Genomic DNA, 72,089 nt, shown 5'->3' with positions numbered 1-72,089 from the left:
GCTGCGAGCGAGCACACGGAGTGGCAGGTGACGCCAGAGGGCAATCTAGGTGACGCGCACCTTGTGCTCTGCGTGGTTTAAAGGCTCTCAGTTGGCGACCCAATCGAGCGCGCATTAAGAGAGAGTAATTGTAGATATGGGCGCTTCCATAAGTTTTTTTGTTGTTGTTTCTTTTGGTAATTAGTACGCGATGCATTTATTGTTATTAACAACATATTACTTTTCATTTTAATAGTTTCGCAGTAACATCAGCGATTCGTTGTATTGTTTTGAGTACGAGCCAGCTAGCGGATCAAAGGGCGAAGCTGGTTTAGCGAAAGAGGTGACTCGTGGTTGCACCGATTTTTCTAGATGAGCATTGTAATTGTAGATGAGCATTGTAATTACTTTGCAGAAAACTAAAGTAATGTTTAACAGTCTGGAAGAGAAGAGCAGTTTACGATAGGAAGCGACGCACTGGAAGTGGTAAGGGACTACATCTACTTAGGACAGGTAGTGACTGCGGATCCGGATCATGAGACTGAAATAATGAGAAGAATAAGAATGGGCTGGGGTGCGTTTGGCAGGCATTCTCAGATCATGAACAGCAGGTTGCCATTATCTCCCAAGAGAAAAGTGTATAACAGCTGTGTCTTACCAGTACTCACGTAAGGGCGGAAACCTGGGGCTACTTAAATTGAGGATGACGCAACGAGTTATGGAAAGAAGAATGATGAGTGTAACGTTAAGGGATAAGAAAAAGGCAGATTGGGTGAGGGAGCAAACGCGAGTTAATGACATCTTAGTTGAAATTAAGAAAAAGAAATGGGGGGCTTGGGCAGGACATGTTATGAGGAGGGAAGATAACCGATGGTCATTAAGGGTTACGCACTGGATCCCAAGGGAAGGGAAGCATAGCAGGGGGCGGCAGAAAGTTAGGTGGGCGTATGAGATTAAGAAGTTTGCAGGGACCGCATAGTCACAATTAGTACATTACTGGGGTAGTTGGAGAAGTATGGGAGAGGCCTTTGCCTTGCAGTGGGCGTAACCAGGCTGATGATGATGATGATTGTAATGGGATGTTTGTAAAGAAAAACCATTGTTAATTAATTCCTGCTTATGGAGTAGGTGCGCTATCGACTACCACTGCAGAAATTGCCAAAGCACGCTAGTGGAGGAGGAGGAGGAATAAACTTTTATTCTAGAACCAGCACTTTATGATGGCCGGGCCTAAGCCTCCCACGAAGGGACGTCGAGGGCTTGCCTCGCCGCCGCATCGCGGGCGTGCTGGGTCGCCCAGGTTTGGTCGTCGAGGGCGGAGCTCCGCAGAGCCTCATGCAACCTCGACGAGAGAGTCGTGGTGTTAGTCTGGGTGTACTGTGCTGGGCACTCCCATAGCATATGCGGAAGCGTAGCCGGGTGAATTCCACAGCACCGGCAGTTGGGGGTAGTGTAGACGTCCGGAAATATAAGGTGGAGGCGGGCGGTAGCACGCTAGTAAAGCAATTTTTTATAGCTTTTTACGCGCACATAGAATGTAGGTTTTTGTTTTAAATACCACTCTATGAATTCTTTAGTTCAGAGTAACGCGGTCAGCAGAGCCCAGTACGTTTCACTTTAGAGGTGCTGGTACTGGCAGGTGGCACTGACCGAACGAGCAACTCAGCACGCGTCACTGATCCCTTTGCCATTGCAGTCGCAGTAGCGAATCCTGTGATTCAGAACGGCGCCTTTTTCTTTCGCTCTGGTGACTTATGAATCACACAATTTTAGTTCGGAAGAGCGAAGTTGGGGACATGGGACACGTTACCGGGAGAGGAGCCCAATTCTTGGAATTTAGCGGTACCGTGACCCGATTGACAGCGGTCTTGGGGTCGTTTCGTGAGGGAGGGACAAAGGTAGCTAAAAGGAGCCTACTCATGGGCTTGCCCTCTCCTTGGCTGTCACGCGTTCCAAATTTCCCGTTGTGACAGCTGTGAAACATGTCTCCTAGATGGTCCCCTACTGCGACAGGGTGACTCCTTCGAGCGCATTTGCGTATTTTACTGTACCGCGGGGCAAGGAATTAACAAAACGCGGTTGTCTTCAGCTGAGGCGTTTCAGTTATTGGCAGGGCTGACTTGATTCAGACGCTTGATTTATCCTTTTTCTTTTTTATTTTTTTTATTGAAGTGAATATTAGGAGAGGTTGGCGCCTTTATGGTGGCACCGGCTACTCCTTGTCACTTGGCAAAGGAAATAAATTTGCGCAGAAAGGGAGAATAACGACACGAAATATGGCACTCAGTAGAACACTTGATGAATAAAAAATATACAGTCCAACAGTACATGAGTCGCAAAGTTCTGTGCATTAGTTCAGTCCACGTACGCATACATAAAGTCAGATATTTAGAACAGCCATAACACACAACACATGTAATGCACTGTAAGTACAGAACAGAATTATACATATTGCATAAAAGTTGCGATCGCCACATAAACCAATTATGAATCACGAACAACGTTTATGTTACTCACTTAGCGCATTCGGATCGTCTGATACCTAATATTTTCCCAAAATGTTGGTCTCCTCTAAAAACTTTTTCAGAGCAAGAAGCGCTCTTTTTTGAAGGCCCGCAGTTGGCCACGGGCCAAGTATTTTTTTTAGAGTGAATGGTCTTCTGTCTAATGTCAACAATTTGCTTGCAGTACCCTTCTTTGTGGATTGTATTTAGTGCACTCGAGGAGAATATGATGCACATCTTCGTCTGCATGGCCACAAGAACACTGTGGACTAGAGACACGTTTTATCCTGTACAAGAAGTGTTTAGTGAATGCAGTATCAAGACGCAGGCGGTGTACCAATGTTTCAAATTTTCTGTTGTCTCTTAGATTTTCCGGCATTGTTAAGTTTATATATGGGTCTATAAAGTATAACTCAGAGTATTTAGTTTGCTGATCAAACCATGTAGTTTTGCTGAGGCGACAAGAAATCTGTCTCAGGAGCAGACGGACTTCACTACGCAATAGAGGAAGATTGGTTGTCTCCGCGTTATTGTGCGCCCGATTCGCAGCTGCGTCCGCTGCAGTATTTCCAGGAATATTGCAGTGCCCAGGTATCCACTGGAATGCAATTACGTGGTTCATTGTGCTAGCTTTTGTAAGTTCTTTGAGTGTCTCATACAATAGCAAAGTGTTCAAAGAATTTTTCTTATTCCTCTGTAGTAATGTGAGAGCGGCTTGCGAATCGCTAAAGATAACCCATTTTTTGCGAATGTTCTTTTGATGCTATGAAACGCAAAGCACACAAGATTGCAAACAGTTCTGCCACGGTGGAAGATGTCTCTCGGGATAATTTAAATGTTTGCTCTAGCGTTAAATGTGGAATGACGAATGCTGAAGTCGAGGAATTTTTATGACACGAACCATCTGTATAAACGTGTATGTACTGGGGATATAAGGAGTAAATTTGGAAGAGTGCCAGTTGTTGTGCGGCTACTATGAACATGTCTCTCTTAGATATAATCCCTTCAACCGATAATTCTATTTTAGGACATGTTAACATCCAGGGAGGGTAACAAACATCCACTTTGCATAATTCAAATCTTGGTAATAATGCTTTATGTTCTCGAACAACATCGTGAATTTTGCTTTTGTTTCTTTCGGTAAGCACGAGGTTTAATGGATGATTCTCGTGTTGGGTTAAGATGCGATAAATATGTCGGCATGTTTCAACCGTTCGTATGACTGGAAATGGTGGGTGACGAGCTTCAGCAATTACTAAAGAACTCGAGGTAGCCTGCGGAACCCCAAGACACGCTCGCAGCCCTCTTGCCAGTAAACGTTGAAGACGTTCCTCAGAAGTTTGCGATAAACCATGGAGAATAGGTGCCGAGTAAGCAATTTTTTGTTTTATGAGTTCGTTATGAACTTGTAGTAGCGAAGAGACTGATCCCCCCCACGTTGTGCCTGCGAGTCGCCGAAGTACGTTTATTACTGCATTGGTCTGCTTTTCAATTGCGCGGATGTGTGAAGCCCATTTTAGCTGGCGGTCAAGAATAATTCCAAGAAATTTATGCTCTTTCACAAGCATCAAAGTTTGCCCATTAAGCCTAAGTTGGAAATTATTCAGCTGTCGTCTAGTAAAAGGAAGTACGGCTGTGTTTGCGTATGAAAGACTCATGCCTCTTTCTTTTAAAAAGGTGTCGATACTATCAAGACCCTCTTGCAGCGTTGTTTGAATGTCTTGTATATGAGATCCAGAGGCCCATATGCAGATGTCTGGTCTACAGCGAATACTGTAGACCAGACGGGAGTTTTAGTGGCAAGGCTGCCATGACGCAGTTGAATAAAAACGGACTGAGAACACTGCCCTGCGGAACGCCCTGTGTGATGCTGTGATAATTACTCGCGCCTTCGATTGTTTCCATAAATATTTTTCTGTCTTTCAAGAAATTTGATACCCATCGTAGTGCTCGACCGTGTAGGCCAAGCTCTAACATACCAGCAAGGATGTGTATGTGGCTTACAGTGTCGAATGCTCTTTGAATTTCTAAACATACTGCTACTGTCACATTTCCGCAACTTCGTTCATGTTCGACGCATGTGGCAATGTCTAGTACTGAATCCATTGTACACCGATTTTGTCGAAAACCGGTCATGTAATTGGAAAACATATTTGTGTGTTCACACCACCACTGCAGTCGACGGTCTATCATCTTCTCCATTAGTTTGGAAAAACAGCTTGTGAGGCTGACGGGTCGGTAGGAGTCAAGACAAAGGGGAGTCTTTCCTGGTTTTAGTACTGGAATTACCCGCGCTAATTTCCATGAATCTGGCAGAGTCTCTCTTATCCAGATGTCATTGAATATCTCCAAAAGAGCCATTCTTCCAACAGGACCTAGGTTCTTTAACATCATATACGTGACACCATCTGGGCCTGTGGTTGTCTTTGTACGGCATGACGAAAGAGCACATTTCAATTCATTTAGACTAAACTCACAGTCAAGTTGAGGATGTTGTGACATAAAGCACGCACGAACTTTCTGTTCTGCTAGTGTTATCGAACTTATAAATTGTAGGCAAGTGAACGGAATTCTTCGTTTGGGTATAAGTTGACAGAATTCGTCAGCAACAGATGTTTCCGGAGTGCTTCGAGCTACGGCAAGGGCTCGGAAGGGATGGCTCTGGGTAACTGGACCACTAAAAGATCGGACAACTGACCATATTCTCGGCTATGTCGTTGGATAACTGTTTATGCCTCGAGAAGGAACATAAATATTTTTTTTATTGTGCTGTTCTGAACGATCTCCCTTTGTTTGTGGATTGCCGCAGAGCTGCGTAATTTGTGCCTTCTTTGAGACACGATTGAAACTAAATTGATGAAAACGTTAGTTAATCACGCTACCATTTCAACCTTGTTTTGGGTCGTTTGCGCGGCCCTACTCTATGGCTGCCTTTCTGACGCTCGCTGGTTATGAGTTAACCTAGCATATCTCGGAGGGGGTTTGTATGCTTGCCTTGTCTCCGCACGGGCGCTGTGTGCATTTGATTGCTAAATGCCAGTTCCCAGCCTAAAACCTGCAGCCAACCCTCCCTCCAAGATGGTCATTGCCCCAGGACGTGATCCTCCCGGCGAACCCGGGACTTCGATTCGGAGCTGAGCCTGCTGAGTGGCCAAGGCCTCTTCAAGGGACGCCGATGAGCTGCCCCATTGCGAGCCCTCTTCCTGGTGGTGGAGGGGCTGTTGTGATCGGCCGTTCACCCCGCGACAATCTGCGGTCACGGCTAGTACGATTATCGGGAACGGGCCGACGGCCTCCTCAAAATGGTTCTCAATATGGATGATTTATTACCAGCATGGGAAGACCTCAGTCAGGAGCGGTTTGGGCAAATATTGCAAGTATACGGTCCATCACCTGTCAGCCACCCAAACTAGCACGGACAAGCGGAGTCAGTGTACGGTCACCCTTCCCCTTTGGTGCCCAGTGATGTGCGCGCTTTTCCGACAAAGCTCCCATCGGAGGAAAAGGGCAACAAAACTCTGGATTGGTGGGACCTGATGTCATCGGTCTCCTGACGCCGGATTGGGGACACTGAACAATGACCACGCAGGGCATAAAAAGAGCAACGGACAGCGGGAGTGATCGGCTGCTACAATTTCTTCTTGAACTTTTTCTGTACTAATTTGAATTTCCTTGTAAATAGGTAATATAAGCTTGTTTGTAAAGCATCCTGGATATCGGCCCAGCCCCATGTTCCCTTACTCCTCCACGAGCAAAGTACATTCCCCCTCTTGGGACCCCCAGTCACAGCAACGGGTGTTTTCGCATTTTTCACCCATCGAAATGCGGCCGTTGTGGCCGGGATTCGATCCCGCCACCTCGTGCTTAGCAGCTAAACACCATAGCCACTAAGCTACCGTGGCGGGTAATTATTTGTTGGTTATGTTACATTGGTTAAAAAGACAACACAAAACTTCGTTGTTTACCTTTGTCTCGTTTTTTTTAAAATTCCATTCATTTGGTCACCATATTGATCATTGCCTAATGGTCGCTATGGTAAACTGCAATTGGTTGCACATCGATTCCAAGCGCATTCTTGCTAAATGTGATATCAATGCATATTCTGCTGCATGTTGTTGTTGGCGCTCTAGATGGGCACGTTCTCAATTGGTAAGGGCACGATCACTCGAAGTCGATGGGCCCGCACCCTCGGCCGTAGCACGTTGGACCGCTGCGCGTTCGGCTTCTCCTCGCTTTCGCATCCAATCGTGCTGTTGAGCGCGACGGCTCTCCTTTAAGGTGCGCTATTCCTCTTCGGAGTGAGCGACACAGGAGAGTATTGGTTGATAGACTATTACGCTTAATCACTGACGTTTCGACACGCATCGTCATAAACAAGCGTTTGGGCAGCAGCGTTCATCACACCGGCGCATTGTTTTTATGAAAATCTCGGACACATTTTTTTCCCAGATCCTAACGATAGACAACTTCGCTGTAAGACATCTGATCTTACCCTTGAGCCTGGGACCTCTTTGGGCCTCACATGCATAAAGGGTAGTTAAAGTGCGCGTTGCAGATCCCCGAGCCCACAGGGGCTTGTGCTGTTGAGCTTGGACCCTTTCTGCACATAACCAGTATCGGCCCACGTGATGATTTTTGTCAACATCTCGGGGGGGGGGGGGGATTCATCTTTTTTCAGATCCTAGCCACGGAGAGCTTCACTGTAAAACTTAACGCACAAGTTTTACAGATGTGCAAGCACGAAAAAAAAACGAAACTCCTTTTGTGTAAACTGCACCGGTTAGAATATCTCATGTAAGCAAAATTTCATATAAATTTAAAGCTTGCGTGCAATTGTTGCAAGGCTTAGAGGGAGTTAAAAAAGTTGTACTCACAAATTAATGGTACATTTCAGAGGAATGTAATGTAAAGTACGTCGATTTTGTTGGCTTTAGACGTGTTATTATGTGTAGTTTACTAAACTGGGACATCATATTTCATTGCCGATTTGCGAAGTTATAAATTTGAATTCCTGACGAGAGAAAATAGCGCAAGCAAAGATCAGTTTTCTCCGAACGGGTTTCACGACGTCGAGCACCATGAATTTAGGTTATTACTAAGCTTCTAAGAAGGGGGCGATGTTTATACCATACCATATACCATACACTATACCAGCTCTCCTAGAGTAACTCGAAGCAGTCAAGCCTCCACTGCACCTAAGTGCAAAAGTGTCCTCGTCATTTTGGGGAAAAACTTTACGCACTCTCACGCATAAGTGTTTGATATTAACCAACACGGTAGTGCTTCTAAGTACGTATGTTGGCTTGGTGCTTTCGGCGTGCCAGATCGTATACTCCATGCGAAATATTTTCGACACCTTTATTAGTGGCACTGAGCATGTGCCGGGACTCACACAGGCCAGCGCTCTATGCAAATGGTTGGTTCGTTACCATGCATCGTGACATGGAAGATTGAGGCGTGTTACTTATTTGTAGTCAGCACTGTAAATGTTTGTCCCGCATTTTATGCTGTTCTTACATCAAACCGTACATCAGTACCACCTTCATTTCAGATATTGTGGATGTTCCACGCATCATAACGAAACAATATTTTGCCTGCTGCTCTCAACGAAAGCTCGAAGGGGCACGCGAATGACAAAAAGGACGTTAAAAGGAAAGGAAACAAGGTTAACTAGGTTTTAGGGGAATGCCCCGGAAGTTCGCGCTGCATTTGTAAACATGCGTGCAGAGCGGACTTAGAACGTACTACAGAAAAAGTCTGCAAATTATATTTATGAAAGACAATTGTAACAAGACATAATATAACTTGAACATGCTGCATAAAATTAAAGCTAAGCGGCTGCGCTTTGCCGAGCGAAATGCTGCAGCGTATGCAAAATATTGAGTATGCTGACTAAATAAACCTCAGAAACTGCGAAAGGTCAAAAAGACTGATAAAACTTATTGTCACGGGTGAACAGGGTCTATTTACAGGCGATATAATGAGGCTGTCGAGAGGCTGCAACTAGATTTCGTTTTCGCTGCCTTCTTTTCCGGACCATGCCTTCGCAATCGCCGGTACGCAGACGAAGCCCGGCCGCTGGGCGAGTCCAATCCCTGGCAAGCAGTGGGGTGAAACCGCTTAAGATGACCAAAATGTTCCGACTAGGTCCGACTACACCGGCGACGAGCTGATGGCAGACGTGCCACCACGTAGGTCCAAGTCGCTCAAACGATCTACGACGACGAATGGGGCAGTATACTGGCATAGGGACTTTTCGCATAAGTAGCGCTTTCGTTGAAGGGTCCACAGCCATATCAAGTCACCTTTAGTGTATGATACAGGCTGTTGTCATCTGTCATAGCGTTCTTTCTATGGTTGTTGCGACGCCCCAGTACGAACACCATGAATAAGACAGGCTACGTCAACAAGGCACAGCGTCTTGGCAACATAATACTCGCTGTGTAAGTTCAACGGTAGTATTGTGTCAACGCAGTTTAACGGTGAACGTGCTTAAGGCAGGTAAACAGGGCTGTAATCCATCTTCACATGCTTTGCAGAATCATAGGCATAGGTGATGAATGGAAGCTCGTCATCCCAGTCATTGTGGTCACAAGACACACGTGGCTAGCATGTTAGTCACAGTCCTTTAGAGCGCAGCTCTTAAGTGCTCGTTCCTGGGTTGAGCTTCGGCGTCCCTCGGCGTAACCACGCGAACACGCTCATGCCACGGCCCACGCGTTCCTCGTCGTCTTCTTCCACAGCTGGCTCCGATGCTGCTCATCATGCCAGCGTTCCCATACTGCTCTGACACTTCGCCGTGCTCTCTATTATGCAGCATAAATAAGTGTAACTTCCCACAATAGACGACTAACGACTACTATATACTGCCCCTCATGCTCGTGCCACTGCTCGCGCCTTGGTTATTGTTTTCTTCTACAGCCGGCCTCGATGCCGCTCATTATGCCAGTGTTCCCATACTGCCTCTCCCTCTGCGAATGCGTTGACAGCACTGGCCCGCTGCCAGGCCGTGTGGTGATTTCGGTCTCAAACCTTCGGCCTCAATATATCGCAAAATGAAAACACGTATACAGCTGCGCTCAAATTTCGTATTAGGGAGTATCGTAATCGTCCGATAATGTTTTGTACGTTCCAGAAGGCCATTGGTTTGAGGATGATAGGGTGTCGAATGGCTGAGCTGCGAACTGCAGAGACGAAGCAGTTCTTCCACGGGGTCCGCGACGCACTGGCGACACCAATCACTAATTAGTACGCGGGGAGGGCGATTACGATGAATAATAAAAGGAAGCAACAATGTTGCAACACATGCAGTTGTCGAAAATGGTGTGGCCGCTGTTTCTGCACAAGGGTCATGTGGCCGACGCATACGATTACACATCTGTTATCATTTGATGATTGTGGGAACGGCTTTAAAAGACGTATACACATTTGTGCAGAAACTCGGGAGACGCTCAAGCCTCGCCTTTCAGAGTAGAGTGCGATAGCATTCAAATGTCCCTGACTGCTTTTCACGCTACCGAGCAACTGCCGCTTATGTAACCGCAATGTTTACCGGGAAACGCTTGCGGCGAAATGCACGAAGGTTAGATTTCTGGTTCTTTGTTTTCGTTCCCCCGCACGGCCGGCACCGCCGCTGCCGCGGAGGCTTGGAGGCTAGCGCCATCTGGTGGTGCTGTAAGGAACCGAGCGGTGAGCGTCGCTCTGCTATTGCCGGAAACGTGGTCTCTTTTGTGGCCCGTTCCCAAAAATAGTGCACAGCCGTGCCAATGAATTACATAATTTTCAGGTTTCTGCTACTGTTCCGCACTTTTAATATTTAAGTCGGAGAACATTTAGGACAAAAGATCATGCGCTGTCGGTATGTTGTTGCTCGACATTTGTTTGTGGGTTGTGATTCACAAAATTCCGAGGAATAGTTTTGACATGAGTGTAACATAAGGTATGAGCAACTTCAGTGATAGAATGTGTGGCAACATATCCCGCATGTCCTATAGCAAAGTGTGGCATATAGAATAGCTTTATTTCTATCTACTTGATGAAGGAGGCTGCAAGTAAAAGCTGCTCCAGTAGATGCAGCTTGACGAGGCCCGCAGCCCCCCCTACAGAATTTTCGGCAACAGCATACATGCAAACACATATGCATCATATATATATATATATATATATATATATATATATATATATATATATATATAGATTGTAAGGAAGATGAGGAACGTGCGCGCAGTCAGCAGCATCGGCAGCATCAAGCGCGCAGCAGAGGCTCGAGCTCGGCGACTGTGCTCGGTGCATCGTAGAACCGGCGGTCGCTACGAACGCCAATAAATCTCCTTTATAAGTGGTGGAGCCGTGCGGGGTAACGTTCCACTCTACCATCCTGGAACTCCGTTCTCGGACGCTACCCTCTGCCATGCCGGACGCCGACCAGCAGACTCTTCCATCGCCACCCGTCCCTTGCACTGGCACCGTTCGCCAGCGGGAGCCTCCCATCTTCAGCGGAACCGACGACAACGACGTTGAAAAGTGGCTGTCATCCTACGAACATGTGAGCGTTCACAACAAATGGAATGACTCAGACAAGCTGGCTTACGTGTCATTCTACCTCGCGGGCGTGGCCAGTCTCTGGTTCAGAAATCATGAAAGGGATATACGAACGTGGTCGGCGCTCAAGACGTCGATTACAGAAGTATTTGACCGACCCGCCGTCAGGAAACTCCGAGCCGAGCAGCGCTTGCGTACACGCGCACAGGACACGGGTGAGACATTCACCAGCTATATAGAAGACGTTCTCGATTTGTGCAGGCGCGTGAACGCTGCCATGACGGAAGCGGAAAAGATCAAGCACGTCATGAAGGGAATCGACGATGACGCGTTCCAAATGCTTCTGGCCAAGGACCCGCGCACTGTTGGCGACGTCATCAGCTTGTGCCAGAGCTATGATGAATTGCGTAAGCAGCGAGCTCTGACAAGGCGACATCCCACACCAAATGCGGCATCACTCTGCAGCCTTACCACCGGCCCAGAACAGGCCTCCCTGATAACGCAAATCAAGGATTTCGTCCGCGAAGAAGTCGCACGACAGCTATCTCTGGTGTCCGTCACTCAGGAGTCTGCCAGAACTTTGCCGTCTCATATCCGTAACGTGATCCATGAAGAGGTCGCGGAAGCGCTGCCGGCTGTTCACCAGCAGGATGTCGTGGCTACACCAGTCACTTATGCTACGGTTGCTGCAATGGCCCCTCGCACTGTGCCCGTGCGTCGCTTCCAGCAGCCTGTGCACCGCCCTCCACCTCCCGTCCCCTGCACCACCACTGCCGTCGCTAACCCGTGGCGTACGCCGGACAATCGCCCTATATGCTTCGCATGTAGGTGTCCCGGTCATGTCGCAAGGTTCTGTCGCCGCCGCTCGCAGGCGTTCGATGACGATCGCCGAGCGCCCTATGTGCCGCCTGATTCAAATGCGCCTTACGGACCTTTCGACCCATCACCAGCTCGCTCCCAGACTGATCGCCGTCCTCGCTTCGAACGCCTCCGGTCACCCTCCCCACGTCGTCGATCGCTTTCCCCTATGCGTCGACGACCCGTCTCTAACGAACAGGGAAACTAGACGACGCAGTTCCTGAGGCAAGAACTGCGCAAGTGTCGACATGCCGAAGTCCTCCTCCTTTACCTGCCAATATCATTGATGTGCTTATCGAAGACGTCGCTACAGTCGCCTTAGTCGATACCGGTGCCGCTATTTCAGTTATGGATGCCAGGTTTTGCCGCTCGCTTCGTAAAGTGACGACGGCTGTGTCTGGATTGTCGCTCCGAACGGCGAGTGCTCAACCCGTTCACCCTACCGCTGCTTGTACTGCCCGTGTGATCATACAGGACGTTTTGTACACGACTGAATTCATAGTTCTTTTATCGTGCTCCCACGCCGTTATTGTAGCATGGGATTTTCTGTCACGCCACAATGCCATCATCAATTGCGCTCGGGCTGAGATTGAACTTTTCCACCTTGGTCACCTGGCCTCGGTCGATGCTCATCCTGCCGCTAAAATTGTCGTGAAAGAAGACACCTGTATCCCCCCGTGCTCGTCAGCATTCGTACCAGTCTTCTGTAGTACCATATCCGATGGGACGGTCTTCTTCATGCCCTCTCATCACTTTGTTACCCGAAAAGCGCTTCCTTTGCCCTTTGCAGCTCTTGACCTTGACGCCGGTGTGAGCACGATGCCCATTTACAATCATCTTTCATCGCCGCTATCACTGCTCCGCCGCGAATGCCTTGGTTACGTCGAGTCGGTCGATTCAACACGAATTGTCTCCGTCCTCGACGAAGTGTCTTCTACTGTCGCCCATGAACTGAGTGCCCTCTCCGTACCAGACTCAACATCGACTGGTGTGTTCAGCCCATTCATCGCCGAAGATCTGACGCCTTCGCAGCGATCTCAACTTGTCGCAATCCTTCAGCACTTCCGCCTTTCTTTCGACGTTGCGCAAACCTCTCTTGGCCGTGCGTCGACAGTCAAGCATTACATCGACACTGGCACTCACTCACCCCTGCGAGAAAGACCATATCGCGTGTCCGCTACGGAACGTCGCGTCATTGCAGACCAGGTCGATGATATGCTCCGTCGAGGCGTCATTCAACCTTCCCAAAGCCAATGGGCCTCTCCCGTGGTCCTCGTCACAAAGAAAGACGGTTCCATCCGCTTCTGTGTTGACTTTCGGCGGTTGAACAAGATCACGCTGAAGGACGTCTACCCATTACCACGCATCGACGATGCTCTGGACTGTTTGCAGGGAGCCGAGTTTTTTTCTTCGCTGGATTTGCGGTCAGGCTACTGGCAGGTTCCGATGGCAGAGGCCGATCACCCGAAAACTGCCTTTGTTACACCCGGCGGCTTGTATGAATTCACCATCATGCCTTTGGGACTTTGCAACGCACGTGCTGCGTTCGAAAGAATGATGGATAATGTTCTGCGTGGCCTCAAATGGAAAATATGTCTTTGCTATCTTGACGACATTGTGGTGTTCGCCCCTGATTTCCCAACACACCTGCTCCGCCTCCAGCACGTACTCACTTGCTTGACCAACGCCGGGTTGCAACTTAACTTGAAGAAGTGCAGATTTGCTGTTCGTCAGCTAACAATTTTAGGCCATGTCGTGTCAAAGGAGGGCATTCGCCCGGATCCCGAGAAGCTACGTGCTGTTACTGCGTTCCCAAAACCTACTACTATGAAAGAGCTACGCAGTTTTATCGGCCTCTGCTCTTACTTCCGGCGATTCGTTCGAAACTTTGCGTCAATTATACCGCCTCTCACGCAGCTCCTTGGTGGCGCTAGAGATCTCTCATCATGGTCTCCAGAGTGTGACGACGCCTTCACAACCTTGCGCCGTCTTCTCACGACGCCACCCATTCTTCGCCATTTTGACCCACAAGCGCCAACCGAAATCCATACCGATGCAAGCGGTGTAGGCCTTGGCGCTGTGTTGGCACAGCGTCAACCTGGCCACCCAGAATACGTCGTCGCATACGCGAGTCGCATGTTAACCAAGGCGGAGACCAATTACAGCGTTACAGAAAAGGAGTGTTTGGCCATTGTGTGGGCGCTTGGCAAGTTTCGCCCATATTTATACGGCCGATCTTTTGACGTAGTGACCGACCACCACGCACTATGTTGGCTGTCGACGCTCAAAGATCCATCGGGCCGCCTTGCCCGCTGGGCATTGCGAATCCAAGAATACGACATCCGCGTGGTGTACCGTTCCGGGCGAAAGCACTCCGACGCTGACGCGCTATCCCGATCACCGCTTCCCCCGAAGGCCAGTCACGACTCCCCCTGCGAGTGCACATTATCCTCTCTGGACGTTGATACTATCGCTGCTGCACAGCGTAATGATCCCTGGACTGCATCTCTGCTCGACCTTCTCTCGGATACGTCGAAAGTTCCAGCGTCACGTACGCTTCGGCGCCAAGTGCCTCATTTTGCGATTCGCGACCAGCTACTGTATCGACGCAACTATGCCCCAGAGGGACGCACCTGGTTACTCGTCATTCCGAGAATCTTGCGAGCAGAGCTCTGCTCCTCGTTCCACGTCGACCATTAGTTTGGCCATGCGGGAGTCTTCAAGACCTACGAAAGACTTCGACACCGCTATTACTAGCGGGGAATGTATAATTTCGTTCGAAAGTTCGTCCACTCTTGTCATGAGTGCCAACGCCGGAAAGCGCCACCGCACAATACCGCCGTTGAACTCCAGCCTTTACAATGCCCATCCCGACCCTTTGATCGCGTGGGCATAGATCTCTACGGGCTGCTTCCGTTGACTCCTGCCGGCAACAGGTGGATAATCGTTGCGGTAGACCACTTAACCCGTTATTCGGAGACTGCTGCTCTACCAAATGCTACAGCGCAGGAGGTCGCCAATTTCCTACTTCGTCGTTTTCTCCTTCGTCATGGAGGTCCACGTGAACTTTTAAGCGATCGAGGCCGCGCCATCTTATCTGAAGTCATCGAACAATTGCTTGCTGAATGCGCTATTATTCATCGTAAATGCGCTGCTTATCACCCACAGACTAACGGTACCACGGAACGGTTTAATCGAACTCTTGGTGACATGCTCGCCATGTATGTCTCACCTGACCACTCTAATTGGGACCTAGTTCTTCCGTTTGTCACCTACACCTACAACACCGCGACTCAGGCCACTACCGGATTCTCACCCTTTTACCTTCTTTACGGCCGTCATCCTTCGCACACCATCGACACCATTCTGCCCTACCGGCCGGACCCATCTGAATGCCTGCCGATCTCGGAAGCCGCCAGACAAGCAGAGGAATGTCGCCAGCTGGCCCGCCGATTCACCTCGGACGACCAGAACTGCCAAAAAGCCGTTCACGATGCCCAGAACTCGACTCCTACTTTTCTCCCGGGCGCTCTCGTCTGGTTGTTAGTGGCACACCGCACGCCTGGGCTCGCTTCAAAACTCCTCCCGAAGTACGACGGTCCATACCGCGTTCTCGAGAGAACATCACCCGTTAATTATCTGGTTGAGCCGCTAACGCCGCCGTCCGACATGCGACGTCGTAACCGCGAAGTCGTTCACGTTCAGCGTCTCAAGCCGTATCACAATTCTACCGTCCTTCCAGAAAACTAAGTCGCCAGGATGGCTCCTTTATTTCCGCGGGGTCATTGTAAGGAACATGAGGAACGTGCGCGCATTCATCAGCATCGGCAGCATCAAGCGCGCAGCAGAGGCTCGAGCTCGGGGACTGTGCTCGGTGCATCGTAGAACCGGCGGTCGCTACGAACCCCAATAAATCTCCTTTATAATATATATATATATATATATATATATATATATATATATATATATATATATATATATATACTCTCATGAACCCACATACTCGCATATACACGTGCACACCCATATCTATACAGAGCCGCTGGTGACTAAAAAAATACTTAAGGTAGCTTGTGTGGTTCTCGTGGTGAATACAAATGAAACAAGAAGACGCCGCTGAACATTATATACTGTTACGTTTCGCCTACGACGCGCGGTATAGACCAGAACACGATAGCCTCGCACCCAGGCTAACCGAACGCATACTCTCGCACCCGTGTTGCCCGGTCGACCGGCGCCATATTGTACTGGGCTGCCAAAGTGTGTTCGCCGGCGACCGGTAGACATGGCAAGCGTTAGCTCTAGGACTCCAAGGTGCGGAAATGTGCCCGTTCAGGCGGATCGAAAGTACAAGAAGTCATCTGGGCATCATTGCGTTGTGTTTGGATGCCAAAACAACCAGCGCAAAAGGAGCAGCTTGCTTAGCGCTGTTCGCGAAGAGCACAACACACGTAGGGAATCGTGCCGGTGCGGTGTTTTCAGCCTGCACCAATTTCCATCCGCAACGAAGAATGCCAAGCTGCGCCACCGGTGGAAAGCTGCAGTGAATAGGAAGAACTACAAACCCAGTGAAAATACACGAGTGAGTATTCGATCCGTGTATATTTTGGTGCCACGTTCAACTTTGCGCCCTACGAACGTAATATGTGCAACACGCAGGTCTGCTCCGAGCACTTTCTGAACAACAAGCCTACAGAGAAGAATCCTGTGCCGGCGATTCACCTTGGCTATTACAAAAAGGCAAGCCTTTTCGTGTTTTCAGTAACGCAGAGCCCTCGACAGTTAAGCGGAACAGTTGAGTTTGCGGTTAGCGATACTTGCAGCTGGTGCACGGCATGACCATTAAGCGTGAACGACAAGTTGTAGGCAATAGAATGTTGCCCTGCTGGTGAGCGTTATTGCTATGAAAGTAAACCGAAGTCTGATCGTCACGTAGCACGCGTCCACAAAAACGTAAACGACGACTGCTCGTCGCCGAAGGCGTTCTTGCAGCGCGCCTGTCCTTACGAGCTGGAGCTGCTGGTGTCATTCGTAACGAATTCATTTGAGCCTCCTGAGCTCTAAACTGCGTGCGGGCTGTTATGCGGGGCAAAGCGCAAGATTTTTCCGTTCTTATAGCGAGGAAAATAAGGTGGTTAATTATTGTTGTATTTTGTAACAAAATTTTGCTCGCTCTCGCCAGTTTTATTTTTACTGTTTTATTTTTTTTTCTAAGGGAGCGCCAACAATCCGATATGGCCTCGCACAAGTGAAACAGGTCTGATACCAGATAGCAGCAGTTGGTGGGGCTCATTTCTTGGAATGCAGGTGCGGCTGTTGTCTTGTACCAAAGGGGTCACTGATGATGCAGCTTTAAGTAGATATGGTAATTTTATGTGCCCTGTCATGGTTTGTGTAACAACTGTGCAACACCTGCAGCTGTCATGCTCACCCTGTTATGGGGGCTTTGACTGCACACGTAGTTTAACATTATAACTACTGTAGTTCCTCATTTTCCAATGAGTGCAGGTTTAGCATCATATATGCTGCTTGTTCGAGTGCTGTAGGCTTGTGTTCTGAATGTTGTACGATAAATTGCACGATGCAATTGGCCTGGTGTATTTTCTATTTCATTTTAAGAGGACTTTATATCTTCGCAACAGTGATGGCATGGGAAAGAACTACAGCCCTTCTTACTATAACATATATTTTGTTTTCAATGTGCAGGTGGTGAAGGGCAGGCGTCTGCTAATCAGGCAGGCTATAAGCCCAGTCAAACGACCGCGCCAGTTGGTTGCCAAACGCGGCCAACCCAGTAGTGACCATGACAAACAAGACCAAACTGAAAGTGCAGAGGACAATCTTCTGCGTGCTTTAATAATATATATGGCACCAACACAGTGCTGTATATTCCTTCACAGGTTACGTGCCAAAAATGCGGAGATATTACAGCTCACACGTGTTCTAGCATATAGCGCGCGGTTTGTACAAACGTAATAGCGTACTTGCCCGATGTATTCGCTGCTGCAGCCTGCACAGCACTCAGTGTGGCCATTGCGGACTTGCATGAGGTCTTGAAGTTTGATTGGATCGAGACAGCGAAAATGACAGGTTAGAAAAAACGCGAAACACGCCTTCCGCCCAGCTAAAAAGCCCAAGTTTCGCTTTTGCGGCGGGTCGCATCTCCCGGCGTGACAGCCCAGACCTGCTACTTCGCGGCGCTTACGATAGGTGGCGCGACCAGCGCTCATCAATATGGCGGCGCGCTTTGAATTCACGGTGTTCTGGTGTATAGCCGGCGCCACGAGCACATCGAAATTGGATTTCACCGCTCTTTCTGCGCACGCGCGAGGAGCAGTGGTTGCGAGAGAGAAATGTGGGGACTTTAGGTGCTCAAAATTTCTCGTCATTTAGGTACTACGGGGAAGAAAACCGTTTGCTCCGTTTGTCCCTAGCCGAGCTTGCTGCAGAGAATCGACAGGATGCGTGACCGGCAAGGCGAAAAAGCCGCGTCCGAGGTGAGTTTGTTGCTATTTTGTTGCGACGGTAGCATATTAAATTTTGTAGTCGCAAGGGGATACGTTTGGAAGTGAGGTGTCTTCTCGGATGACTTTAGTGGCAAAGCATTACGTCGTGCCGATGCACTGTTCATTAGCGTCGTTGATCAAGGTCAGCATACCACACACTGCAGGGGAATTGCGGGAACGGAAACAGTTTATGAATTAACTGCCGTGCCGATGCATTAGTTCTTAATGTAGCTGAGCATACAACACACTTGGAGATTCGTGGGAATAAAAATTTTGTACTCTGTATGTGTATGTGTGTACTTGCGTCGCCATGCAATCTGAGCCGTAGATCGTTGAATAATCCCGGCTGTTACGATGTCTAGCTCATATACGGGGCGCTCTGTGTGGACGAAACAAGGGCTCAGATCGCTACAACCGCATGCGAAATACTCTGAATGCCTGCCAGTACACTTGTTCGCCGTCTCCGTGCTTGTACTGCGGCAGGAGACGTGACGGCAAGTGGGCACGTATATCATAGTGGCCGCTTTCACTCTTGGTATACTTTGCCGCAATACAATGCGCATGCTTCATTGCTGGCTTCGAAGCTGGCTTTAGGCAAACGGTATTCAACGCTCGAGCCATGTTGTCCGTCACTGCGGATAGAAAACGCATACACGTTCAACCTATTTGAGCTGCATCATTTTTTCGATGTTTAACCCTCTGTACTAAATGAAGAGCATAACGTACGCCTGTGTGGGTGATTTAAAAGATTGATAAAAAGCCTGGTAACATGTGCAGTCAGTCAAAAAACACTTATTTATGCAGGCGTCCACGCTCCTGTAAAAAAAATGCAATTCTCTGATGACCCTCTGGAGGTGGATCCGCACCTATATAAACACAGCCGGCTCATCAATCACAAAGTAGGAGCTGAAAAGAAATTTTTAATGCTCATTACACAGCGATTCATTTGTGGTCAGCCAGTGACAAACGCATTGCACGAAACAGTGAGACTTCGTTTAATCCGCAATGCTTATGTAGCGAACAGGAGAGCAATAACATTTCTAGCAGAAAATGCTTGCTCCTTGGCATCCGATCTCCTTATTCATTTGCTACTTTCTTCAAATTTTTCTTTTTATGTGATGCTCTTGCCTTCACACACTGTCAGACTTCTCCTTCATGCGTTTCCTTAATACTCTTTCTATCCGCTTCTTGCTCGACATACCGTGCATGCCTTCAGTCATGTCCAATTGATTGATGCAGTCTTGTCCTTTTGTCTCTCTCCTCCAGAACCTGCAACTTTCGACAACCACTCCCCAGCATTATTTTGCTTCTTTTTGTGATAGTGCCTGGCTATCTGTTGCTGATGCCACACATTCATTTTGCAATGGTTTATTCCACAAAATTCATGCAGAAGTGGAAACACAGATTACACTTCATTCTTCACCACAGCTTACTATGTCTGCATCAAAACTTGATATTACCTACACGTCTGCACTGTCTTTGTGTCTTCCTTTGCAGCTGTAGGTCACTGCATGAGCAGAAAAAGATTTTGTTGCTTAATGTTCATGTGCTTAAGCAGGCAATGTAGTGTACTTGATTTTCACAATGCTTAACTCAATTGGTGGTATGCCTGCACTATAACATGCACAAACTGAACAGCATAACCAAACAAGAAAATTGCTAGCCTATCACAGTTAGGTTGAGTCATTTGAATGAAAGTTGGGACAGTTTTTGTATGGGATGGCTGATGGCATTCAGGCTCATCATGTCATCCTCAAAGTGGGGGCGAAAACGCAGTACATGTATAAAAGATGAGCAGTTTTATTGGATTGTGGTGCTTTACATGCACCTCACTTCAAGCACAATGATGTCTTTGCGTGTCACCTGTGTCGATATGAAGCCACTGCAGCTGGTGAGCAATGTGCTTGCAGATGGCACTGGCTACATTCCTTTGGAAAGGCATCATGTTGCACAATGTAGTGAAGATGAAGGCTTTTAAATTAATGTGTACTTTACTTTTTATTTACCTCTCACCTACTGTTGCCAACACAAATGATGCCTCCTGGTAAGCCGAATGCCTGTGAACATTGCAAGGCAAAGTGTCAGGCAACCGTTTATAATCTTCAGCATAATACTGTAGAAGGCGGCCTTCTGGTTTGTATACATGAAAGCACCAGGAAAGCAATCTAGATAGGCTAAAGACTAGCTGACTTGACAGCTCTGTACAGCCTGTACTGCTTACAGAAAGCAAGTCACACTGGTCATGGGAGCTATAGCAGCGGCATGCAAATAGAGGTTTGTATTACCTGTAGTACATATACATAGCCTTTCTTTCATGAAAAATATGTTTGGTCACTTTCCATTAACTTTACCTAGTCAGGACATGCATTATCACTTAAACTGCTTAGTCTTCAAATAAAACAAGCATTTTCTGCATAGTAACTTTTACTTACATGAAATATGTGGTCGTGTTGACCTGCAGAAGTGTACAGAATACATAAAATCTTGAAGCACTTAAGCAGAATTTATAAACAATGCTAAATTTAGGTGGACTGACAAACTGGACTCTACAACACAGATAATATAGGGCACTTTCAAGACAGTTTCTTGATGGCCTACTACCTAGAAGGTATTTAGAACAAAAACAGTGTCAACTGATTGGAAAAGGAAAGGGGACAGACACAGTGCTCACTTACGACTCAAGGTTTTTGTGTGTGTGTGTGTGTGTGTACAGTAATATATACAAGGTGGGTTCAAAAAGAAACCGAACTTTTGAAATAGCGTGCCAATCAGCAGAGGGAGCGCGCTGCGGCTACTGAGCGCATGTAGCGGCAGGTTTAGACAACAAACTGCCATTCGCTGCGTTTCGCTCTGGCTGTTATTTGGCTAGCTACAGCCGCTGAAGTGAGCACATGAACAAGCTGCTCTTCGGATTGGTGCCAAAGTGACAATGAAGGAATTGGAAGAACAGTGTGTGTGTGTGAAGTTCTGCTATAAACTTGGGAAAACTTTCACAGAGACATTTCAGTTGCTTAGCCAAGCATACGGGGAGGACTATATGAGTCGCACGCAGTGCTATGATTGGTTCAAGCATTTTGAAGAGGGAAGAATGTTGGTCGGTAACGATCCCAAGCCTGGACAACCTTCCACATCCACAGATGATGACCACATCGAGAGAGTTCGAATTATGATTCGTGGAAATCGTTGTTTGACTGTTTGAAAAGCCGCTGATGACGTGGGTATCAGCGTAGGATCATGTCATGAAATTTTGAGTGACAAACTTGGGATGCGTCGTGTCAGTGCAAAATTTGTGCCACGTTTGTTGTCTGGTGCACAGAAGCAGACCCGTGTTGAAATAAGCCAGGAAATGCTTGCCGCTGCCAATGACGATGAAAACTTTCTTAAGAACATCATAACAGGCGATGAGACATGGGTTTATGCCTACAATGTTGAAACGAAAGTGCAGTCGTCGCAGTGGGTGGCCAAAGGTTCTGTTCGTCCAAAAAAAGCACGCATGAGTCGGTCAAAAATGAAAGTGATGTTGGTTGTGTTTTTTGACTGCAAAGGCATTGCCCATCAGGAATTTGTGCCACATGGTTAGATGGTAAACAAAGAAGTTTGCCAGGGAACCCTAACATGTTTGAGAGATTGTGTGTGCAGTAGGAGGCCTGAATTGTGGGAAAATCAGGCTTGAATGTTGCATCATGACAATGCCCTGGCTCACATGTGGCTCCTTGTCTGCAGCTACTTAGCGAAACACCACACTCCTTTTGTGCCCCACCCACCATATTCTCCGGACCTAGACCCTTTCCAAATCCTAGAGGAGATCCAGGACAATGCGAGAAGAGACCTGCATGCCATTCCAGAAATTGCATTCCAGGAGGCTTTCCAAAAAATGGAAGAAAAGATGGGAAGAGTGCATTGCCAGTAGAGGGGACTACTTTGAAGGGGACAGCACTGAAGATGTACCATAAGCAGCAAAGCTGTTATAGCAAAAGTTCGGTTTCTTTTTCAACACACCTCATATGCATGGAAAGGGTGGGGTTCAAGGCAGGTGCAACAACAACACCCAATGTGAGGTCGAATGTAGAGTTTAATGTCCAAACCACAGCAGTAAGCTGGTAACTTTTAAATGGTAAGCAGAACGGTAATGCTACGGGAACTGTCATCCCCTTCATAATTGTAACAACCGTCGGAATATTGAAGTGTCTTTTCAATGTCCCATTAATTTCCACTATTCTCATTCTAAATGGGCAAATGCACCTCCATTCATTTACCATAAGACATATCAAGAGATCAACCTCAATAATGCTAGTTCTTTCTAGGTAGCTGAAGCAAAATAGCATTTCGTTCAGTCAGTATTGATGCAAGTTTTCAAACACTCCTATCATGAAATAGCTCAGTTGTCCATCTTGAGCAAGGCAGTTATTAGCTGGTATAATGTCAGAATTTGTTTATCATTTACTGGTAGACCTGCTGATGATAATGTAAGCAGAATGCTGCTGAGACCAATGAGAAAGTGTGAAAAAGAAAATAATTATAACATTGTTCCAGCCATCATTCCCTAAGGTGTCCACCCTGCCCCATCGTAAGCAATCACTTCACATCCCAGCATGCATATCTTGCGCATTTCTTTATTTCACTTTTTCTCTATTGTGTAGGACTGGCCATATTAGCTTAAAGCACTAGAAATCAATAACAATGACATCAGCATTGCCGCTGAGGAAAGACTGAAGTTAAAGAAAACAGAACAAAATCGTACAAGGAAAGTAAGGAACACACACGAGCACCTATTCACAACTGGAAGTTTATTGGTGAAAAAACAGGTACAACACAAATTGATAAGGAAAAAAAATGTTCACGGAAAAACTGTACATGTGTAACAGAACCTTGTGGGTGCATAAAGAAAAAAAAGACTAAATGTTAACGTCATCACCCAAAGGGTCCCTGAAACTATTTTAGTTGTGTGTTACCTACACGTACACAGTATCTCTCCTCGAATGGTTACTCAAAAAAGCTTCATGTCACCATGCTATATAAAGAGCTGCAAGTGGTTAAAAATTACCCTCCTCTAAAGCCTTTCCTCTCCAATGTCACTTTTATTCTATGTGGCCTTGGCTATGTCCTGCCTCATTGGACACAACATCGTACAATGACAGTAGTGTTGGCTACTTGCAGTTTACTTGAACCTAGTGTGTTCCTGTGTCACTTAGAGATGCAGCTTTTTTTTGTTATTGTGGTGATGAAGGCCTCAAAACGAAGTTTACATAGAGCGCTTATGTTTTGTACAGTGTGCAGTCGCGGTAACTTACTCTCTGCACTCACCTGCAGTACAAGAATATAAGTGCTGAATATCTCCGCAGCCTCAAAACGAAGCCTGGTATTCCCATTTCCAGCCTCTACTAGTATATGCGAACATTGTGATGTACGGTTTTACTGGCTACTTTTAAAGGCTGCTCGGATATTTAGCGTTTTCTGAGATCCTCTGGTCCGTAAACTTTCTTAGTCAATAGTATGTGTGTAGACAACAGTGGCAGACAATCTGCTATCTCAGGCAAGTCTACCATTGGACTCAAGAAACATCTACATGTCTTACATTAGTGTGTTTACTTTTACAGGTCCATCAATTACTGTGCCTTCATATCCTACTAAAAATAAGCTTAATGAGGAGGCTTGCTTTGCGTATTCTTAATGATGTCATGTGGGAAGCCAATCCACTTCATGAAAAAAGATCACTTGTTCGTTCTACTAGAGGTGGCTAAAAACCTGGGAAGTGGTGCCGCTGTGACATCTAGCAATGGTGATGTTTAATACCTAATAATCACACAATTGATGCAGAACACCTAAATTTTATTTCATCATTCATCATTAGTACAGATGGAGGTCCCGGAGTTACAAAAACTGTCAGTGGGACCTATTAGTAGTTAATATAGTAATGAATACATTATGGCAACATAGCAGTGATACACATCAGAATACACGAAGTTAATGAAGCAAGTAATCAAATACAAGGAAGGTGCTTACAAATGCAAGCAAATGAAATAGATGATGTGTATGAATAAATAAAAATGTAGTAATTGGCACGTTATGGAAACATAGGGATGACACATATCAAAGAACACAGGGTTAATGTACGAGATAATTAGAAACAAAAATATGCTTACAATATGCAAAGTACAAGTGAAATATATATTGTGCGACAAAAAACTTAAAATTTCTAAAAATAAGGAAGGAAAAAATAAAGACAATGGGATATAGAGAATAAAAGCGATACATTAGGCAAGTACAGAAGCACTGAAAGTGGTAAAATAAATTTGTATATAATATATGTTCGTAGTAATGAGTCTGTAGCCAGTAGTGTCGATAGTAAATATTTCTTCATATCTCTCTTGAATGTTAATGTTGTGCGGCAGGCTTTAATAGGGGGTGGTTTAATTTAGTGTTTAATCACCATAAAAGAGCAGTAAACATCGACAATTAGTGTTTATTTGAGGAAGGAAAGAATTGTTAGAGGAATGTCTCGTATTGTTAGTGTTGGTAAGAGCAGATATATTAAATGCTGAACCCTTGATGATCACCAGAAGGTACGCTACTGACGGTGCACTTGCACAAAACTCAAAATAATTTCAGAGCCCTGAAAACGAAGCTTTCTTTTCCCTACTCGTCAGGTGTTTCACAATCTGCACTGATGGTGTTCTTCTCGAGTATGGCTTGTGCTGTGCGAATGTTCAAAATGTCAAATGTAAATCAAATAGTTGTTGACCATTTGGACTTGTATTCAATTGGAGAACACGCAATTAGAAGTTATCAAATCTTCCTTTCTGTCAATCATTACACACACTAGAATCTTTAGGGAGAAAGTCAGGTGCATGTGGTGACCATTCTCAAAGGGAACTGCAGTTCCTGAGTGGACATATAGAGCAGGTACTTTTTTGCTTTGCTTAGTAATTTCTAGTCGCGCAGTAGGGATGCCTCGCCTTTAGGCAGCCAACAGATTTGTTTTCTCAATTGAGGCTGTAAAAATTATCATTTGGACAATGTGAACATGTTCCTGATGTCCTCTTGGTGCGGCAGATACTATTACCTTTCAGTCACTCTCATTTACAAACTTATCAGTTGACCAGAAGCCTGGTTGTGACTGGCATTACATGTGTCAAACAATCTAAAAAACATCTCTTCTAAAGCTTTCCGCGGTTTCTTTTCCACCTCTCGAGTTTCAAAACCCGCCATAATGCCTTTGGCATTGTGTGCTGCTAATCCCAAGGGCGCGGAATCAAATTCCGACTGCAGCAGCTGCATTTCCACGGGGAAGAAATGCAAGAACACCTGTTTACCATGCATTGAGTGCACATTGAAGAATTCCAGGTGGTCAAAATTAATCCGGAGTCCCCCACTATTGTGTGTCTCATAATCATGTCGTGGTTTTTGCACATAAAACCCCAGACTCACCTCTTGTGTCCCCTGTAAGTAGCATTGATTACACGCATTTAAGGCCATACTGCTCCACTCAAGGCCCATGTGTAGTAGGGGTTTTCATATTCTGATATTTCTGGATAGAATTAAATATGGATATTTGACGAAACTGACCTATTGAATATTGAATAACAAATATGTTCACATTTCAGAGAAGTGTGGAATATTTTTGAAAAAAAAAAAAGCAACTTTACATTGCAAGGGTGGACTTTTAACATTGTTGGTACATTTTTTGAGTGCTTAGCGCAGAAACCATACACAAGACAGACGAGAGAAGAGACCACACACAAGTGGTACTTTCAACGATTTATTGGAAGTTGGATCACGGGTTTATACATGCAAGCATTTGCTAGCATTCTTGATAAACCTGGCCAGATTGATGCTATATTCCTGTATTGCAGACAGAAAAGCATTTGAGCTTGTTTGACACTCAAAACTAATTGAGAAGCTCGAAATCACAAATCTTCTGCCATACTTAATTGGCTGAATCTCTGCATACTTAACTAAGCACAAACAATTTGTCAGCATAAGCGATTGCCCTTCCCATGAAGTGCTAGTTACTTCCAGTGTTCCTCAAAGCAGCATGCTTGGCCTCTTGTCATTTTTAATATATATTAATGATATAGAAGTAGTCAGTCACCCCTTTTAAGTAAAGTTTTGTTGATTTTTTATTTAATGAAATATGTTTCTGTTAGCCCAAACTTCTGTTATTTCAATCTCAAAATTGGCCTTCGTCAGATAATTCGAACCTCACTGGTCAGATTCGCCCAAATACAGCTGTGTTAAGCGCTGAAGCATATGCAACTTACTGTGGTGAAGCATACCAAGAATGGAAAAGGGCCACTGTCACAGGACATAGCACGTGTTCCTTGATTATACAGGCATGCAGTCTCCTGTCACAGTAGGAGCACCTAGCCACCTAATAAGCATACTGGCAGCCATTCAGAGCTGTTTCTTACGTTTCAGTGGTGATTTGAGTCCTTTTTTCACCTTCCATGCATGTCTCGTATATGAGACCATTAATGAGGCCTAGTATGTGTTCTTTAAGTGAATGTGCCGTGCACAGAGAAGTGGAAAACAATCATGTGTTTTGGGAAAGCTAGCAAAAAAGAAGGCAGTAAGTTGAAAAAACTGCGATAAGCCGAGGAGATGTTAAAAGCCAACAAAAGAGTGTGAATATATCAAACTCTGAAGGCCTGCCCATACACCTATTAGGCGTCTTGGTGCTCATACTGTGACTGGAGACTGCACATGTGCATGTACGTAAACTAGGGAACACGTGCTGTCTTGCAACAATGGCATCTTTCCCTGCTTGGTATGGTTCTATGCATAACATGGCTGTATTGCAGTGAAGCTAAAATTAAGAAAAATAGTAAACTGGGCGAGTTGGTAGCTGTTGATGGTTGCAGGTGTAGCGCTAAACTGAAACGCGGCCAAAGTTAATTTTAAAGGCAAATACTGTAAAGTGAAGCAATGGCATGTTTCAATGTTCTTTTATGCCTTTTGTTCAATTCAACCAGTCTCAATGGTCCCGTCAGGATCAATTAACGGGCATGCCTCATAATCAGAACTGGTTTTGGCAAGTAAAACCCCAGAGAGGTGATCAAATTAATGGAAGTCGACTGTATATATGGCTCATGAGTAGAGCCACCACTGTCTAAAACCGGTACAACAAGAAAACACCAAGAAACCTAAATGATCCATTGCAAATGCAGTCAACTTTCATGGCATGCGCAAATAATCTAACTTTCTCACGGACAATGATAGTGATAGTTCGCTGATACATTGGTCAGCGGCCGAGAGGATTTGCCCAGTTTCTACTATTAATTTTACACACTTGTGCTTATCCCTGTATATAACAGCGGTGTCATTTAGAAGAGGGCGACATGGACATGTATTGCAATGCAAAGCAAGAAAATCATCACCTGATACACTATATTTCTGTGCTCTCTTAAGTGCTCATTAATGCATCTTCCGGTTTGGCCTATGTAGCATCTACCGCATGACAGTGGAATATGATAGACCACTCCTACAGCGCATCCGACGAACTCATCTTTGCGATTCTACCGCAAACCGGCTTTTTTGTCCTTATTGGGTTAGTGGTTTTACACAAGGTGCTTAGCTTATTTGGAGCTGAAAAAACACCCGCACGTTACCTTGGCTTCCTATCTTTTTCAGGCTATGTGATATCTGGTGTATATACGGAATCACAGCGGTTTTCACCTGGTCACGGCTGCTAGCTCTTGCATTTGCACGGAGGCATCGTCTCGAACGTTCCTGTTTGAGCAGCCTTTCTGCCATTGACACCAACACATGGTTAGGGTAACCAGCCTCCTTAAGACTTGCAGCCTGTTGCTGGAAACTGGTTTTCATCAGGATGTTTTTGAAACACATGTTAGTTACGAAGGGTTTAAGATTGGGCTTGTTGATAAATTATGCTTCAAACTCAGGTTAACAGCGCAAAGCCACCAGAAGGGATAGAAGAGAGAACGGAGTGCTGAACTTCCAACTGTTTATTTTCTTTTCAGAAAGCATCGCTATTTATAGTCACACAATAGCCCACCAACCATACTTAGAACGCCACGACAAAGCCACACAAAATTCAACGTGGTGATAGCCCGAGGTGTCTGATCTCCTCGTCAGTGAGAGCAATAGAGGGGTGCTGATTCAACCATTCTTTAAACGTAGAATTTGTCCCGCTTTGATTATCTCACGTGTAACACGGTCTCTGTGTTTTGCAACGATAAAACATGTTTTGAATTTCGGCCTACATCCACATGCGCAGCAGTGGGCAGAAAGCCATCCCTATTAGTTAGTTATGCCCCTATTCACCAAATTCAAATGGGCTGAACGAAATTGGAGAAGGGGTTTCTTAGCTCATGGACTGTAGGCCCAGCAAGTCCTATTATCAGTAGAGATGAACTGAAAGTCAAGAAACTGAAACGTATTGCACTTCAAGAGGTCTCAAACACTCGCAAAAAATCTTAGACATCAGGACATTTTTCTAGGAAACTATTACTAGGGAAATCCAGATACACTAAAAAATTGTTGACAAATCTAAAAGCTCGCTGAAAAACTGTTAGTCCCGTGAGGTGGTCATATATGTGCCTATCTAATTGTGCTAAATATAGGTTGCTAAAGACGGGAGCCAGACACAACCCTATGCAAATGCCTTTCTTCTGCAGATGCAGCCTATTGTTCCACTGTGCAAATGTTGACGACATGTAAAAACACCATAATTCTAAATACCCTTCTACTGAAACAACCTGCTTCCTGTGAAAGCCTTACGGCACCATATTTGTCAATACAATCCTCGACACATTGAATAAGGTCATTGAGCAGGATAGAATAATATAATTCTCTGACCTTAGCTGAGAAGGCCTTGAAGCCCTTTTTGCCGTGAAACCTAACAAAATCAAGGATTTGTCAGAACCTTTTACAAGAAACTGGTCATCAATCTAACGTTCAGCTTTGAAACCAGGTACAGGGCAGCTTGCTTCTGCCAGGTACTCCTTTCGAAAATTATGACCTGAAAAGGAACATCCTCCTTGTGCACTTACTAAAAATTACATCTCTGAACTTTTCCTTAGTTTATCGAGATTAAACTTTCTGTAAATTTCACTTGGTTTCGCTGCTGCTTTCATAAGTGATACATGCTTGCGCTCATTCAACACTGCAGAAATTGCTTGACTGGCTTTTTCCAAGAAACATTTAAAGGAAAAAACTGCAAAACCACCCTCTTTGTCAGCTGGTATAACACACAATGAATTATTCTTCAGTTAACACTACACATTTTACAGGTAACTTAGAAGGTTGGGGCTTACATCGTAACAGGGCATCTAAACCTTCCGAGTTCATCCTCACACCATCTTCTTGCGGGGCTCTTCTGGACACTTTACTTATGATGGACAGGGAAGTTCCGGTTTAGTCCAGCTGGTAGCTTGGGCAAATTTTGGACCGAGGCCAAGAACTTTGCACACACTGTTGGGAAGGATGAAACCTTCAGAAACGTAGACATCACTTGTTGCTTTCTGTCAATTCTTGTCCACGTGAGCCCGTAGTAGTCTTATTTGAGGTTGCCAAAGGAACTTGGTGGCCTGATTAGCTAAGTGCAGGTGCCTCCACAGAAGATTCCTTGCGACGCACGGCTCATACTGATCAAACATCTGCACGCTGAGGTAATCTCTGTGGAGACATGCCTGCTGAAGTCGTTTAGCACATACAATCTTCAAAATTCTTTTTCCGTGACCGACGTTCGAATGGTGCGAAACCAGTAAACAACGATTTTATATCCTGTGGAAGCTGCTTGTTATGAATACGGAACCTTAGGACACACGTGCTGCTAGCAGCCGTGGCGATGAGGGCAACAGTATGCTCAAAATCCCGAGGAACATATTGAAAAAAGCCTGTTGTACTAGAAATGAAATTGACAAGGGTGTCAATATGGGCTTGTTGGTCGGTCATCATGGAATGGTATCTGGGTAGTGCAGCAAAACACGCACACAATAAAAGAAAGCTAGAACTACCTGTGAGCACATATATATGCACAAGTGTATGGTTGAATAAACTCACAGGTGTTTAATTTTTTTTTCTTCTGTTGCTACTTTTTCTTGCATTTTGATTGCTACATATATTGGTAATTCCCGCAAAAAGCATCAGCTGGTAGTCACCACTGTATTTTGCTATGCAATTTGTATTTTGTTATGCAATTTTAGCATCTCAGCGCGCGCCTGAAGGCGAAATTGTTGCCTAGGCAAACTATCGCCGAAGTGGAACGTTTCAGAATACGTCCCCAAGTATGTGCACGAATACTTCACTGAAAAACATTTCAGGCGTATCTTTGCTTTATTACTAAAATTTCGCAGCAACACAGCATTTCTTTACTCTAAGTTATTTAGGAATCACTAGGTGTCATTATCTACGTCGTTCATACGTACTTTAGGCAGTAAAAACGGCACACCCACCTGCGAGCTTCTCCGATACCGACGTGTCTGTTATAAGGCGATGATATATATATTATTCTGGACAAATCGGGCGAAGCCAACATGCTAAGCATATAATGTACGATGAGTACCAACTAATGGGATTTTGTTTTGAAATCGAACTAGAACTGAAGCAAATGAAAACGCAGGTTAAGATTACGGTAGATTACGGTAGAGATTACGGTTACGGTAGTACCCATGTAGTGGTTTCAATACCACTTTTCATCAGGCCTATAAGAAAGTGGCGGTCAGATGCAGCCGTATACCGATAAAGCATGTATTAAATTACAAATATTGCCCTTGCAACGAAGGTCGGCGCAAGCTGGCTGAGAGGGTTTGCTTACCTCCAGAGATGGCGCGTATACAAAGACACACACGTATCGATGCAGGACTTTCTAGAGGCTCCACAAATACTCACAGCATCTATTCAATGAGATTGCGTTATGCATAACGGCACACGAAAGCTTCGAGACTCAGCCACACTCAGCTGCGTTAGTTACGCCAACTTCGAAAAGTAAACAGGAAGCTGCCATGGCACTTTTTTCAGGAAGCAGGTGGCGCTTCATGCATCAGAAACCGAAACAGAAACTAGCAAAGCCAATCTTTCTTTTTTTTTTTTGTAAGCGTTAATCTTGTTCTCAGTGCTCGGAAGTTATAAGTTATTCTATTGGTTTGTTGCAGGGCGTCCGTGTCATTGAAGGATTCAGTCCCAGTTTAAATGGTTCAAATTCTTCAAACAGCTAGTATTTTTTGCACCGCCAGTACACAGAGTCGTTTTATAACGATCTTTATTGATAAATCGATATGTGGCCATTGTTTATTGCGTTTTGAAGAGCACTCGCTTCGTCTTTCCAACAGGACGCGTAGGTTCGCCGCTCCGATTTGCATTTAAGGCGAGCTTTTGATAGCCTTACTTTATCCATTTACGCGCTGTAGATGCGTTGTGACGCCTTTCAGTAGTTTGCGACGACGCAGAGTATAACAGCGGAGTCCCGCTGTTTACCTTTAACATGTTAAACGAAGCAAAACCTCGGTAGTGCATCGTAAATTTTTTCTAAACATAATGCAGGCACCACTCGCACCGTTAAAGCACGACTGTTAAGAAGCATTTGCAGCAGCTCATTTGTCACTACGTTGGTGCGAGAATATTGCTCATCTGCCGCTTTACCTTTACTGCTCCGTATTTTTGTGTATCCGGATATTTTAATTTTATGCAAACCACCCCTTCCGTGTGAAAAAGAAAAGAATTTAAGGAAAAGAAGATGCAACAGTTGCAAGGAAGGTGCAACAGTTGTGTGAAATAAATAGTGCTTTACCAACATCTGTAGTGACCTGGTGATCGTGCGCCTTGGGCGAATTCATTTTGTGTAAAAATGTGTTCCGGCTACTTAAAAAGTAAGCGTGACGTTATGGCATCAACTGCTATCTCTCATGTTGAATGAATTTTTGACAATACGTCATGGTCATGGTGCCGAGGCAAAACACAACTGAAAGTCACCTTGCAACCAAAACGCTGCCTTTCAACATACGACAGGAACACGTAAATAAAACATTACGCTTCAGTATACCTTATTTTTACAGCTATTCTGAGCTATAAAGCTTAGGTAGTTGTGAAAATGAGAGGCAGCTGTGATGGATATAGAAGAGCATAGTATGCTTGCAATACCTAGAAATATTTTAAGGATGAAATTTCAGTACTTGAAAACAGTGCATAAAAGTAGAGCACTGCATGGACACTTTTCCCTGGCCTGACCCGAGCCAGTGCCATGCACTGGTCCACCCTTGTCTAGCTCAGCTAGGTTTGTCCTGTTAGCCCTTCAGCCTCAGTGTAGCATGATCCACCTCTCTGTTGTTATGAAGGTGCCAACTGCATACGTATTTGCTAGATACAAATCTTGCTAAGCAGTTTTCCACTTGCATTGCTGCCGACAAGTGGCAAAAAAAAATATTTTTTTTTTAATTTTTGGCAGCAGTGAATAATTTGCCACCTTGCATTACTTTAGCTGTGGTCATAGTAATGCAAGCACAAAAAAAATTAGAAAATTTCTCAGAGCAATGAAATTAATTGACATGGAAGGAAATAAATTATGGATATGCATTCACCAATTATGTTGCACGTTAAGGTGTAGTCCAACCGACTAATGATTTCCATTTAATTTCTTTATTCATTGTTCAAGCAAATTGAATGAAGTTGTGTAATTCATTGCATAATTACATCAGCATGAATGAATTCTTGATTGAAAGTTTTCTTCAATAAATACTTGAAGGGGGGATGCTGCGAAATTTCTCATTGGTGAAGGGGATTTGAAAAACAGAAAAGAATGTAATGTCTCACCACAATGTCGATGGGATTGGTGGATGAACAGGCGACCAGAGTGTGGTGGCTCCGGTTTGAAGAGGGAAGGCAGGCGGCGGCAGATGGTGATGGCGTTCTTGCCTGGCAGCTGGGCGTAGAACTCGGGCCCATAGCCCGACTGCTCTCGTTCTGCTCATGGGCGCAGAAACTCGCCGGTTTCGAGCAGCCGTTCACGATCGGGTAGAGTGGTGAAGCCCAGGAACGGGTTGGCAGGAGGTCCCAGTTGGGTGAAGTCCTGGTGGCTCGGGTCCGCAACCTGCCGGTCGGTCTTGAACTCCCAGTCCGGTAACCGACCTTCTCTTGGCGTCGCTTCCTAGAACTCTCCCTTCTGCCAGCGCACCTCGCTTTTCTGCTGCTCTCGTCGATTTTTCGTTTCCTGATTGGCCCCTGGAAGCTCTGTGTTTTCTTCTGATTGGATGCATTTTCATTTTTTTTTTTCTTGTGCTGCGTGCTCACGTGCCGGACGCTCTTCAACATTGTCTTCCATCCAGTAGGGAATTCGCCTCTGCGCGCACATTCTTTCTCGTCTGCTTATTGTCTCTCTCCATCTGCTGCACAATGTCACACACTACACACCACACTATGTAGTACAGACATTCATATTATTACGATCTCATCGAGAGATGCTCAAGAGATGAGCCGCCGCGAGGAAGAGATGAAGTGTGTCTGGGCTCATGGCGTGAGCGAGTGTCGGCCTGGCTGTCTGGCTCCAGTGTAAATAGCATGTAAATAGCCTCTTTCATCTGTGTATTTCGTCTGTGTCTGTGCAACATTCTGGTGGAGGTTAGCGATCCCCGTCCTCGTCACGGCACTCCAAAGTGGTCGGTACATCGAGCTTGTCACCGTACCTCCCATTGACGAGACCGCATCTGCAATGGCTTCAGCTTGTCCGACTGCTCTTATCGTCATGGTTGCCCAACATCGTGACCCTGGTCTCTTCTGTGGCCTGGAGGGACAGGACGTTGATGATTGGCTCAAGCTCTATGAATGCGCCAGTGCTAATAACAGGTGAAATCCAACAATTATGCTTGCTAATGTAATCTTTTATCTCGGTGGCACCCCACGCATGCGACTCTGAACGCATGACGAGATAATAAGCTGGGACAGTTTCAAAGTAAAGCTACGAGAACTGTTTAGCGACCCCTTTGGGTGCAAGGTTGCCGCGAGAAAGGCTCTTGCGCCTCGTGACCAGACATCTACAGAGCCATACGTTTGATACATCCTAGACGTCTTGGCTCTTTGCCACAAAGCCCACCATACTATGTCTGAAGCAGATAAGGTGGGTAAAAGGCATCGCCTACGACGCTTTCAATTTTCTTGTTTTCGGCAACGTCTTTCCTATCGGCGCCATGACAAATTAATACCGTCACCTTGAACAAGCTAAGAGCCGCCGTATCACACACCACATCACGCAGCTACCCAACACTGCTGCTACGTCGACATGTGAGGGTCGACCACATCAGGCGACCACCTGTGATGACCGAACCCGTATTGTTCGCCGCCAGCTCGAGGCCACCTGTTGGCCAGCCTTCTCTGCAACACCTCCCGACCCGCCAGCAACCACAATTGCCAGGATTCAGGCCGTCGTCAGACAGGAATTTGAGAACATGGGTCTGAACTCCGTGTGTCGCACGTCTCAACCCAGCGTTCCCCCGTTCTCTAGCGGCCCTCCTCGTCCCCGGCACTCTTTTTCTGCCACATATCGCAACCCGTCCAAATGGCGTACCCCTGATGACAAGCCGATCTGCTTCCACTGCTGTCGCATCGACCACGTCGCTTGTCACTGCCGCAACCAATGGCCACCACCTCCTCGGACATACGCCTGCGCTTATTCCTGCACCTTTGGACCTACTGTTCCCTATGCCACCCGCCTAGAACCCACTGCCGCTGATGCCCCACCTCCGAACCTTCGCTACAGCCACTCGCCCTCATCTCAATGCCATTAGTCTCGTACACCCAAGGCCCGTCGCTTCTCCTCGCCGCCTATTGCCTCCTGGATGCAGCCAAAAAACTAGGCACCACAGCTTCTGGAGGTGAAGCTGTGTTGTCGACCCTGCCCTCAAATTCTCTGCTCATGTTACCTACGAACCAAAACTTTCTTGACGTTGACGGGTACCCTGTGTTACGTTCGACCAGCAGGTGCTGGCGATCTTCGAGGAAGGGACCGACGGAAAGGCGCCACCAGGTCTGCTGTGACGACTCGCTTTGAAAGGACGACCAGACATCAGTCCCCAGCCCATCGGCGCTACCATGGCTGTGGCGGCGACTGGTTTTGTAAGGAGGACAATGCGCCTCGTTTCCAACGGAAGGGTGCCGAGATGGCTAGACACAGTGGACGGAGCAAGTATTGTTAGTGTGTACACCGTCAAGGTCTGCTTGGAGCAGGGGAGCTCCTGGAAGATATTTTGCGGTGCCGTCTCAGGCAGCTTAGAACCCGTCTCACGCATCAATCAATGGACAGATGCGGCGGCCACTGACTGCAGGGTCAACTCTGGAATAAAGAGGCGCCTGCTCGGGTCAAGCACAGTGTCTGCGAAAACCCTCTCACCTTGGTGTGGTCAGTGCAACCTGTGCAGAAGTGAGTGCATAAACCCACCCCCTCAAAGGCGGGTTGGTTACGATGACTTTGGACGCTCCGAATTAGTCGGCGGTGAACTGCCGTTTTCCCTCACCTAGGGATTTCGGGAGGACAGTGTATTTAAGGAGCCGTTGGCGGCTCCTCAGGGTGCATTCCTTTTTCAGTCATGTTAGACTGATGAACTGTCACATTCTCATGCAGATACTGTAAATAAATCCCAGATTCCTCATTCTTGATGAGAACAAGTCTCTCCCTTCAACAACGTCCTCAGCGTGGATAAGTTCGATGACCGCATGGGCCAGCTACCATCTATTTCATGCCCGACTCCAACCATTACACCTGTCACTGCACTCATCGATGCAGGAGCACATCTTTCTATTATGAGTGCTGCCTTCCGACGACGACTGAAAAAGCACTTCACCCCAGTGTCTGCACACGTTGGTTGCATTGCGGATGGCGGTACTGTGCCTATCATCAGCATATGTACGGCATGTGTGAGCATCGCCGGCCGCCACACTCCTGTCCTCTTCACCGTGATTGCTCATTGCCCCATGGCCTAATTCTCGGACTCGATTTTCTCTCTGCGCATTCTGCTCTTATTGACTGCTCTGCCAGTACCCTTTGCCTTGAGTTGCCGATTCTCGTAGAACCTTCTAACGCACCCCAGTGTCGCTTACGCCTCACCTGCTTTATTCGCCTGCCACCGAAGTCAATAGCCTATATTAAACTGTTGTGCTGCCCACCTGTTCCTGATGGCGAGTACCTCGTCACTCCTCTGCCCAACATTCCACCACAGTATGACATCACCGTGCCTCACAGCATTCTGACTGTTACTGCTAACCATACTCGCATGCCTATCTTTAACTTTTGATTGGGAAAGCAAATCCTACTGCAAGGTATTTGCCTTGTCAACGTTGATTGTCTCGGCGACTATCACGTAGCAGCTTTATCAACCGATGGTTCTTCTGAGCTTAGCAAGCCCGTTGCACCAGCCTCGGGCACCAATGCCAACATAAAAAAAATGGTTGCGGTGGACCTGTTCTCTGCGCAGGCTGACAACCTTTGCCACGTATTATCCTCCTACCGAGATATTTTTTACTTCAAACGATCACCCTTTAGGCCAGACGCTCGCAGTCCAGCATCGGATTTCTACTGGCGATGCTACGCCTATTCACCGATGACCATATCAAGTTTCTGCATCGGAACGCCGAGTAATTCTAAGTGAAGTGAACAAAATGCTAGATAAAAACATCGTTAAGCTTTCTTCAAGTCCCTGGGCGTCACCTGTGGTTTTGGTTAAGAAGGAGGCCACGTGGCGCTTCTGTGTAGACTACCGTCATCTGAACAAAATTACTAAGAAGGAAGTCTACCTGCTCCCAAATATAGACGATGTCCTTCACTGCCTCCATGGTTCCAGCTATTTCTCTTCTATTGATCTTCGTTCTGGATATTGGCAGATTTCTGTTGGCGATATGGACAGAAAAAATACGCTCAATCAGCTTGGTAAGTTTAAAAAAGTAGGGTACGCTGTTCACTCCATAGAGAAATGTTTTGCGTTCCTGGTTCATTGGCCTTGAAACGAAATTGCCCTCGCTGTGCAGCACTATAACATGGTTGAACTTCAAAAGTTCCTCTCATAAGAATGCAAAGAAGCTCCCCAGAAGGACGGGTGCAGTTGTCTAATGTGGCTATCACTAATATTACCCACAGTGTCAAGATTCTATGGCACATATGTTTCTTTGATTAACAAGGCCAACGTAAAAGCAAGATGTGTGTTTTTACACCATAGATCAGCAGCACATAACCTCCACCTTAAATGTGATTGTTCACCTAAATCTGCCTGCATTTGGAAAGTTAGTGCAAACATTAAAATTAAATTAAATTGTGGGGTTTTACGTGCCAAAACCACTTTCTGATTATGAGGCATGCCGTAGTGGAGGACTTTGGAAATTTCGACCACCTGGGGTTCTTTAACGTGCACCTAAATCTAAGTACACGGGTGTTTTCACATTTCGCCCCCATCGAAATGCGGCCGCCGTGGCCGGGATTCGTTCCCGCTACCTCGTGCTCAGCAGCTTAACACCATAGCCACTGAGCAACCACGGCGGGTAGTGCAACCTTCTGTGCTGTTGGCACCCAATTTCAAAGTGTTTGCCCAGCCCTGTGCACTGTAACTTGATGGTTCCAAATTGCTGGTTTTTAGGCCCTTGCCCAACTGGTTTGTTGAAATAGATGTTAAAACGAATGACAGCTACAATTTCCTGGACACTTATCAATGAGATTCCGCTGTAATTTCAGCGGTGCTCACAGCAACAACAGATTTGGTGAAGTAAGGGACAGGCAGAGTGTTAAAGAGAACTGTGAAATCCATCAAACGGATATGTTGAGCTAACAATGTGGACTGATTGTATAAAGCGAGCAAGCTGCCGAGAATTGCTAAGCTTGATGTGCAGACCTCATTTCTTAGGCAAATAAACTGTGCAATGTCTTGTTTTATTATTGATGACTGCTCTGCCAGTCTGCCTGAGTTGTCATTTTTTTGTATCTATCATAAAGCAGGCACTTTCATGTTTTTGTAATTGTGTGACACAGAGTCATTTGTTTCTTACAGCTGTCATCTTCTCAGAAGCAGGTACTCATGCTTGGAGACCTGGAGAGCACAAGCTGCAGCATGTATGCCGAAATAAACAGCCTATTTCAAATAGAACCAATGTAAGGCAAAGCCCCTTTTTTGCTGTACTGTGCTTGCAAATTTGCAAAGCAATGATAAGACACAATGTAGAAAGAAACATTTTCTTTTATTTGGCGGACATTAGAGTGGCATCAAAAAAAAAAAAAAAATATTGAGCAGCCCCAAATCAGTCACTACACTAAGCAGCTCCACTACAATTCACATGACCTAGGAATCCCAGCCATAAAACCGAATGATTATTCGTATAAGTGACGATCAAGATCATTCTTCACTTGAATGCCACGGAGCGCTGTTCAGTAACAGCAGTCAGTTTGTGTCCCTGCAAGCAGGAATATTAATTCGTGTTTTGGTTAATGGTGACATAACGAAATTTATAGTTTTCTGGCCCATCAGATGTTTGAATCGGAAATAACTTCGCCAAAGATGTACACCTTGTCAGCGGTACATGCAGGATGATTTGCGGTGGCCAGAGACTTTTGAGTGGGACTTCGGTATCAATGGAGGTATAATGTGTGTGTGCATGCTTCAGTAAAAGGGAGATTGGAGGCAGCATCAAGGCAACCTATAGGCACTGCGTGAAAAATCTTGAAAGCTATGCTATTTGCTAATGCCCTTCTGCCCTCTGCACTTGATAGAATACTTTCCAGGTTTAATTTCAATCAGAAAAGAAATTTAGTATTTTCTGATGCTACCTTGACATGCAAACAAGTTTTTGTCATGTAGGAGGAGGGGTTAGGTTAAACTACAACACAATTTATCTACAAGTTTTTCAGCGTCCTATTTCATGTGTGGTACACTTTCTTTAATTTGGCTTGCTGACCTGGCAGTCGCTTAGTCTTGGGCCAGGGATGACTGGATGGGAGAAGACAATGAGGTGTACTGTTCATTGTTTAATAGGCGCTTGTGTACTATAACATGTAAAAATAAAAAAAACGAGTGATATTTTTATGCTTTAAGCATTTTGCAGAGTGAAGTAAAGTTATAACGATTTTTTTTTTCTCTAAGAGATGAGAGAAGATGGTGTTGCTTGCTCATGATGTTGCTGGGATACCCTAGTACCTAGCTCATAACTCTTTAGTGAAGTGAAGATCACCAGGTAGAAACCACATCAATTTGTAAGAGTTATGAACCTTCAGCATGAAAGTAAAATAGTGCTTTATTTTATTGGATACGTTCCCCTTTTGGAAAGTTCTGTGAACAAAATGAAAATTTGCAAAAGGAACAAATAAGAATTTGGAACAAGCATGCTATCAACACAACTAATGCAAAAGCAGAATTTAGTCACTACATACCAATAAGGACAGTGTAGGTGTGAGAACGTTGCTGATACTTTACTTTTCCACCTATGACAAAGGAAAAAGTATACTCCAGTAATTCAAATGAGAACACAATTCTTGTTACACCAGGTGTGGCAAGCCCGGGAGACAGCAAGAGCCGCAGGAGTCCTGGACTAAGGGCGCCTCCCACACAAGCAGAAAGACACCTGCTTTTCCTTTCTTTCTTTTAATAAATGTTTTTCCTTCTCCTCCTCTTCCTTATAATATTCTTTAATACAATGGTTTACCTGACTTGGAGGCAGTTTTATTTTGGGAGCTCCTATCTGAATACATGGGAACAGAGAAATAGTTTTTCTCTGAAGCCAGCAGCAGAATTCGATGAGGTTGGTTACATGTAAAAAAAAAAAAAGCTGAAATGTAGAGACTGTTTTAGGGGGCAATTTTTTGTGGCAGGAAATTTTGAAAATTGTGAAATTAAAAAGACTTCCGTATGAAGTTTACAACTTGATACAAAAGCTATGAAATTGTAAACTTTGTGCTTATATTTGTAAGCTTACTGACTCTCAGCAATTTTTCCTAAATATTCAAGGTCCTAAATCAAAATTATGCAGCCTAGAATGACTAAAATTTAACTTTTTCTCTCAAATGCAACAAATTTCATTGAAATTATTCCAGTAGTCTCAAAAGCATTTCTGCATTTTACATGTATTTGAATGAAGAGATTAGAGTTGGCACTGAACTAAAGCATCCTCCTCAAGGTAAGCACATCATTTCTGGCCGTAAGGCCAGTTATCAGTCGACACTCTACACTATAAAAGAGAATTGCCTTTTTTTACACTTTTCCAGCAATTCCAACTTAGTAGCATGCTTAACTGAATGCAGCTAGGAAGAAGGAAATTTGACAATTTTTAGTTTATGTGCAGAATTAATGCATTTGTATGTCACTGAATTTTGGCCTTCATGAGCATTCATATCCTTGAATTTTCTTTCAATGTTGAATCGAACATTTTGTACAATACCTGAAGCAGCCATCAGGCCACCAAGCAACGTAAGGGCAAATAAGAGCTTCATGTGGAAGCACTTAAAAGGTCTGCTCAATTCACCTGCACAACTGTGAACCAGTTAACGGAGGTTCACGAGAAGTTCAGAAATTGTGCAGCTTGTTTCTGCGGTGCAGGCACAGCGCAACACTCGAAACAAATGCCAAGGTGCAGATGCGGTGCAGGCGTTATGTTATGCCCGATTAATGTGCACAGAGTGCGTACATTTGAAAGATTGTGAACTACAAGAATTATCAGCTTGTGGGCCTAACTACAAACCACACTTGTAGACACATCAGACGTGTGTAAGCGGGCTTTTAATGGTGCTTGCACCCATGTGCTGGATTGTCTGCTGCACTGCTGCGTCGCACCTGTACGCCTGCACCAAGTCGGCACCGACAGCGGAGTAGGTGCAGCAAAATCATGAACCAGCCCTGCACCTTTTGAAACGAACGGAGTGGTTCAGCGGGTGCCATTGCTGCACCACTGGAACGAATGGCAGGGTGCAACACCTTGTGAACTGGTTCAGGCGGTGCAGGCGAATTGAACGCACCTAAAGTAAAGCACATTCAGGGGTGCTATAACATAAAATGATTTCAAACTGTTTTGATTCCAATCTCCTGACATCAAATTTATGTAACCACCGGCGCAAGCATCGGGCAGTGACTTGCAGCGTGGTCTGAGCAACCCAACCAAACACTCTCCTCGTTTATAGGAGGTCACCTTTGTTCACTTCCAAAACCAATAACATTGCCTACACTCAGCGGTTTTTCTTATCTAATTAGCTGACAAGAGGCGAGGTGTACGGTCTAGTGGAGAGGGTTTCGATGGGGCTGAGCCAGCACAGTGAAAATAGATAACCGCATGAAGAGGGTGGTGCTGGCTTCTCCGAATGGTCCGCTTCACCTTATTTAGCTTGCGGTGGCTGGTCGAAAATCGCGGCGGCTTGCAACAGAAGGATAAGAATGCCGCTAAAACAAATCCTCAGCAAGGAAGAGTTGGCAGAGCGATGCTGTATACATGCCGCAAGGGCTCGATAACGTTTTACTGCCGTGCAAAAAGGTTTATAATGTGCAAATAAATACATGCTGACCGGCAGGTGTGAGTAGCGAGGGCCTGAGCAATCGGCGGGCAGCCATCTTCTATTCCTTTCAGAACGGGGCAGTCTCTGGCTATTCAGAAAAATTTTCAGTTTTGTTCAGCATATTAATGCATTTTTTTTTCCACGTACACGTCACTTTGATGCAGTCAGTTTTTGTGGTTTTGTGAGGTCGCGTGACAGACAGGCGAGGTGGGTGTTACCCAAAAACATTGAACCAATAGCAGAGGGCCAATGGTGAAAAGGCGTTGAATCAGGAATAATTATTTTTCTTTTGTGCAGTTTAATCATTCATACTCAGTGTGTACATGTATAGCAGATGGAGAGCCATCACGGTTTTCGTGACAGACTGGTGACAGATTGGTGAAGTTTGCAGTGGCCTGAAAGAGTTTAGACCAACCGTGGTGGGCTGATTGCAGAATTGGAATAGAAAAGTTTGGAATCATTTTATGTCATAGCACCCCAGGATTCTACAGGGGGCCATAGAATGTATACTTCCATGCAAAGATGGCCAACCTCACAAGGTTCACACGGCTGACGTAATGAAGTCAACCTAAGCTGATCTCAACCTCCTTAAGTGATGCGACATTGGTTGGCTGTTAAAATTTTTTAGCTATGGCAGTGGCAACCTCATGGACAAATTTGAGGTTGACTGAGGTCGAATGCTCGGTGAGGTTATATTTCACAGCAGCTGATGTGCACATTTCCACCTCATGAATAAATATGTGGAAAGTTTTATGATTTTACTGATATGAAGGGGTAAATATTTATGATAATAATACAATAGCCCCAGGCAGGAATCTGGAAGTGGGCCTCACCCCAAGTCACCTGAGGCTTTGTTTTCAATTTGTATAGACAGCTCTCATCACATATGAACCATAGGTGTACATTTCTTTTGCTTTACTTCAGATGTGTGACACCACCGCAGTTGGATATCTTACATCGGCCTGTATCCTCTGACCTTACTTTTAAAAGACAGTGAGTCACATGCCAAACTTCTTCCTCGTCTGCTCTGAACTAACAAATGACAGTTGTTGCCTCTCATTCAGTGTTGGCCAAAGACACCTAGCCAGAAACTTGGTACTGAATAATGAAACTACGCAAGACAAACATTCTTTTTTCTGGTATGTTGCCTGTAGGCAACAATTGTCAATAAAGGGTTAATGAGAAATAAATTAAAAACTGAAATACAGTAGAACCTCATTGATACGATCTTCACAGGAACTGGAAAATAAAGTGTACCATAGGAAAAATCATATCATCCAACATATTATCCAACCAAATCGGATTTTCAAGAAAAAAAAAAAAAACTTAACATTTCGAAAAACGTATTAAGCAGAATCGTATCGAGGTTCCACTGTATAAAAAAACGACACTGAAATTGGCTGTAGAAAAGTCAGTACTACTAATTACTAACTGCGCTCTGAAGCTTGTCACAATTTTTTCTAGAGTTTAGAAGTCTAGGACCTTGATTTAACGCAAGAAATGAATAGTCAAAAATATCATGTAAGTACCCCTTTAAAGTTCAACATCTTGAGACGTATTTCTGCACATTGAGACATAATATTTATCGAAGCCATAAGACTCTTAACAAAGCATGTTTCACAGTCTTGCAGGCAAACCGAACATTTACAGTGGTGCACCTTCAAATGGTGCAGTCAATTCTATGGACCTAATGCTTGCATCTTGCACACCTGCTCAAGCCAGAGGCAGGAAATTAGGAAAACCTCCAAAACACTTCAATTATCTCTTTCTGAAAGAGAGAAGTATGTTTTATCCAGCAATTCTTGACATGGCCAGACTAGTCAAAAGGTAAATTGACAACTATGTTCCTCACAAAGGCCTGATTCACACAGGTGTTATCGGCCCCATCACGGTACATGCGTCTGTCAGGACAGAGCATTTCCTTGCCGATTTCTCTGCAGAAACAAGACGCTATCGACATTTGCTGATGCTATAAACATCATCAGTATCCTGTGTTAGAGGAGAAAATGGTGTGAAAACCCTCTATTTTCACAGATACAGGTTCCGTAACATTTGGTGCCGAGACATGACAGGATGGGTCAAATGTGTGAACCAGAATTAACTTACAATGGCACTTGAACATAAGATAAGTTAGAGAAACATTGCTGTAAACAGATGGCAACACAGGTGAAAAGTTTTAGGTAATGATGCCAAAGGACAGACACCATTGCTTGTAATGCTTCAATAGAAGCACAAGGTGAGATTTTCAAGATCATAAGCTGGAATCTAAACCATGCAAGGCAAGCAAAGCCCACCTGCCAACTGTGTTCACAGCAGCCTACACATATTGTCAACCCACGTGACGTTTCTGTGGCCAACATACCATGGCGGTTGTGCCAGGATGACTGTGGATGCAGATGGCAACGTGGCCAAAGCATTCTCGCCTTGAGCTAGCATTGCAGATGCAGCCAAGGAGCACCTGCTGCATAAATCAGTCTTGCGTCTGGAAGCGTCCGCAACCTCCATGAAAATGTTACAGAGGAAAAGAGATGCACCAAATATATTTACTGAATATTTACAAAAACTGTAGCAGCTGACAAGATAGTAGTTAGCACGCAAAATCCAAAAGTGTTCCCCTTTTCATCAGCCTTTTAAAATATGCTCTCTAGATCACTAGACTTTATCTAAAGCAGGAACAATAGATCGATCCTCTTCAAAAAAAGACAATACAGCACTGACATGGGTACTCGCATGAACGAGCCCACTTCATGTGTCGACCACTCGAATCTGTTTTAAACACAGGCCTATTTCCAAAGCTCCAACTGCAGTGCACTTGCTTTTATGAGATATGTAAATTAATTTGGGCTAGTTGATGGGTCTTAAACGAATGCACAAATATAGATGGAAGTGACAATGTGGACAGAACCGTCTTCCAACTGTTTCTATTAGAGCATAACCTCCCTATAGCAAAGCAACATATAGGGAACTGACAGTTACAGTGAAAAAGTGCCAGTCCTGATTACACTCCGTTAGGCATTCACATATTTTTCAATGATATCCCATTCATACACTGCGTGCACAAGAGACTATTTAAATATGACAAGCCTTTGGTGTAACTTAGAATGATCAGGGGTTCCCTGCAGTGCGATTAGGTGACAAGTTTGGTTCAGTACATATTGATTGGTTTCATTGCATGGTATTTATATAATTGTTACTTTTACAAAATATTTCGCCTACTGCCTAATGCGAAATTTGAGTGCAGCTCTATACAGGTTTCCATTTCGCAATATATTGGCTAGCATGGACAATCTATCTCGTGTGGCACTTCGCAAACAAAGCAAGGTGTGGTGCAACTGCGTTGCTAATTGGAAGACCACGAGAGCAGCACATGGGTGATGCGTGGGCGCAATTCACAGCAGCTGCCGCAGACAGACCTCTGCTCATGCAGTGCTTTGTTTCCTTACAGATGATGCGCACTAGTGTGGTATAATGGCTTCCAAGATTTTCCTTCCTAGGAAACATCTAATGAAGCAATAGCTCCTAAGAAGGCCACTATCCAAGATAATCAAGAAAGGAATAGAGAAAAATGTCACAGAAAATCACATCAAACTAGGTCAGAGCATCAAAAATTGACTAACATTCTAGGCCTTGCCCTTGGAAAAAGTCTTGCAGCAAGGTTAATTGAGCACAAATTATATGCAGGTATTCTATGGAGTGATGTCAAAGCTCAAACACTGAGCTCTGCTCTTCTGCAGGACCTTGGTGATGCACATTTTAAATACCATTCTTCTGGCTACTATGGTTTCCAGGAAAATTGGTCATCCTTAAGAGGACAGGACACCACCATAGTACATTTTCAGGCATATTACTTGCGCTAGCAGGCAAAACAATTAAGGTATACTGACAATGAACATTTGCAGCAGGACGCAATAGCAATGACAGTATTTGGCAGGATGTTTAGACAACAGACTAAAAAGAGTGGACTGGAGGTGAAAGCAGTTCTTTTGGTGAAGTATTTAGCTCTGCTTTAAACAGTGCATTGCTTGCATATAGGGTAACATACTTGTCATGTGCAAGTTTGTAACAGTGTACTTATGATGGAAAATTCTGATCAAAACCACACAGTGGCATGGTGAGGCCAGTGGACAACACAGTGGTTTTAAAGCATTGTTTCATGCTGAGTACTAAGTAGCAAGTTCGGTATTCCCACACAGCAGCCAGGTTAATGAGATCAAAAATGAGAATAAAATGTCAAACCAAGTGACAAAGCATGAAGCAAGACCTATAAAGTTTCAAAGTTCTTTGACTCGTGTGTGCACCTTGTTGGCAAATGTGTGAACTTTCGACGCAGAAAAAATGTTGTCATAGGAAACAACTTGTCAAAGATAATCACTTGTTTATCAACAAAGCGAGATTTTATCACACAAGAGTTCAAAAATCGCTGCTTAAAAAATTAGAAACACCAGTAATTTTGACCTTCTCTTACATTGAACACCCTGTGATTAAACTGTCTATGGCATCTCTAGCACGTTGTGCGGACCAACACCTAGGCAAGAGACAATGCCAGCAACTGCTGCAGAATAGGCAAAAGCAGAGAAAACAGTAATGGCACGAAACAGGCTGTAGCATTACAAAAAGAAAATGCACAAGTTTGATGACAAATGATAAAAAAAATACAATTCAGAGCCCTTCCACTATGTGAAGATGGAAGACCAGCTGAAGCTGTACTTGTTGACAAGTATATTGAGTTATATATGGTTAATTGCTATATTGATTAAATAAAGAAACATACACACAACTTCGTTATCTTTGATCTTCTATTTACTTTGTCACCATGGTAACCATTGCTTTGTGGTCACTGTGATATACTGCAATTGGTCGCCGATGCTTTCGTGCCCACTCCCGCTTCTGTTTGCAAAGGTGATCCTCACGGGCACGCTGTTCTTCATCGGTCACAGAGCAGCTAGCCGACATTACGGATCTGCAGACAAGGCGGGTCTGGCTATAGCAACTGCCCGTTGCCTTCACGCTGTTGCTCACACCGGTGCTCTTAACATGCACATTGTTGTTCTTCAGTACGAACTAGACGCGTCCTGGCCATAGCAGGACCAAAGTAAAACTGCTGATAACGTCGCTAGAGCGATGTCGACTTCACAAGAAAACGAGGCACAGACATTGGTGGGTACACAATGACGTTTTATTATTCTGCCATGCACTCCGGAGCCACTGAGCACTGCTGGCGCACAGCAGGCTACTGTGGATTCAATTCTGTCGACGCAACTTTTTTCTACACACCCTGTCGATGTATGCACTATTGGTCATGGTCAGAACCTAGCCATATACAGCTTCTCTGTAAAAATAGCAGGGGAAACAGAAGCAGACACGTTCAATGCATCACAAAGGAATGCAGCAGGCAAAAAGATGCGGTTTCTGCAGCACAAGCCATGACCTTGTACAGCTTGTGGCAAAAAAATGCAGCACAAGCAGATAGCTCAATCACTTCGCAGTTGTTCTAGCCTTGTGAACTGGAGCAACTGGCTTTCCTGTCCAGGAAGCATGGGCAACGACACTGCACACATGTTGGTAATATCAAGCTTTGATGCAGACATAGTAACGTGTGGTGAGGAATTAAGTAATCTTTGTTTCCACTTCTGCATGAATTTTGTGGAAGTGCTGGAGGGTCAAGGTTTTATACAGCTATTAATTTATGTATGTGGTCTAATAAACCATTGCAAAGTGAATGTGTGGCATCAGCAACAGATAGCCAGGCACTATCACAAAAAGAAGCAAAATAATGCCAGGTTGTTGAAAGTTGCAGGTTCTGGAGGAGAGATAGAAAAGGACAAGACTGCATCGATCAATTGGACATGACTGAAGGCATGCACGGTATGTTGAGCAAGAAGCGGACAGAAAGAGTACAAGGAAACGCATGAAGGAGAACAGTCTGACAGTGTGTGAAGGCAGGAGCATCACATTAAAAAAAATTGGAAGAAAGTAGCAAATGAACGGGGGATCAGATGCCAAGGAGCAAGCATTTTCTGCTAGAAATGTTATTGCTGTTGTGCCTTAGCCCTGGTGCTGCAAATGGAAGGTGGAAGAAACAAGTACAGTACAAGTTGAGAAAGCGTTGTGGCAAGAGTGAGTGGCATTAGATCGGTGCCTCATCAAAATGATAGAATTTGCAGTGCTCATCTGCACTCAACAAAGTGTGGTAACCTGTGTTGCTGGAAGTGTGTAAACTATCTCGAGATGAAATGTACAATCAGCCAGCTCTTCCAGATTCAGAAAAGACTTAAGACCAGAGGAAAATTTCAAAAATTACAAGACGGCAACCTGATTTGATAAATCATATTTTGGATGTTTCCAGTAGAAGCACTTGCACCAACGGAAACTAAGCTGCATTAAAGGTTGGAATTCAGAAAGTGCATCAACACTACACCAACGATAAATGCAATCCCACTACATGGATGACTTGCCTTGTATGAAAACATTGTTTTCACCTTTTGCTCTCCTGTTCGCCACGTAAGCATTGCGGATTAAGACGAAGTCTCACTGTTTGGTGCAATGCATTTGTCACTGGCTGACCACAAATAATCGCTGTCAATGTAGTCTAATGAGCATTAAAAAGTTCTCTTCAGCTCCTACTTTGTGACTAATGAGCCGGCTGTGCTTACATAGGTACGGATCCACCTCCAGAGGGTCACCACTGAATTGCATCTTTTTTTTTCTTTACAGGAGCGTGGAGACCTGCATTAATAGTGTTTTTTCACTGACAGCACATATGTTACCGGGCTTTTTATTAATCTTTTAAATCACCCACACTGGCGTACTTTATCCTCTTCATTTAGTATAGAGGGGTAAACATCGACAAAATGATGCAGCTCAAATAGGTTGAACGTGTATGCGTTTTCTATCCGCAGTGACGGACAAGATGGCTCGAGCGTTGCATAATGCCGTTTGCCTAAAGCCAGCTTCGCTGCAGGGCACCAGTGTCGCGCAATGAAGCATGCGCATTGTATTGCGGCAAAGTATACCAAGAGTGGAAAGCGGCCACTGTGATATACGCGCCCACTTGCCGTCACGTCTCCTGCCGCAGTACAAGCACGGAGACGCCGAACAAGTGTACTGGCAGGCATTCAGAGTATTTCGCATGCGGTTGTAGCGATCTGAGCCCTTGTTTCGTCCATATAGAGCGCCCCTTATATGAGCTAGACATTGTAACAGCCGGGATTATTAACTAGCCAGTGTTACTATACAGCTTTCACAAAGGTCTACTGCTATGAAGTTGCATGACGACCATTTTTCTTTAGCATACATTTCTTCCGTATTCATCCGCAGGGCGTAGTGTTTTGCCAGTGTGGCTGTACAGCTCTCACAACGATCTACGGCTCGATCGCATGGCGACGCAAGTACACACATACACATACAGAGTACAAAATTTCCATTCCCACGAATCTCCAAGTGTGTTGTATGCTCAGTTACATTAAGAACTAATGCATCGGCACGGCAGTTAATTCATAAACTGTTTCCGTTCCCGCGATTCCCCTGAAGTGCGTGGTATGCTGACCTTGATCAACGACACTAATGAACAATGCATCGGCACGACGTAATACTTTGCCACTAAAGTCATTCGAGAAGACACCTCACTTCCAAACGTATCCCCTGCGACTACAAAATTTAATATGCTGCCGTTGCAACAAAATAGCAACAAACTCACCTCGGACGCGGCTTTCTGGTCTTGCCGCCCACGCATCCTGTCGATTCTGTGCTGCAAGCTCGGCTAGGGACAAACGGAGCTAACAGCTTTCTTCCCCGTAGTACCTAGGCGAAGAGAAATTTTGAGCACCAAAAGTCCCCACATTTCTCTCTCGCAACTACTGCTCCTCGCGCGTGCGCAGAAAGAGCGGTGAAATCCAATTTCGATGTGCTCGTGCCGGCGCCGATGCAACGGACGGCGTGGCTTCATTCAAAGCGGCGGACATTTTGGCCCGTTCAGCGCTGCCGTAACGCTTCCTGCCAAGCGCGTCCAGGCATGTTTCAATGCCACGTGTCTTCGTGTGTGTGTGTGAGTGTGTGTGCATGTTGGTGCCCACGCTTGTCAAAGCGCGGCAGCCGGGGAGAGGAGCTCCCCAACTGTGAAGCGAGGAGGTCTGACCGGCGCTGGCCCGGCGGATGCGTCACTTCTTGTCTCAACGTGTCAACGTGTCCGTGCCCCGCCGTCACGTGCGCCCCATCCCGAGCTGTTCCTTCTTACCCTCGACTCCGAGAGTATAAAAGCAGCTGCCCCGGACGCCGAGGGAGGCTTCGAATTCTTCCGTCGAGTACCGTGCTCGCCCGTCTCTCCACTTCGGTCGACCTGACCGGCCGCTCTTTTGCGATGCTAGAATAAACAAGTTGTTCTGTTAGCAGTCGACTCATGCTTTGCCAGGACCTTCGGATGCTTCCAGTTGTGCCCCAGGCCGCCAGGCCAACGCTACCCTTGGGGCTTGCGACCCATTTGCAACAACTGTTTGCCAGCGGTGAGATCGCGACAACGGAGGCCAGCAGCGAAGATATGCGGTCGACTGTATGCTGAGCAGCACAACGACCATCCGGGAGCAGTACAACGAGCCCTATGTGATGACTGGTTGCCTGCAGCGGAACGACTGTGCTGAATTCTTGGCTGCGTGGTTTGGTGAGTGCGGGACTTTCTTCTGAGTTTTGCCAGGCTTTGTTAGTGTCAGAAACAGAGCTGGTAATTGTGGTTGTCGTTGCTGCCGGGTTAGTTTGCGGCAAGACAATAGTAGGAAGTAGAGATAGCAGCATTCAGAGCAGCCATGGATTGGAAGGCGTTATGCAAACCGAAATTGCTGGAGCTTGCAAGAGAGTTGGGTCTGGATGTCTCAGACAAACTCAGAAAACAAGAACTGCTAAGGGCTATCTTGAGTTAAAAGCTGAGGATGACGAGCTGTCGGAATGCCTTGAGACCATTGAGGAGAGGGAAAAAAGACAGGAGCGCGAACGTAAAGAACAGAAAGAGAAAGAGCGAGAGCAACAAGAGAAAGGAAAAGAGGAGCGCGACCGTCATAACGCTTTGGAAATGAAGCGTCTCGAGGTAGAGATGGAACGCGCTCGTAATGGAAGTCAGTCACACGGTGCAGGAGAACGAGTATCGTTCAAAATGACTGACCTGATGCGGCCGTTTAAGCTTGGAGAGTACATTGGTTTGTTCCTGGTTAACTTTGAGCGAATGTGCGAGAAGCAGGGGTTCTCTCGGGAAACGTGGCCACAGCGCTTGCTCACTTTGTTACCCGGCGAGGCGGTCGACGTAGTCACTCGCTTGAAGAGAGAGGAGGCAGAGGATTTCGACAAAGTGAAATCGAGTCTGCTAAAAAAGTACAGGCTGTCAGCGGAGGCGTTGCGTCGGAAGTTTCGGGAAAATGAGAAAGGCAGAAGCGAGTCATATACAGAGTTTGCCTACAGGCTAATGTCAGACATGCAGGAGTGGCTCAAAGAAGAGGAAGCGTTTGGTGACCACGAGAAAGTTCTGCAGTGTTTCGGGCTGGAACAGTTTTATAGTCGGTTACCTGAGAACTGCGGTACTGGGTCTTGGATAGGCCAGACGTTAGTACGGTGGCTAAAGCCGCCGAGCTAGCCGAGGAGTTTGTGACGCGTCGGGCTCGCGGAGCTAAGGACGGTCAAGAGGGTGAATTTGGCTCCAAGTTTGAGAGGCCGAAGTTCACACCCATGAGAGCAAGGGGGGACACATGTAGTGCGGATGCGAGTGAAAGCAATCCGACCGAACGTAAGGAGACGGCGGCAGCCGAAGCCGAACGCAGAAAGCGGTTCGAGACGAGGCAAGCGCGCGTTTGTTATACGTGCCAGAAGCCGGGTCACTTTTCGGCGCAGTGTCCAGAAACAAAAACAAAAGTCGTGTTTTTGTCATTATGGAGCACTGACGAGAACATGAAGCTTCTCGAGCCTTACATGCGAGACCTCCTCGTGAACGGGAAAGAGTGCCGAGTGCTTCGTGATTCTGCAGCTACAATGGATGTCGTTCACCCCTATTACGTAGAACCCGATATGTTCACGGGCGAGTGCGCATGGATCAAGCAAGCCGTGGAAGCTCATAGCATGTGTCTGCCCGTAGCAAAAGTGCTTATTGAAGGACCTTTCGGAGCACTTGAGACGGAGGCCGCAGTGTCATCTATGCTGCCCCCCCAGTACCCGTAACTATTTTTGAACAGGTCCGATCACCTCCTACGCGAGAAGGGGCTTTTGTTTGGTGAGGCTAGCGTTCAGGCTTTAACCAGATCGAGAGTTCGGGAGCTCGCTGCAAAGGCGGTAGTTGCGGGGCCGACGTTGTCGAACAATGAGAAAGGGTCGGAGGCGCAGCAAGCTGATATTCAGAGCACGTCCGAACTGAATACAATTGAGCCTGTAGCGTTGAAGGCACCAGATACTGGAGAGGAAATGCCCGACACGGGAAAGTTAGAAGAGCTATCTGCAGATTTGCTCATCGCGCCTACGTCAGATGGACTTAATAGGTTGCTAAAAGTCAGCCGGTCGGCTTTGATAGCCGAGCAAAAAAAGGATGGCAGGTCTAGAAAACATGCGCTGCAATGTCAAGGAAGGTATTGCCTAGAAAAATGCTCGTTTTGTGGAAAGAGGTGGGGTCCTGTACCGGAAGTGTCTAGACCGCAGGGGAGTGGAGTTCGATCAGCTGATCGTGCCTCAGTGCTACCGTCAGGATCTGTTGCGCTTGTCGCATGGAGGTTGGTGGTCCGGACACCTGGGAGTTAAGAAGACTAAGGACCGTCTCTTGCAAGAGTACTATTGGCCAGGGTGTTTCCGTGACGCAGGACACTTTGTGAGGACATGTGACACCATTCAGCGGGTGGGCAAACCAGGGGACAAATCGAGGGCGCCGTTGAAGTTGGTACCTATCATTACGGAGCCTTTTAGACGGCTCGTTATTGATACAGTGGGACCTCTGCCGGTAACAACCACGGGGTACAGACACATTTTGACTGTGATCTGCCCAGCGACAAAGTTCCCTGAAGCAGTGCCGCTTAAAGAACTCAGCTCAGTTGAGATAGTCAATGCACTACTGTCCATATTTGCGCGAGTTGGTTTTCCTGCGGAAATCCAGTCAGATCAGGGTACAGTGTTTACTAGCGCTTTGACGACAGCCTTTCTCGAAAGGTGCGGGGTAAAGCTGTTAGACAGCTCAGTGTACCACCCACAGTCGAATTCCGTTGAGAAGCTCCACTCCGTCCTGAAGCGCGTGTTGAGAGCATTGTGTTTTGAACAACAAACTGACTGGGAGCTGTGTCTGCCGGGGGTGATGTTTGCATTAAGGACCGCGCCGCATGCGGCTACGGGGTTTTCGCCAGCTGAGCTCGTGTACGGTCGCTCGCTGCGGTCTCCGCTTCGCATGCTTCGAGACGGATCACTGCACTCTCCAATGGCTGCAGAACATCTCTTCCACAAATGGCCGCCTCCTGCGCTGGAGCCTCGCTTTGCAACAATATTCCTTTGAGGTGCGTTACAAAAAGGGGAGTCTCAACGGTAACACCGATGGCTCAAGTCGAGGCCCCTAACGTAGGAATCATCCTCAAACTTGTTTGTTACTGATGTTTTCTTCCTGTGGCAGGATATTTAATATATTGCTTTTGTTTAGTGTTTCAAAGTGATGACGTGCTTTCTAGTGCAATTTTCCAATTTGTGGACGCGTTCTGATTGCTGCTAGACTGTAAGGAACTAGGCAGTAGTATAAAAGGGGAAAGAGCCTGGCAGGGCTTAGTGAGGGTTGTGCCGTGCTTGCTGACTGAACGGTTGAGTTTCGGCGTAGTTCTAACGCTTGCTGGGAACGAGAGAAAAAATGGCAACTCTCCCGAAGTCACTTTGCAGGGTCCTGTGTGAACCTGAACGTGAGAACAAGGCCTTCTCTGTGCGCTGCGCTCAAGAAACGCCGAGGGACGACCGACTTCGGGTATGAGCATCATCGAGCGACATCCCTCCGGACAGCGGATGCAGTCCCCTGACCATCGGGATCTCCTTCTCCCGGCGGGGCGGTCTGTTATGTATCGCCTACGACGCGCGGTATAGCCGGCGCGGATGCAACGGACGCCGGGGCTTCATTCAAAGCGGCGGACATTTTGGCCCGTTCAGCGCTGCCGCAACGCTTCCTGCCAAGCGCGTCCAGGCATGTTTCAATGCCACGTGTCTTCGTGTGTGTGTGTGAGTGTGTGTGCATGTTGGTGCCCACGCTTGTCAAAGCGCGGCAGCCGGGGAGAGGAGCTCCCCAAGTGTGCAGCGAGGAGGACTGACCGGCGCAGGCCCGGCGGATGCGTCACTTCTTGTCTCAACGTGTCTCTCAAGGTGTCCGTGCCCCGCCGTCACGTGCGCCCCATCCCGAGCTGTTCCTTCTTGCCCTCGACTCCGAGAGTATAAAAGCAGCTGCCCCCGACGCCGAGGGAGGCTTCGAATTCTTCCGTCGAGTACCGTGCTCTCCCGTCTTTCCACTTCGGTCGACCTGACCGGCCGCTCTTTTGCGATGCTAGAATAAACAAGTTGTTCTGTTAGCAGTCGACTCAAGCTTTGCCAGGACCTTCGGATGCTTCCAGTTGTGCCCCAGGCCGCCAGGCCAACGCTACCCTTGGGGCTTGCGACCCATTTACAACAATACACACATATATATACACACACATGTATTCATATACCCGTATATGCATACACACTCGTATGCATACCTACATATATACACACACACATATACACAAGCATATATGCACACTTTATATACATACTTAACTAGTAATTTAAAAATTCTGCACATACAAGTCTCTCAGTTGTTGGCCCGTTATTTTGGTGATATCAACGACTAGATTATTATATTTATTTAGAAGCATTGTCATTGTGTGTGACAGCTTTTCCCTTAAATAATTTGTTCTGGGTGTGACCACCCGCCATATCTCTTTATGACGGGTAACATAAAATTTGTCATTAAGTTCAAGGTTACAAAGTTCTCGTAGAAAGGAGCAGTTCAGTTTTACTTCCCGCCTAAATGCAGTTGTTAACTTGTATTGGTATAACTTTAATACAGAAATTATGTTGGCTTCCTGAAATAAGTTTATAGTATGGGAGTTGTAGGGGACATTAAAAAGCAGCCGAACAAACTTCTTTTGCAAGAGAAGTAGTTTGTGCAAATTAACAAAGGTAGTTGTACCCCACACCAATAGGCAATAATAGAGGTACGAATAAAAAAGCGAGTTATAAATCAGAAGTTTAACTTTAAACGGCAATAGTGATTTACATTTCCACATCATGCCAATGACCCTAGATAACTGGATTGTGACGGCGTCAATGTGTTCGTCCCAAAGCATATTACTCGAAAGCGTTACGCCGAGAGTTCTCATACTAGTAACCATTTCTATCGTTTTTTTCCCCGTACATAATGTTAATATTTGAATTCACTGGCTTATTTTTAGGCCTAAAGAGCACAGCTTTGGTTTTATTTGTATTTATTTCTAATTGGTTCTTTATTGACCAGTCCCTCAGCTTAGAGAGCATGAGGTTCGTTTCATACTCTATATCTGTACAGTTTGTTCCTGAAACAAATATACTGGCGTCATCAGCATACAGGACATATTTCGCGTTTCGGTAAATGTTCGTTACATCATTGATAAAGGCGTTAAAAAGAACGGGCCCCAAAACACTTCCCTGCGGAACTCCCTTTGAAATAGGCTTCATACTTGAGCAATGCATATCTATCTTAACAAATTGCTGTCTGCTTGCTAGGTAAGATTTAATTAGTGCTAAAGAATGACCTCGAATGCCATAGCTATTAAGTTTTTCAAACAATGTTAAATGGTGAATTTATCAAATGCTTTGCTAAAATCCGCATAGACGCTAAGCACAAGTCTTCTTTCTTCGAACTGGGATAAGATGAATTCCTTTTGTTCCAACAGTGCATATTCGGTGGACTTAAGCTTTCTGAAGCCGAATTGGGCAGGTGATATTATATTGTTCTTCTCAAAAAAATGATTAAATTGGTGATGTAAGATTTTTTCCAGGCCCTTAGAAAAGATAGGCAATATGGATATAGGCCTATAATGTTGGATATCATTTCTGTCTCCCTTTTTAAATAAAACACTCACTTTAGCGACTTGCATTCTTTTCGGAAAAGTTGCACTGGACAAACATAAATTAATAATATATGTAAGGTGCGGTGCGACAATATCTAACACGTACTTTATCGGTCTAATTTGCATGCTTTCAAAATCACACGAGGAACTATTTCGCAGTGACGTGAAAGCAGAGAAAACTTCATGTTCAGAGACAGGCTCAAGAAATATTGAGAAGGGGCTAGCAACAGGTTTAAATTAAACAATGTCCTAGATGAACTGTTTTGATTGTTGCTAACAAAGTGATCATTAAACATAGTGGCGAGAGGGATGCCAGATATCTCATCGCCATTTATGTTCAGTTTTTCCATACGAGAATGCGATTTATTTCGATTAAGGACAGTATTTAACTGAGGTTTTTTAGCGCACGAGAAGAGACGAAAGACAGTGACGAGACGAGGACACAGCGCTAACTTCCAACAATGGTTTTATTCCACAAAGCGGTACACACATATATATAGGTAACACACACAACCGTACGCATGCGCATAAGTACTGATTTCTAGTCAAATGAGACTGCAAGGAGACATGTGTTATGGTAAGTTAAGATCTTATCAATGATGAAAGAACGACCATGCATAGCCAAAAAAATTTTTGTAATTGCAAGATTAAAATGTAATCTCCATCAGGCCACCCTCTGTGTCACGTTTAAAAAAGCGAATTCTTTACTTGAAAGATCTATTGAAGACGCGCTAACACGAGCGCTCCCTAGACTCGCAATCTTCGCCGCTTCAATAATCTCACGTGTTGTTTGTGCTGGGCTTCTTCCTCACAAACAACACGTGTGATTATTGAAGCGGCGAAGATTGCTAGTCTAGGGAGCGCTTGTGTCAGCGCGCCTTCAATAGATCTTTCAAGTAAAGAATTCGTTTTTTTAAACGTGACACAGAGGGTGGCCTGATGGAGATTACATTTTAATCTTGCAATTACAACAATTTTTTTTTGGCTATGCATGGTCGTTCTTTCATCTTTGATAAGATCTTAACTTACCATAACACATGTCTCCTTGCAGTCTCATTTGACTAGAAATCAGTACTTATGCGCATGCGTACGGTTGTGTGTGTTACCTATATATATGTGTGTACCGCTTTGTGGAATAAAACCATTGTAGGAAGTTAGCGCTGTGTCCTCGTCTCGTCACTGTCTTTCGTCTCTTCTCGTGCGCTAAAAAACCTCAGTTATGGAATACCAACACGCCCTAACCTACGCTCTTTCAAGTATTTAACCTTTTCCAAAAGAAGTCAGGTTTTGGTGCAGAGCACTCAAATTCAGACTGAATGTGTCGCATTCTGCTTAGCTTTATTTTTTTATTCAGTTTATTTTGATAAGATTTAAATTGTTTTAGTGTATCTGGGTCCTTATTTTGAATAAATTTATGATAAAGTTCGTTTTTGCGATGTATTTTTGCAAGTAGTTCAGGCGTTATCCAAGGTTTACGAATTTTTTTGCCTAAGGTAATTCTTTTTTCGGGAAAGTGGTACTTGTATACACCAGAAATTATATCTATGAACTTTGTATATGCCTCTTCCGCGTTCGCGATTTGACCGATAACTTCCAGGTCACAGGTTAACATCTGAGTTCTAAAAGCCTCAAGGTTAGCTGCTGTAATTGGCTGATAAGTGAAGCATCTCACATCCCTCTTGTCTCGAAAACTATGTTTAGGTACCATGATAAATATTGGAAGGTGGTCGCTTATGTCGTATGATAGCACACCGGTGGTTATGCTTTCGTTTTGCATATTTGTTATGAATAAGTCGAGTAGAGTTTCAATGCGGTCTGTAATTCGGGTTGGCGAAGCAATCAGACTTTCAAAACCATGTGGCGTTATTGTAGTGATCATTTCATTCTGGTATGTGGAATTTACAGACAGATCTATGTTAAAATCGCCACCACATATCAAGAACAAGTTATTGTCGGAAACAAAACGCAGAAGCTGCTCATAGATACAAAAAAAAACTAGGAAGGCTGCCATTTGGGGGCCTATAACAAACAGAGAACACGTATTTGCCAGCACGTGCCGTAAGTATTTCGAAGTCGTCACATACACTACAGAACGATGGAAGCAATTCGCAATTCATTGCATCTTTCAATAGCAACATAACACCGCCCCCTCGACGATTTGGACGATTTAAAAAAATAACAGTGATAAGGAGCCAAGCTAAGTTCGTCGCGGTCATCTTTGAACCACGTCTCCGTGACCATGACGGCGTCGAACAAAAAGGAAGAACTGAAGATGAAATCCACGATATCTGTTATTTTAGTACAGAGCGAGCGCGCATTCAAGTGAAGGCATTTCAAGGAAATTTTATGTTCGGTTATACCAGCTACATCTAATTCTTGCGGAAGAAAATGTCTATGTTGTGTCATACTGGACATTTAGCAAAACAATGTGCAATCATGAAAGTACAAACTAAGCGGGAAGGTCGTGTGCGTTTCGTATCACAAGTGCTCGGTCGCCATCCGCCCGCCTCAGAAATACCTTGCCATTTCGGTGCCACGCGTAACGGTACCCTTTTTCTTTGGCCCATTCTTTCACCATACCAAGTAAGTGCCTGTTGTGACTGATCAAGTTTTCTAGTACGAAGACACTGGAGTTACTTTCCTTCAATTTATGTCTGTTCACAAACCACTGATCTCGTGCCATTTGCCTTGTGAACCTAACGATCACACCAGGGATCTTGCCAGGTCTTGCTCGAAGGCGATGTATGGCACTAACGTCTAGTTCCGCGAGTTCGGGAACCTCCATCATGTTAGCAACACTGTTCACTTTGTTTAAAATATTTTTTGCTCAGAGACAGGAATTCCATGAAATTCTAAGTTTTGCCTTCGATTTCTCCATTCCAGTTCATGTAGCTCCAGTTGCACTTGAACAGTCTCACCAGCTGTGTCTTTAGATTTTTGTGCTAGCATGTCAATTCTTTTCCGAATTTCCTTTGTTTCCCACTCTTATGTGGCCACCCGTTAAAGAACTTCGCCATATTTCTCTGACATCATTTGAACTGATTCTTCAATTTTAGACACTGTTTCTTTAAGGGGCATAAGTTCGTCAAGCTTCCGGTTAATGCTAAGCAACAGTGATCTAATGTCCGTAATCTCATCGGCACTGGCTGCAACTTTTTGGCCTTCTTTCGCGTTCTTCGAGGCGTTACAGGTGAGACACGACCACTTTTGCCTAGCAGATGCTGATTTGCTCTTGTACTGCTTTTCTGTGAGGCCAGAGCAATCTCCCATGTGAAATCGGTGCTCGCAGTCTGCGCATACTATCACTGCCTCAGCAGGTTCAAACTCGGTCTCGCAGAAAAAGCAACAAATTTGTTTCGGTGTCATTGCTACGTATGCAACTTAATACGTTTCTACAAAAAACACAACACGAAAGAAGGGCATAGAGGCAGACATGCAACGCATAAGCACTGGTAGTAGTCTAATGGCAGCGGCAGCAGCAGCAATAGTATATACTCAGAAGGCAGCCATACAGAAAGGTACCAACCTGCAAAAAGCAGAGCACAGGCTTAGATTCGGTGTTTCCCTGCCGCTGCTGCTGCCGCCGAATGCCGCTACGCCAGGACGAGACGCCTTTATACTCGAGATGCTGGTGACGAGTGCCACAGATGCGTGCAGGCAGTCCAAATTTTAGCTTCTTGTGCGCAGGCCAGGGCGGTGCGGAAGCTCTTCTGCATGCGCTTCGATGTGACGATAAGGTCGATGTTCCCGATTGCAAAAAGCAGAGCACAGGCTTAGATTCGGTGTTTCCCTGCCGCTGCTGCTGCCGCCGAATATATATGGCATACATGTACCTAAATAGGTACAATTTAGGTACATATGGCATCATCATCATCATCATCAGCCTAGTTACGCCCACTGCAGGGCAAAGGCCTCTCCCATACTTCTCCAACTACCCCGGTCATGTACTAATTGTGGCCATGTTGTCCCTGCAAACGTCTTAATGTCATCCGCCCACCTAACTTTCTGCCGCCCCCTGCTACGCATCCCTTCCCTTGGAATCCAGTCCGTAACCCTTAGTGACCATCGGTTATCTTCCCTCCTCATTACATGTCCGGCCCATGCCCATTTCTTTTTCTTGATTTCAACTAAGATGTCGTTTACCCGCGTTTGTTGCCTCACCCAATCTGCTCTTTTCTTATCCCTTAACGTCACACCCATCATTCTTCTCTCCATAGCTCGTTGCGTCGTCCTCAATTTCAGCAGAACCCTTTTCGTAAGTCTCCAGGTTTCTGCCCCATATGTGAGTACTGGTAACACACAGCTGTTATACACTTTCCTTTTGAGGGATAGTGGCAACCTGCTGTTCATGATTTGAGAATGCCTGCCAAACGCACCCCAGCCCATTCTTATTCTTCTGGTTATTTCAGTCTCATGATCCGGATCCGTGGTCACTACCTGCCCTAAGTAGATGTAGTCCCTTACCCCTTCCAGTGCTTCGCTACCTATCGTAAACTGCTGTTCTCTTCCGAGCCTGTTAAACATTACTTTAGTTTTCTGCAGATTAATTTTCAGACCCACCCTTCTGCTTTGCCTCTCCAGGTCAGTGAGCATGCATTGCAATTGGTCTCCTGAGTTACTAAGCAAGGCAATATCATCAGCGAATCGCAAGTTGCTAAGGTATTCTCCATCAACTTTTATCCCCAATTCTTCCCACTCCAGGCCTCTGAATACCCCCTGTAAACATGCTGTGAATAGCATTGGAGATATCGTATCTCCCTGTCTGACGCCTTTCTTTATAGGGATTTTGTTGCTTTCTTTGTGGAGGACTACGGTGGCTGTGGAGCCGCTATAGATATCTTCCAGTATCTTTACATATGGCTCATCTACACCCTGATTCCGTAATGCCTCCATGACTGCTGAGGTTTCGACTGAATCAAACGCTTTCTCGTAATCAATGAAAGCTATATATAACGGTTGGTTATATTCTGCACATTTCTCTATCACTTGATTGATAGTGTGAATATGGTCTATTGTTGAGTAGCCTTTACGGAATCCTGCCTGGTCCTTTGGTTGACAGAAGTCTAAGGTGTTCCTGATTCTATTTGCGATTACCTTAGTAAATACTTTGTAGGCAACGGACAGTAAGCTGATCGGTCTATAATTTTTCAAGTCTTTGGCGTCCCCTTTCTTATGGATTAGGATTATGTTAGCGTTCTTCCTAGATTCCGGTACGCTCGAGGTTATGAGGCATTGCGTATACAGGGTGGCCAGTTTCTCTAGAACAATCTGACCACCATCCTTCAACAAATCTGCTGTTACCTGATCCTCCCCGGCTGCCTTCCCCCTTTGCATAGCTCCTAAGGCTTTCTTTACTTCTTCTGGCGTTACCTGTGGGATTTCGAATTCCTCTAGGCTATTCTCTCTTCCACTATCGTCGTGGGTGCCACTGGTACTGTATAAATCTCTATAGAACTCCTCAGCCACTTGAACTATCTCATCCATATTAGTAACGATATTGCCGGCTTTGTCTCTTAACGCACACATCTGATTCTTGCCTATTCCTAGTTTCTTCTTCACTGTTTTTAGGCTTCCTCCGTTCCTGAGAGCCTGTTCAATTCTATCCATATTATAGTTCCTGATGTCCGCTGTCTTACGCTTGTTGATTAACTTAGAAAGTTCTGCCAGTTCTATTCTAGCTGTAGGGTTAGAGGCTTTCATACATTGGCGTTTCTTGATCAGATCTTTCGTCTCCTGCGATAGCTTACTGGTTTCCTGTGTAACGGAGTTACCACCGACTTCTATTGCGCACTCTTTAATGGTTCCCATGAGATAGTCGTTCATTGCTTCAACACTAAGGTCCTCTTCCTGAGTTAAAGCCGAATACCTGTTCTGTAGCTTGATCCGGAATTCCTCTAGTTTCCCTCTTACCGCTAATTCATTGATTGGCTTCTTGTGTACCAGTTTCTTCCGTTCCCTCCTCAAGTCTAGGCTAATTCGAGTTCTTACCATCCTATGGTCACTGCAGCGTACCTTGCCGAGTACGTCTACATCTTGTATGATGCCAGGGTTCGCGCAGAGTATGAAGTCGATTTCATTTCTAGTCTCACCATTCGGGCTCCTCCACGTCCACATTCGACTAACCCGCTTGCGGAAAAAGGTGTTCATTATCCGCATATTATTCTGTTCTGCAAACTCTACTAATAATTCTCCTCTGCTATTCCTAGAGCCTATGCCATATTCCCCCACTGACTTGTCTCCAGCCTGCTTCTTGCCTACCCTGGCATTGAAGTCGCCCATCAGTATAGTGTATTTTGTTTTGACTTTACCCATCGCCGATTCCACGTCTTCATAAAAGCTTTCGACTTCCTGGTCATCATGACTGCATGTAGGGGCATAGACTTGTACCACCTTCAATTTGTACCTCTTATTAAGTTTCACAACAAGACCTGCCACCCTCTCGTTAATGCTATAGAGTTCCTTTATGTTACCAGCTATTTCCTTATTAATCAGGAATCCGACTCCTAGTTCTCGTCTCTCCGCTAAGCCCCGGTAACACAGTACATGCCCGCTTTTTAGCACTGTATATGCTTCTTTTGTCCTCCTAACCTCACTGAGCCCTATTATATCCCATTTACTACCCTCTAATTCCTCCAATAATACTGCTAGACTCGCCTCACTAGATAGCGTTCTAACGTTAAACGTTGCCAGGTTCAGATTCCAATGGCGGCCTGTCCGGAGCCAGGTATTCTTAGCACCCTCTGCAGCGTTACAGATCTGACCGCCGCCGTGGTCAGTTGCTTCGCGGCTGCTGGGGACTGAGGGCCGGGGTTTGATTGTTGTATTCATATAGGAGGTTGTGGCCAAGTACTGCACCAGGGTGGCCAATCCTGCTCTGGTGAGAGAGTGCGTTACCGGTTCTGGTCACCGGGATCAGGCCGCACTCCAGGCCTGTTTGTGCAATTTCTCAACACACGGTTTTTATTTTCTTTTTTTTTTTGTATTTCCCGGAGGAGAACTGCGCGGCACCGGGATTTGAATCACGGTCCTCTTGCACTGGAGACGGATACTCTACCGTCCCCGCAGGAGTTAAATTAAAAATTGAAATATGGTGTTTTGCGTGACAAAAACCACTTTCTGATTATGCACGCCGTAGTGGAGGACTCCGAAAATTTCGACCACCTGGGGTTCTTTAACGTGCACCCAATTCTAAGTACACGGGTGTTTTCGCATTTCGCCCCCATCGAAATGCGGCCGCCGTGGCCGGGGTCCGATCCCGCGACCTCGTGCTCAGCAGTCTAACACCATGACCACTGAGCAACCACGGCGGGTCCCGCAGGAGTTGTACGCCTCATTTAACCTACAGTGGCGCCCTATTTGATCAGTCAAGGTGGACCAATCTGAGCTCGGTTATACCGCATGGATGGCACTCGGCTAGAGAACCTGGTATTTATGACCTGCACATGTGTGGCCACACATAATTGAGGATATATAATTTTTTTTTTTAGGAGGGTTTCCGTACAGTGATAAAAGGAAGGAGAATACCTTTAAAAAAAAAAAAAGGAACATAACATGTGATCTGAACTCGTGATCCTTCAATGTTGCCCGGAAAGGTAGCTCAGTCGGTTGGTTCGTCAAGCCAGCGGTTACTTTCACGCGCTATAGCTCCTGCTCCGAGCCTCATACTTATGTGGAAAGGGGCTGGTGTTGTCTGCGACAGTCGATTTTTGGAAGTGGTTGGAAGGCATAATTTCTTGGAAAAATGGCCGCCAGAGGAGCAGCGTGAACTCGAGCGGCTTTAGAGACTAGGAAAACTGCCTTAAAGTATTTAGAATTGAGGGGTAGTTTCGTTAACAAACTATAACACGGCAATCAGCACTCGAATATAATTATAACCCTAATAATAATTGTAAATATTCATCTCATCTATAGTATCTAAAGCGCGCGCTGTTTCTTGCCTCTGCGTGTAGTAGTTAAGAGAGCCAGTTTAAGGGCGGAGAAGAGGGAAGGAAAAGAAAGCAAACTTGCAGCGCCATGGTTTTAAGGCGCAACCGTGGTAGAGAAACGGAAAGGCGATATAAGCATGCGTGGCCATGGTACGCACACGACAAACTGCCTTACAATATTTAGACTTGAGGGGAAGCTTCGTTAACAAACTATAACACGGCAATGAGCACTCGAATACGACGAGAGAAATAATTGAGACATGGAAAATTCCCTTGAAATAAATCTGGTTTGCGAGACAAATGCTTGTATATATTGAATCTCTTAAAAGATGAGGGGGGAAATATGCGCTCACCGAGAGGGCATCGTCCGCACGAGACCACCACCAAGCTCCTTACGGGGATGTGGAGAGCTTCGCGGCCGGAACGAAGCCCCCCCTCTCCGCCGGCCAGGCGTGGAAAACGCGCTTTCCGATCGCTCAAGGTTGCGTAGGAAAAGTAGAGTTCTAGCGTCTAGGAAAAGTTTTAACAGGTGCGAGGACGGCACGCATAGCGTGGGAAGCTAGCCGCCGGAATAGCTATCTTCGAGAGCTATTCTATATTATATTATACTTCGGGAGCTATGACTGATGCTTTTCTATATATATGTATTCATCTCATCTATGCGATCGCATGCGCGTGCTGTTTCTTTGTCTCTGCGTGTAGTAGTTAAGAGAGTCAGTTTAAGGGCGGAGAAGAGGGAAGGAAAGGAAAGCAAACTTGCAGCGCCGTGGTTTTAAAGCGCAACCGTGGTAGAGAAACGGAAAGGCGATATAAGCATGCGTGGCCATGATACGCACACGACAAACTGCCTTACAATATTTAGAATTGAGGGGTAGTTTCGTTAACAAACTATAACACGGCAATCAGCACTCGAATATAATTATAACCCTAATAATAATTGTAAATATTCATCTCATCTATAGTATCTAAGGCGCGCGCTGTTTCTTGCATCTGCGTGTAGTAGTTAAGAGAGCCAGTTTAAGGGCGGAGAAGAGGGAAGGAAAAGAAAGCAAACTTGCAGCGCCGTGGTTTTAAGGCGCAACCGTGGTAGAGAAACGGAAAGGCGATATAAGCATGCGTGGCCATGGTACGCACACGACAAACTGCCTTACAATATTTAGACTTGAGGGGAAGCTTCGTTAACAAACTATAACACGGACATATGGCATACATGTACCTAAATATATACGGAAATTTGCTCTTATGGCCAACGCCGGATTTTCTGCGTAACGAGGCCCTTAGCGAGGCACTGACACTAAAGGCGAATACGAACTCGATGTGGACTGTATAAATACCGTTTCAGAAACCTCGCAACGCTTGTCTCGTGCCAAGGCAATACTGAGTTTACGAGAAAATTGTATCTCAAAGGTACGAATACCGCTATCGCAACTGAAATCTCCCGCCGTCCAAACGAGTAGTGGCGACTTAGCATGCGCCATCATCGCCCTTTGCGGCCGCCGGTGTGTAAAACGGCGCCTGACAAACGGCGGTACGGTGTTTAGCACAAAAGGCAAATGCCAGGTGATCGAGAAAGCGAGGCATGACAGAGCGGTGGATTAACCGGTAAAAAAGTTAAATTATGGGGTTTTACGTGCCAAAACCACTTTCTGATTATGAGGCACGCCGTAGGGGAGAACTCCGGAAATTTCGACCACCTGGGGATCTTTAACGTGCACCTAAATCTAAGTACACGGGTGTTTTCGCATTTCGCCCCCATCGAAATGCGGCCGCCGTGGCCGGGATTCGATCCCGCGACCTCGTGCTCAGCAGCCCAACACCATAGCCACTGAACAATAACGGTGGGTGGATTAACCGATGCAGCTAGCTGTCTTTGCTGTAGTGGTGTGAAACTTTCGGGCGTCCCGTGGCATCACTAGTTGCAGTTTGTCGGAGTTTCGATAGCCAGGAAAACTAGCGCAGCAGTACGCGACAACGAAACTACCGAAACGTAAAAGCGCAGTCAGCGGAGAGTGGAGTGAAAACGAAACCTTTAAACCGCCCACGTCACTGTCAATGGTGATGTCAACCAGTTATTTTTTTCTAAATATAATATAGAACTCGACAAGTAGTATTTTATTTCTTCCTTTTTTGCAATACAATGTTGTTCTTATAACACGTCGTTGAGTACAAGTGACAGAATTCAAGTGAGGAGCGCCTTCGTCGTCGTGCGAGTACTTGAATCTCCCGGGCAAGTCTCTAATCGTGCCCTGCATTTACCTCAATTTCTCGATTACTAACGCTCTGTTCACGATAATATTGACGCCTTAGTGATTCTCGAGCACAACTATGTCACTTTAGCTTGACTTAATATTTGCCTTTAGTGTCCCTTTAAAGTTATGACTTTAAAAGACAGACTAGTAGTGGCAGAGGATACAGGACACCCTGAGCAGTCGTAGGGTGCTTGTGCCGCTGACATCGTATGGAACTGGCGACGTCTGATTGGACCACGAATATCCTCTGCTCATTCCGATCAGATCCGAACGTCCAAGTCCCTGATAGGCCGTCCAATGGATAACACGAGGACATTAATTTCGGGACGCCCTATTTAACACATCCGTTGGAAATCCAGAGGATTACTCTAGGATCCAAACATATTCCAAAACCTTAATACTAAGGAAGGATGTCCAAAGAATGTTTTAAACAGGATGTTCCATAGCGGTCATATGTGGTACCAACACACACAGTGGAAAACATACTACATGATCATATCGCGGAATGTTAAGTTTCTTCTACGGCTGCCTAGAGCGCACGCTCTTTAAAAAAACATAACCTGTAACTCAGCAACACGAAGCTGCCAGAAGAACTTCAGTTTGGCCTAGTTAGTGTTTACTGCGTATCACATTGACCGCACATAAAGACGCGGGTAGCGGAAGAGAACACAAGAGCGACACGGGAGGTAACTTTGAAATTTATCGCCCGTGTCGTTTAGTGTACTCTTCCGCTGTCCCCGTGTTTATTTGCGGTCAATATGATACGAAGCTGCCACACTCAGGATCAAATTTCCAATGAATATATTTGGAGAAGTTGCAATGAACCACTGAAACTGCACAAGTATATCGGGAGGAAACGTCACAAAGCAGTTTAAATAGCACCGGAACAGCTGCGCATTAGCTCCTACCACAAAGCGTAACCAAATCAACCGTGTCCTACGCTCTCCGAACATGTCGAGAAAGCCGAGCACTGCAATGGCTGCAACACATGCCGAACAGCAGAGCAGTGACTACCTTTTCCCCATTCAAATCACCACAGTCTGTGCATGGACACTTTGCGCCGGTTTGCGCGTAGTCGGTGATATGACTTAATGCCGCCGTTTTCTTGGATCTCTTCGCCCTGCCTATGGTCATGTTTGGCGTGCTCAATGTGCGCATGTTCTCTGGGCGTAGTGGTTGTGTCGTGTGTTCATCAGTTCCACCGTGAACATTTGTCAGTGTTGAGTAACGTTTCCGTCATGCGCTTTGGAGCTCCATCTCCGCGGCGCCTGTACTTACGCCTATCAAGAGGTAAGTGACAGTTCCTGGAGCCAGTGTTTTTCTGTTAGCAGCCCTCCAACCTTTTCGACTAGCGTGTCGTCGTGTCTGCGCGTAGTCGAATGCGGGGCACTGTGCATTCGCATTCCTTGAGGGCCGCGCTAACCTTATTCGGCGATTGAACATCCGTTGTGCTCCCTCAATACTGCGATTGGTAGGATCGTGCTGCTTTTCTGCAAACTTCCTAGCTTACTCTAGGCTGTATTGTTTCTGTGCAGCGCTGAGATCCGCCAAAAATAAATTTCTGAATGCGAAACTTTAGAACCGCTAACTGCTAGTATGTAGTCCACAGGATAACCCCGAGGGTTATCGTTGTGTCTTTCGTGAGCAGTGGCGAGTCATAATCAAATAATAATAACTATTCCCGACACGTACTTTCCGGAACAGCATCGCTTGAGCTTCGTTTGCGTAACCGTGATTGCGATAGCAATTGTACAACTGCGTAAGGTTCGAATAACTGAATTATTGTAATTATATGATGCTCTGAGCACTTGCTGCAAATTATGGCCGGCCGCACTGCTGAGTATTACCCCGTCTGCCTTTAGGTCTCGTATATTGCTCTTGCCAAACAGTACGGTGCACGTTTCTTGCATAATAACATAACTTTTGGGCGACTTGGTTAGACTTTTGCTTACACACGCGTGACAGGATGCTAGTATGGTGGTTACATCAAGTGAAGTTTACTCCTCAGCTGTGTGTGATGTTCAAAACGTTGGCGCTGACTTCATTACACTGAAAGCTTTTCTCAGTTGACTGCTTCTGTCACGCGCTCGTAATGCTAACCAAGTCGCTTAAACTCCGTACCTGTGCTGTTGATGTTTCGTTTGGGTAACCGGGATAGCGAAAGTAAACTTAAAACTGGTACTTTGGTAATAACAGAACTTTTGATGGCGTTTGTATCGTGGTCAGAGACCTTATTGCGTGTGAAGGCCGATCGCGTTTCTGAATTTAACGACGCGTGTCTTAAGGGCTGGTATTTGTTTTTCTCAATGAGTGTCGTACACTTTGGCGGAATAACGAAACCGTTTGGAGGCTTTTATGTGTTTGTGGCTTTAAGTGTTTTATGGCTTTTAAGTATTTTATGGCGCAAGGGCAAGTTATGGCCAAAGAGCGCCATGACAAATGGTATTGTTAACTATGTATTGCGGATAACTTGGAGAATGAATTCTCGTGGTGGATGTGACATGGCTGTAAAAAGGCCTAATAACTCGCTGTAAATGGCGTAAAACATATAGGTACTACAATAATGACACTGATTAGTTAGCGATGTGGGCTGCGGCAACAGGTTTTCGTTAAAAACATGATGCAACAAAGCATAAGGGTGACAGAAGAGCTTCAAAAGAGCTCTTGCATACAATGGCTGTTAATCATGTGCTAAAAGTACGAGGCCGAATGATTTTCAGGATGTCTATTTCAGCTAAAACTGCAATACGATTTCCAGATTACAAAGCCGTTCATGGCTAAGAAAAATTCCGGGTGTAGGGGTATGTTTTCGTGATTTGCAGAAGGGAAATATGTTTTTCTTCGCTGCTTCTATTGCAGGGCATTGAATAAGAACACGGAGGACTGTGAGATTATTACCACACTTACTATAAATCGGAGGATCACTGCACATCAAAAGGTAAGAGTGAGTACTGTAAGTCTGTCCTATTCTTAATCGACAAAGAAGTACTTCCTCATACCATGCTGTTCTTCCAGTTATACCGTTTTCTAATTTTGGTTTTATCATGTACCGCTTATTGAATAGTTGGGTATTCCACTGTCCTTGCCAATGTCTCCTTAGCTTACGGCGTAGAAAAGACTTGAGGTCAATGAAAGGGGTAGGGATGTTTGCATCTGTGTCGCTAAAAGTTACTGACGTAGCGCTTTCGTGAGCAGCTTCACTGCCTTTTATACAATTATGACCAGGTACCCAGCATATGACAATCACTTCATTGCACATATATGCGGAGCACAACAGACTGTACAGCTCACTAAAAACTGAGTTCTTATGTTTTCTTGGACTAAGTAAAGCTCTGGCTACGCCTAATGAATCTGTAAATAATAGTAAAACACGTTGTGGGGCTAGTTGGTGCATAGCTTTCAATAGATTAGGCGCCAAAACTGACAGCACTCAAGAAGAAATACAGACAGGACAAGGCGCTATCCAAAATTGTGTGCGCCAAAAGTGACAGCACACAAGAAGAAATACAGACAGGAAGCGCCTTGTCCTGTCTGTATTTCTTCTTGTGTGCTGTCACTTTTGGCGCCTAATCTATTGAAAGCTGTAAACAATAACCCTAGCGAGATTGTTTAGCCTTATGTTTTGAATAGCGGAGAGTATAGCGTAGGCTTCCGCTGTAAAGATACTTATGTGTGGATTTAGTGCCATGGATATTGAAAATGAAGGTCCGAGAGCTGCGTAAGAGACTCCACTGGAAGACTTGGAAGCGTCTGTACAGTATTCTGTACAGGAGCACTTCTCTTGAAGTTCACGAAAATGGGATTGTATGTGCTACTGGCGCGCGCTTTGATATTTCTACGAAAGAGATGTCGCACTCAATGGTCTACCGTTCCCACGGTGGGGACAGGTGATTGGGAACCACTAGGACACTCTCTGGGACTAAGATACCTGTTTCTTCTGCCAGTGCTGTCAAACGAAGGTTTAATGGAGCCCCAATAGCTGGGTGGATACGAAGCAGCCTGGCAGTAAACACGTCACGGATAGATGAGTGACGTGGATGCTCCACGTCTGATTTAACCTTTAGAGCATAGGAAAAACTTATATATGTCCTTTGGAGATGTAATGACCATTCATTGAACTCCACATACAGGCTATCTACGGGATTCGTCCTAAAAGCGCCTGTAGCCAGTCGTATACCCAAGTGGTGGATGGGATCTCGCACCTTCAAAGCATTAGGCGAAACAGAGCTATATACTATAGCTCCATAGTCGAGGCGGGACCGTATAAGGCTTTTCTATGGGCTCAAAAGGCATCTCCTGTCACTCCTTAAGAAATGTACTGAAATTGTGCCCCTAGAGAATCAGCTTGGTCCTCCATAGTGTCTCCTTGTGTGCTTACTAAAGGCCCTTGAGAATCAGCTTGGTCCTCAATAGTGTCTGCTTGTGTGTCTACTAAAGGTAGAGGATCAGTTTCGCGGCTTTTCATTTTGTTCACCCTGATCCAGGCTTTTCGTTCGTCTGTATACGAATTGATGCCACTAATGTACTTTCCCTAACTTTCCTCTTAAGCACGGTGGCGTGGTGTTCTACCTCGTGACTTACTTTCTTGATACTGATCAAGTTCTCGGCAGTTGGAGAGTCGCGAAGGTGAGCCCAAGCCTTATTTTGATTTCTACGAGCTTCCTTACACTCCGCATTCCGCCAGAGAACACGTCGTTTGGAGTGCGATCCATTTGATCCGGGGATACATAGTGACGCCGCATCAACAACAAATGCTGTCAAATATGCCACTGCATCATTAATAGGAAGTGTAGAGATGTCTTCCCAGGTCATGCTCGTGAGATCTTTTAGCGTTTCCAGTAGGCCGACTCGACTCTCGAGGGGGACGCGTGGAGAGCATTCAGCACCCTTTGTTAATTTTATGACAATCGGAAAATGGTCGCTGCCATATGGACTCTCCATCATGTTCCACTTTAAATATGGTACGAGTGTACCAGATGCAGTGCTTCAATCGATCAATAAGAATGTTTTGTTTGCAACGTTATAGAATGCATGCCGTTTATTATTTAGTAAACATGCTCCTGAAGTGAAGTGGAAGTTTTCTATTAAGCATTCCCTGACATCACAATGACAACCTCCCCAAAGGGTGTTGTGTGCATTAACATCTCCCACGACAATATAAGGTTTGAGCAATTCTAGATAAAGATGTGAAATTCTGTTTTTGAAAGATGATAGTTTGGGGGAATTTATAGGGAGGTGATTGCTACCACCTTATTGAACAGTATCGCCCGGACTGCGACTGCCTCTATAGAGGCGTTTTAAGCTGTAATTTCCGGCGCAGCGGGCACTTTCGCGGGAGTATTGGGCCGATCTGCACGGGCAGTGACCCTGGATCCGGCAGGCCCGGGGGTCTGCTGGCCCTCCTTTGCGGGGGACATTGCGGGGGACGGAACAACGCTGGCTGTTCCAGTCAGGGGGGCTGATGGCGTGACCGCCATGACTCTCCGTGTGACTTGGACGGCCGAGGAATGATGTGGCGGCACGTCACACCGGTGAAGGAAAGACTGGACTGATTGTCTGAATAAAAACGCTTATGCCTCTGGGAAATACACATTTAGTTTTACCTTGAGTTCCATTATTTGTTTTTCTTTTTTCCACGAGGGACAGGATCGCGAGTAAGCAGGGTGGTCTCCTTCACAGTTGGCACAGTGGGTTACTGAAGTGCAAACGTCAGAAGAGTGTTCAGTAGAGCTACACTTAGCACAATTAGCACGCCCTCTGGAGGTTTGCGACACATGCCCAAAACGCTGACACTTCAAGCATCGACGTGGATTTGGGATGTACGGTCTAGCACGAAGCTTGAACAGTAAGCGGTTTCGAATGATTCAGGAAGAATGCTGGTTCCAAAAGTAATGATTATATGCCTAAGTGGTATTTCTTTGTCATTTCGCCTTATTTTGATCCTTCGCACCTTGACAA

At 45.6% G+C, this 72,089-nt stretch overlaps 1 protein-coding gene across 19 annotated transcripts; it reads right to left on the bottom strand.

Annotated features, from left to right (window-relative positions):
- Positions 1 to 19,651: 19,651 nt before the first annotated feature.
- LOC142588152 (uncharacterized) lies at positions 19,652 to 49,753 on the bottom strand. Of its 19 annotated transcripts, XR_012829680.1 has the most exons (9): positions 49,546 to 49,753; positions 48,503 to 48,575; positions 46,621 to 46,809; positions 44,212 to 44,348; positions 40,013 to 40,081; positions 39,741 to 39,791; positions 37,127 to 37,217; positions 33,158 to 34,124; positions 28,336 to 29,821 (listed from the first exon to the last, which is right to left on the bottom strand). XR_012829680.1 is itself a non-coding variant. In XM_075699651.1 (5 exons), the coding sequence occupies exons 2-5, from the start codon at positions 44,264 to 44,266 to the stop codon at positions 38,742 to 38,744; spliced, it is 201 nt and encodes a 66-aa protein (XP_075555766.1). In that variant the 5' UTR covers positions 44,267 to 44,348; positions 49,546 to 49,748; the 3' UTR covers positions 38,536 to 38,741. The 19 variants fall into 19 exon arrangements, 6 of the variants coding, with proteins under 6 accessions (XP_075555766.1, XP_075555764.1, XP_075555765.1 ...); XR_012829676.1 differs by lacking the exons at positions 46,621 to 46,809; positions 48,503 to 48,575 and adding an exon at positions 19,652 to 19,895 and having other exon boundaries at positions 29,665 to 29,821; positions 49,546 to 49,750; XR_012829682.1 differs by lacking the exon at positions 48,503 to 48,575 and having other exon boundaries at positions 44,212 to 44,331.
- Between the last annotated feature and the right edge of the window lie 22,336 nt (positions 49,754 to 72,089).

The sequence above is a fragment of the Dermacentor variabilis genome, chromosome 7 (genome assembly GCF_050947875.1).
Source record: "Dermacentor variabilis isolate Ectoservices chromosome 7, ASM5094787v1, whole genome shotgun sequence".
Taxonomy (NCBI): domain Eukaryota; kingdom Metazoa; phylum Arthropoda; class Arachnida; order Ixodida; family Ixodidae; genus Dermacentor; species Dermacentor variabilis.
Note: the sequence above shows the minus strand (reverse complement) of the source record. Positions and strands in the feature narration are given on the sequence as shown.

Coding starts and splice junctions, on each gene's coding strand:
- LOC142588152 (XM_075699648.1), bottom strand. CDS start 49,581: ATGCGTGGGCGGCAAGACCAGAAAGCCGCGTCCGAG. Junction 44,349..49,545: donor ACCAGAAAGCCGCGTCCGAG/GTGAGTTTGTTG, acceptor ATTTTCATGGAG/GTTGCGGACGCTTCCAGACG. Junction 41,252..44,211: donor ATCCTGGCACAACCGCCATG/GTATGTTGGCCA, acceptor CATTCGTTCCAG/TGGTGCAGCAATGGCACCCG.